The 72,089-nt window shown below is 45.4% G+C and overlaps 2 protein-coding genes and 2 pseudogenes across 3 annotated transcripts; 2 read left to right on the plus strand and 2 right to left on the minus strand.

Moving 5' to 3' along the window:
- Nucleotides 1-30,831: 30,831 nt before the first annotated feature.
- On the minus strand, nucleotides 30,832-31,575 carry LOC145968975 (uncharacterized). The gene has a single exon (XM_083094858.1). The coding sequence runs from the start codon at nucleotides 31,573-31,575 to the stop codon at nucleotides 30,832-30,834; it is 744 nt and encodes a 247-aa protein (XP_082950984.1).
- A 23,068-nt stretch (nucleotides 31,576-54,643) lies between these two features.
- On the plus strand, nucleotides 54,644-55,281 carry LOC145968976 (uncharacterized; annotated as a pseudogene).
- Nucleotides 55,282-65,234: 9,953 nt separating this feature from the next.
- LOC145968884 (SNAPIN protein homolog) lies at nucleotides 65,235-66,656 on the minus strand. 2 transcript variants are annotated; one of them, XM_083094749.1, is made up of 3 exons: nucleotides 66,247-66,656; nucleotides 65,932-66,118; nucleotides 65,235-65,559 (listed from the first exon to the last, which is right to left on the minus strand). In XM_083094749.1, exons 2-3 carry the CDS (start codon nucleotides 66,081-66,083, stop codon nucleotides 65,250-65,252), a joined length of 462 nt encoding a protein of 153 aa, XP_082950875.1. In that variant the 5' UTR covers nucleotides 66,084-66,118; nucleotides 66,247-66,656; the 3' UTR covers nucleotides 65,235-65,249. The 2 variants fall into 2 exon arrangements, with proteins under 2 accessions (XP_082950875.1, XP_082950874.1); XM_083094748.1 differs by having other exon boundaries at nucleotides 65,932-66,171.
- A 1,089-nt stretch (nucleotides 66,657-67,745) lies between these two features.
- LOC145968978 (uncharacterized) lies at nucleotides 67,746-68,428 on the plus strand (annotated as a pseudogene).
- The last annotated feature ends 3,661 nt before the right edge of the window (nucleotides 68,429-72,089 follow it).

Genomic DNA, 72,089 nt, shown 5'->3' on the forward strand with positions numbered 1-72,089 from the left:
TCCCTCTATCCCTCTATCTATCTCTTTATCCCTTTTATTTCTCTTTCTCTCTGTCATCTCTGTATTATCGCAAGTATACAATATTAGTCATAAAGTTATATTTTGAGATATTTCGGGGTCCGACGTTTTCGAGCAATCTGTGAATCATAGCAAGATAACAACACATTTTTGAGATATTTCGGGGTCCGACGTTTTCGAGCAATCTGTGAATCATAGCGAGATAACAACACATTTTCAACCTTAGGTTCAGTTACAAAAAAATTTTTTCTTTTGTGCTCCCAACAATCTCTGAATATCCCTCTCTCTTTCTCTCTTTATCCCTTTTATCTCTCTCTCTCTCTGTCATCTCTGTATTATCGCAAGTATACAATATTACCAGTTAATAAACAATATAAATAGAAGTATTCTTTGAAGGATTGGGTGGATGGAAATGCGTGCGAAGAAATTACGTCATGATTTAGACTTAAAACTCTTTATTTATGTTTTATATATATTTTTCTTACGTACTATGGACTAAAAACTAAAGCTGCCAGTTCGCAATCGACGAGTTGATGCTTGTTGAAAGCATCACTCGCGCGTATTACATTTGATATTTCTTTCGGATTTATTACAGTGGACGCGATATTGGAGAATTGCGTAAATTTGACATCAACTGTTTGGATAATTTTATCCAATCGATCAAAAGTTACATCTATGCATTGATCGAGATCGAACATATGACGTAACGTCGATTCGACCATCATCAAGCATACGTTTGAAGATTCGAGACTTATGAGTTTGACGTCGTTAATCGTACGAACTCTCACTGTTAGCGGTCCAACGCTTATGAAATTGTAGTCATCTTTAGAGTCGTTCCGAAGTAAATTTTGAATATTGCGACGTTGCTCGTAGAGTCCCTTCCACGTTTCGAGAGATAATATCAGTTCCTTTCCTCGATGATCTCCTATGGCAATCTCCACGTAACTCGGTGGACCCACGTTGATACCAATTTCGAGGAATTTGAATTCCGTAGCTGTCAATGCGTATCGTCTACCTAGTATACGAACCGCACGACGCTCTAACGAAATGCTACAGAAAAATTAAAATTAAGTAATAGTAATAATACAATTTGTAAAAATCGAAAAATAGAAAAAAGTTAAACGAAACTTACTCGTCACATTTGTTCTCAAACGATGAAATTTTATTACGACTCGGCACGTAATTATTCACGCGTCTTCCGATGCCGCTGCTGCTGTTTCTTTCGACGTAGTACATTTCTCTGGGAGTTATGAAAAGTGAACCACGAGAGCGGTGTTAACGCGACACTGATCGTATAAGAAATAACCGAATATACATAACGCTCATCTTCCAAAAGTATAATGTGGTGGGGGGATCAATGCTTCTAACGCTCTGAAATTTAGGAGAAGGGGAGACGGCGCTCAGATAAAAATTCTTAGAAACGCAAGGAAAGAATTAGGGAAGGGAAATAAGAGATAAAACATATTAATGTTTACATTTTTTTTATTTTTCTTGCAATTCTTTCTGGCGTTGCGACCACCAGTTAAATATTTTGAATACATTTTGTAATGCACAATTCTTAACATGTTTTCCACATTGCATACTATTGGTAATATCTAATTTATTTAGAGAATCAATATCTTTATAGTCTGCATCCAAGGTTTCAATAATATAGCCATTTCCCACATCGCCTAGTATATCGGTCAGCCATTTTCGCTTTTCAAGTCCTTTAACGTACACGACAGATGATTCTTTTTCGTGTATCGTACCAATGACTGCTGTTGTAATTACACGCTGAGCCAAGTCATATGGAACGTTTCCGTCTTCCCATTGTAATCCGTGATTATTTCTAATCACCCATAAAATTTGACGTTGCTCAGATTTTGTTAGCACGCTCCACGGTACAGGACTTGCGAAAAAATAATGCGAGAGAACATATCCCTTCCTCAGGACTGCCGCTTCTTTCACAAAGAATAATTTGTCGATGATAAATCCTTGCAGATCCACAAACGTTGGTATAGACATGACGAGATCTCTCTCTCTCTCTCTCTCTCTCTCTCTCTCTCTCTCTCTCTCCCCGATGCATCAGTCGAGAGGAATGACAAACTCTAAAATCATCTCGCAGCACTTTGATTTATATCCTCCTCCCCTCTCTCTTGTGTCGATGTTATCGCTTAGGTGATTTTGCGTACAACGTTGGTCAACGGATTGTACTGGATCACACGATCGTGTATGATGAGACAGTACGCAGTGGTATTCGCCGGCACGTTCTCCTTACATTCGAATTCCAATCTCACATCCACGGTTGCGCTCTTAACCGATTCGTTTTGTCGAGAATAATCGATAATCACGAACGGACCCTGACGTTGAAACATATAGACGGAGAGACTCGGCTCGAGATACTCGTATCCGTAATAGTTCTTGCAGAAGCGCGCGTACATGTCGTACAGAATGGCATATCTGCCTTTAACGAAATCCAGATTCATATCATCGTACGGATAACATTCCGAATTCAGATAGAGTTTCACGTTGATTAATTGGCAGTTGTCGAATTGAGTCGCATTCTTAGACAAGGCATGTTTCAAAATGAATGCGACGCAATTATTTGCCAGTACCACATCACTTTCTCCTTCAGCTGTTGCTCTGTTTTTCGTTAGTTGTCCCTCGATGTATAGGAAACTCTCGTACGGCAGGGTATACAGATCCTGTTGTTGTATGGATATTCTTATCTCGTCACTGTGTCCGAACGTTGTATTGGCGAATGGGTTGTACGTGTGAGTCTCGATCTTGACGATACGATTGTCAACGATCGGTTCATCACCGATGTTGAGAATGTCGGTCATCGTTCAGCTGTTTCGCACCGCAAATCCCAAAGATTGTAAAAACGCAACGTTCGATGCGCTGAGTTTCTTTTTCTTGGATGATTTGATATTAGCGAACGTCGACATTGTTGTTGTTGGTGGTGTTACTGGTCTCGTAAAGATTGCGTTATCTCTCACGTCTTTCGATCCGTTCAATACGAGCATCTCATACGTCGCATACGTACGTGCAATCTTACGGTGATCTCTTCTCCTCGAAAATCGAGCAATCGTCCGTTCTGGTCGACAACGCGTAACGTTAAATCCGTAATGCTCCGCGCGATGATCGGCAGGTAAATGATCTGGGCAGGCGTTTCCGATATCTTATATCCCGGTGGTACCTTCGGTGAAAATTCATGTATCGTATGAACGAGTATGCCGTTGTTGTACGCACCCGCGGTCACGTTACACTCTATACGGATAATATTCATTTGAGAATGTTAATCGGCATGTTTGATTCGTACCATTTTCGCGGCTCGAGAATATGATTCGAGAATCCTAGCAGCGATCCAATGTTATCGGGTTTGGTAAAGTTTATTCTGTAGGCACATTTGATCTCGCTCCTCATTGTATTGTAATTAGCGTGGAGCACTATCGGATATTCACCATCTTCATAGTCACCGCCGTCAATGTGTTTCTTATCGCGATGTTTCCGTGAAATTGCATGTTTCAAAAATTCATGTATATTTTGCAACTCATACGATCCCTCGGGAATCGTAATTTCCTCGTCGTCTTTGTCAAAGTAAAATTTATTATTCGAGGAATTCACATTCGGTATCGTGTGATAAGTCTCAAAATCCGTTAGACCGAGCTCGTATTTGCCGTCGCTCAAATCTACGGTGGGAAAGAAGTTTGCCGTGAGAACGCTACTCTTCCCAGTCAATATGAACGTCATAGACATATCGACGAAACTGTTTAACGAATACTGAGTTAAATAGCGCAATATCTGTCTTTAAATTCACATGCATCGACCGTTCGAAGAAACTGCAAGCACAATTGTTCGCAGATACTCTGATCGTAAGTTTGAACAGGTGTGTAATTGTACTGTATCTTCATTACGTTTCGTCCGAGATATCGCACCAATTCATTCGGTGGTCGAAGATTGCCGAAACTGTCGAAATATATAGCGCGATTCCCCCTCTTTGCATACGCTACCCAATGAGTACCTGGTCCTTCGACGCTATCCAAATTTACGATGCCGCTCTCGTTTTGATATATATCACCGATCGGTAATGAGTTGCGCATGAAAACACCTCTAAAATATGGAATGTGCATACGTTTTGCCAGTTGTAGCAATTGTATGTTGGTAGTTGCGCCCTGCGGCATTTCTAGCGTCTCTTTGACGTTTTTTTTTTCTCGTTGAGGCTCTCGTTGAGATATAATCCGTGACCTTCCATGGCGCGATTGTGACGTAGCATCTCTTGCAACTGACGTTGCGCGGCTTTTCCGTCGTTCACCACTTTCACTACACCAGCCGCTCCACCGATCAGGGATCCGAGCGCACCCAACATTGATAGAATCGGCAATACACCGCCGCATTTCGCTACCGGAAGTATCCGTTTCTTCATCGTTTTTTTCTTCGTCTTCGTCTTCAGACCCATACCAAGCTTCGTCTTGGCTTTCATCGTTGCCCAGACAGTTGTGGCGGCGGCTCTCTCACCGAGGGTCGAATCTTTCGCAACGATGCGATTCCGCGCTTTCTCAGCGAGTATCCTATCCGCCGCGTGTCTCGCGGTGAGATCGTTGCTCCGAGAGTATGCTATATCGTGTTCGCGACACGCCGCGTCCAACGGATTTATACCTCGATCGCCTCTGACTAATCGCTTTTGCAACCGCGTGCCTGGTCCGCAAAACTGATAGCCGGGAATATGGAATTCGATCGGAAGTGCGTTTATCGCGTGATTTAATAGGCCTCTACCTATTTTCGTTGACATTCGCCGCAATTCTTTATCAACGGCGCCGGACCGTCGATGTGCGTTTCCTGCCACGGCTGATTGTAATGTTCGTAACAGCGACGATACGTCTGAACCTCCGGATCCGCTTTTATGTGTTCCGGAAGTTTGTCCCACACGTAGTGGACGTAATCACCGCACGTTCTCAATAGAACTGCTTTCGGCGTAAATTGTAGCTGTTCGACGCTCAAATTGCGAATATCGGAAGGATTTGTTAGCAGGGTGAACATTTTTTCTCTACTGAGCGACTCGTGATTTCGCGCACCTATAAATAGGCAGGCATTCGATCCAATCAGCAGTGTTGAAAAAATGAGATTCGTACGACAACCTTTGACGATATGCGTGACAAATTGCGACGACAGATTACGATCAATGGAGGACAACGCGGAGATGCGCAGGCACGGTACGATGCTACCGACTACTATACGCGCGATCGTTTGCGGCCCCTCGAATTGTAAAACCAACGTTCTGATAAGTCTACTGGAAAGCCCGCACGGTGTACGTTTCGAGAACGTGTACGTGTACTCGAAGTCGCTGCAACAGCCGAAATATCGATATCTGGAGAATTTGTTGACGCCGATCGACGAAATCGGCTATTTTACGTTCTCCAATAACAGTGACGTCATTCCACCGAGCGAGGCACGTCCAAACTCGATTTTCGTCTTCGATGACGTGACGTGCGACAAGCAAAATACGATAAGAGAGTACTTCTCAATGGGTCGTCACTCGAACGTCGACTGCTTCTATCTCTGTCAGACGTACGCGAGAATACCAAAACATCTTATACGCGACAACGCGAACCTGCTGATCTTGTTTAAACAGGACGGTACCAATTTGAAACACGTGTACAACGATCACGTGAATACCGACATGTCGTACGGGGATTTCAGTGAATTATGTCGTACTTGTTGGCAACAAAAGTATGGATTCCTAGTGATAGATAAGGACAGCTCATTTACGAACGGGCGATACAGAAAAGGATTTAACGTGTTCGCGATACCGCAAAACGATTAGTCGCTGCCGACACACTCTGTCGACATGGCTGAAAGCGATAATATTCGCGAGCGTGAAAAGATTGCGAGGGAGATTGAGAAAACGAGCGAATCGATCCGCAAGAAACATCGCGCTTTGAAGACCGGTAAGATCGACGACGATATCGCGGTCAAGACCCATTTTAGGCCTATTATCGAGCCACTACAAAAAATCGTCGACAACTCTAGCTTAATCGCGGTGAAAAACGAGCCGGAGAGTAACGCTGACGCTATAATTAAAACGTTACCCATCAAGCAGTACAAGGAGGAAGAGGAAGAGGAGGAGGAGGATACGACACCGAAAAAGAGACAACGATTGAAGGCGAATCGTTTATCGACATCGCATACATCGGATGAACCGCTGATAACCTCCACACCGTCCGCGACAACGAGAATCGTACAACCCACGATACCCGAATCACTCGCAATCGAAAATGTTTTCGAAACCACGGGCAACCCGCTCGAATTACCATCTGTTCGAAACATGTTACAAACGTTGGAAGGTCAAAAAATGTTACGAGAGCACTTCGGGCCACTGGCACAAAAGTACATGGGCGCTCACCTTAGTGGTGACAAAAAAAACCAGATCGATTACGTGTACGGTGTCTATTTCGACAAGAATTAAATGTGGCTCGGTAACAAACGATTCGACATCGGCGCAGATGACTCTATAATCATAGACAAAGTACATTGGTACACCTGGATTATACGAGTTGATCTTCAAGAGAATTCCCGATGATGACATATACACTGAGGACGATATGCAAAAATATAAGAGCATATTAATGGCGACGAGTGCGCATAAACGTCAATATGATGCGCAAGGTCAATTAAAGAGCAACAGGGGATTCAAGTATAAACACATAATTGCATCGTTGATGTCGATCGAATCGAAAAAGAAAAAATGCGATACGGGAGTATTCATGCCTCGCGCGATGATGCTAACCGACAATAAGATCGATTACGTGCACTGGGACAATTCCAACGAGCTAGTGGATCGTCTACGATTGCTCGACGCTTCGCGCCGAGCTGGCCACAACGCTCACGACAACGAGATCCTGTCGATCATCGATGAACTTCGCGAAGTTGGTCTCATTATAAATTAAACGGTGTCTCGACAAAACTGATCAGTCGATCGACGTCACTCGCATCGAGAAAAAAATGCCCATCAACAAATTTGGATTATTCGAACGGAGAAATGAAGCAATTAGAACAAGCGATCATTGGGGTAAATCGGTGACAAGTTACTTGCGTCAAAACACTCTGTGTCGCGTCGCTACGTACTATGACGCGAGGTCGCGCAAGATTCGCCGTGTAGCGCAACCTGAGGCTGATACCGATGCAGTCAACAAACTGTACGTGGAACAATGCGTTAAAACGTTGAAAAATCAGCAGAAAGAATCAGACGAGAAGCTGACTGCGTTCGAGAGGGACGTGCGAGCTTTGCAGACTGCGATAAACGAGCTTCGGCGTGCGATTAACACTAATTCAGAAACGGTTATCAACCTGTAATGAGCGGCTGTAGTGAACGGTTTAGGAGCGGCTATTGTACAATTATTAAACATCTGCAAAGGTTTATCGAACGGGTTGGGAATGGCTATCGAACGGCTATCGAACGGCTATCGAACGGCTATCGAACGGCTATCGAACGGCTATCGAACAGCTATGAACAGCTACGAACGGCTATCGAACGGCTATCGAACAGCTATGAACGGCTATCGAACGGGCCAGGAACGTCTAGCAACGAATGATAAAACGCACGGTGATACTCGAGGCACACATCGTTTGATCGACGAATCGAAACAACGATGGATCGGCGATCGGGAATAACCGAGGAAGCGAAGAAACAACATAGTTTAAAGAAACGGTAGTTGGTGAACGAATTGCACGCGCCGGCGAGAAAAAATTTTCCCCGAAGACACGTCATAGTGCGGGGATACGATGACCTGTGGCAAGCTGACATTGTCGAGATGCGTCCGTACTCTCGTTTCAACAGAGGTTACCACTACATACTCACAGTCATCGATGCGTTGAGCAAGCACGCGTGGGCCATACCACTCAAGAGTAAAGGCGGAAGCGAGACAGCTGACGCTATCGCCGAGATAATTCGAGATAGCAAAAGATGTCCGAAAAACTTACAGACTGATATGGGGAAGGAATTTTATAACGCTGACGTGCAACGACTCATGCGGAAACATGACATCAATCACTATTCTACATATTCGGTATTGAAGGCATCGATCGTTGAGCGATTCAATCGCACGCTGAAAAACGACATGTGGAAGATGTTTACGCTGAACAGATCTTACAAGTGGATCAGCGCGTTGCCGCGACTCGTATCGGATTACAACGCGCGCAAGCATCGAACGATCGGTACGCGACGTTACTCCCGCGATCGCTGAAAGACTCTTGGCTACTGTGTACAACCATGTAAATATCGCGGGTCCGGCGAAATTCAAAGTAGGTGACTCGGTACGCGTTAGCAAGTACAAGACAGTTTTCGAGAAAGGTTACACGCCAAATTGGACAACCGAAGTGTTTAAAATTGTAAAAGTACAACATACTAATCCCGTAAGCTATCTACTGGAGGATTATCGCAAAAAATCTATCGCTGGAGCGTTCTACGAGTACGAGTTGCATCGCGCGAATTATCCGGACGTGTATCTCGTGGAGAAAGTACTGCGTAGGAGGGGTGACGAGGTTTACGTGAAATGGTTGGGATTTGACAATTCGCACAATTCTTGGATACATAAAGACAATGTGATTTAATTCATACAGTGTTTATTTTTAATTTTCTGAAAAAATATATGTGTATAACATATATATAATATTTGAAAAATGAAAATATACATAAAAATCCTTATCAATATTCCTTGCGATAGTACATGTATTTTTAATATAAGATTATGAGATATGCATTACATAAAAATATATGAAATATAAAAAATACCAAAAAATCTTTATTAATATTTCCTTTAGTAGTATATTGTATCACACACACACACACACACACACACACACACACACACACACACACACACACTCACATTTTACATTTTACATTTTACATTTAATATTTGAAAAATGAAAATATACATAAAAAACATGAAATATAAATGTGTAAGATATGTATTACATAAAACTATATGAAATATAAAAATACAAAAATATATACATGGTTATGTACAAAATATATACAATTAATAATAAAATACTATATAATTAATAACAAAATATACATTTATTTACAAAGGTATCCTATAATGTCCCCATGGTAACGTGTCAGTCGAATCAGGTACGATATACCGCTTGTCATCGTACGGATTCAGAGCAATTTTCGTCTCGCGGACGGTATACACTTTGTGCAATTTCGATCTTAAACATGATTGCTGTCGCGTCATTTCGATCTCATCGTGCAAACACCGCGTGTAATCGTCGAAGGTTATATTACGCGCTACGACATTACTTTTGACGCCTTTAACCTTCTTCGTATCCTTTTTCCCGTCCACTCTCACTGCGTACATCTTTGCTCTAAGCCCGACGAATTCGGTCATTATCGCACCGTTATTTTCATCCTTCATTAAACCCGGTACTTTTTTATTCACGAGCGGTATACCGTACGCGTTATCAATTGGATAATCGCTCGTATCAAATCGGTTGATATCGTGCTTCATGTTTCCATACACATCGACGCATTCGATGTTATATATTAGACTATCTGTGTCGGTGTACATTACCCGGCATTTGTCGCGATACAGAGGAAACATGTACTCGTGGTGAAATTCGTACAAGCACGTTTTAGAAATGTCTAGTATGCACATGCCGACATAGATTGGTTTATAAAATTTTACTTCTAGTTTGCGTAACTCTATGGCAACCAGATTCTCTGAAAAAATACTTCGACTATGGAAATTTGGTTTCGCTATCATTGCTTCTGCGCCGTATCGTCCGTCCCACTTTGTTAATAATTTTACGTCGACACGATTACGCACATTTTCCATCGTCTTGCCAAATACCGCGTTATTCATCAGTTTATATAAATTTTTTTCAAAATCATTCTTCGCGAGTGTTCTAAACTGTGTATTTAATTCGATATAACTGCGAAGCCACGGAGATTGTGTAAATTGTAATACGCGATGTATTTTTGTAACGCGAAGGCCGTGTTGCGTACATTGCTGTAGATTACGGTAGTGTATCACGTAACGCTTCTTATCGTATAATGTTGCGAGGAGTTTGTCTTGCCGCTTGCCGGGCGGCTTGTCGCGTGTCGGACAAAACGGAAGGTCAGTGTGCGTATCATGAAGATGTTGCGGGGACTCGAGATCGACTTCGAGGATATAACCCGTAGGCGAATTTAACGCGATCGATGCTATGTCAAAATTCGACATGTCGTCGACCCATCGAAAATTGGCATAGGGCAACGGTTGACACATTGCCCATCCGTACAAATTATTTACATCGAAATACATCAAGTACGACGATGGTTTCGATGGATCGTACGATTGTTGCATGTACTTGTTATTAGTGCGCGCGTATCTGTTGGAACACTGCGTTCGATAAACATGACCATGTCGATGTCGGTAAGCAATTCGAACGTAATCTTTGTATGCTTTAACATGGCATCCCACGTGTATCCGGGAAGAGTATAATAATACGCGGGGTCGAGTCCATAACTTTTGATGCAACTATCGCGAAAGTTTTCAAAAATATCGGTTAATAACAAGACGTCGATTTTCAGGTACAAATCGCTATACTCGCCTAGCGTTCGAATGGAGAATCGCGTCCAGATGTTCTCGGCGTGCGCGTAATCGCTCTCGGATATAGTTTCACCGGTCAAAGAACTGTAAAACGATTCGCGCGGTGGTAAACATGTATCTTGCAACCTGTCCACGGAGTCGACGTATTCGTACGGAAAGACGCCTTTCCGTGTTAATAAACTGAAATTTTCTGCAGATAAATTTTGAAATTCCGATTTTAAAATTTTGAGTTTGTCTTTGTCTAGATAAGATGCCAATTTGTCGAGACTTGTCGTAAGAAATTTGTACGAATCGATAAAACTTAATTTTATATAATTTTTCCAATTGTCTTGTGCAACTTTAACAGTTTTTGTAAACGATATATTTTTCCTTGGTTATCGGAAGTAATTCGATTTCCCCTTCGAACGCTGTGGCTATATCCTCGATAATGAAATGCGCGTCGTAACCTGATAAATTATGAAAGACTATCGGAATATATAATGATTCTTTGTAATTTAGATTGCAATTTGAGTGCGCGGGACCCCTATATCGCCCGGTCAAATGACAATGATCGCGTACGCGTGTATCGTCTTCTTGCGTAAACGGTTTTTTGCATATATGACAATGCGTTGCGCTGTGAAATTTTTCCCACTCGTCCGATGTTAAATTTACCATGGAGACATTTGTAGTCATTAAAATAGTCTTTACACGTAACGCTAAATTTTTGAGTTCTTCGGCGAACCACGCGATACAATCAATACTGCGGCGAGAATGGTACGCGGATAACGAGTCGTCGAACGAACAATGCATATAATACGCTATACTAAATACCTTATAATGCTGGTAATTTTTTTCTTCGTCAGTCTTTGTCAACGCACATTCCAAATCGGCATAGATCACAAATGGAAGCCGCTCTTTCCTCGTGTAGTTGTTGAACTCGAGCCACTTGTCCTTATCGCTCGGCAATCGGATAGCGCAGTCGTTTATTTTTCCGCAGTTTACCGTATGTGACTGCAACTTGTCCTCCGATCCGAAATAGTGCAAGTATTTGTAAAAGAATATTTAAATTAAAGATTTATGCAATGCATTATATTTTATAATTACATAAACTATTTAAATTATACGTACCGATCACAGATATATTTATGATTCTTGTGTTTGCTCAATTGTGTTTGCTCAATTGCGAGTTCACGAGCCGGGATAAGTTCTTGATCCATGCGAAATGTCCGACGCTGTTGCCGTCTTCCACATACAACAGGTTGACGTGTTTATCCCGTTTCTGCTCCGGAAGACGTATCGGGATAGTGCTGTTTTCTTTCTCGATGCTGTACACGTTGATGGAGATATTGTTTATATGTTCAAACTTTTTTAGTTGGTTCAACGTCATCGGAAACTCAATATTTTGTACATTTAACACCGTCGTATAGTGGGGATATGAAGATTCCCGATTCGTGTCTCTTTCAGCGGGGTATAGAGCGGCCACCACTGCCCACGCGAAACACGCATTGTCTCTGGATTGTACATTAATTACAGCTCTCTTCATCATAATTTCTCGCGGCAATTTAATAACATCCCGCGCGCATAGGATTATACTTATTTATATTTACAGTTAAATTCTGTATTCGCGACAATGCGCAGCCACTATCGCGTTCCTGAAATTCTTCTAGCAATGCTAGGGTGGGCTCAATAACGCGGCGCTCGTACCACTCGTGTAAATCAGACGTGCGAAAGAGTTCACAGTTTCTCGTATTGATACTTTTATTCGCACGCTTATCACCCGACACAAATTCACCGTTGAATATAGTGTTCACTTTTACACTGTTGTGTCTTCTTATAATGTCTTGCACTTGCTCGAGCACGATGTCTTTGGCATCCTCGAGAAATTGACGAGGTTCGATATGGTTTGCGTTAATCACAGCACCGGTCAGAATACGGTTATCGAACGCGGTATCAATCTCGCGCCACACAAGTTCATTTTGATGCGCGCTACATCCGGCACCCGCGTTATTGTCACCACTGTAATTACCACTACTGGGCATAAATTATCTCTGCAATCGAGTCTTTGTACCTTCGAGTCGCGCGATCCGAGCAATCAGCGATTGTCGATTCCCGATCGATAATCGTGGTCGTTTGATCCGACTTTGCTCTTCCAGCGACTCGATGTACTCGTTGCATCGTTGTAGCCATGCAAAATATTCGCCCAAGGTGGCAATTTGGTTGGATTGCTCCACCAGGTCGCGTTCAGTCTGTTCGATGTTTTCCATTTTATATATAATCACACACATATATATATATATATATATATATATATATATATATATATACAGGGTGAGCCATTTTAATTAACGCACGCAATTATTTCGGAAACAAAGCATTTTAGAGAAAAATGTTTCAGACAAAAGTTTTATGGTTTCGAGGGGGCCATAAGATGGTATCATTGGTTTGACCTTGAAGAGTTATTTGAAGGTCACATGAAGGTCACCTTCAATTTCTTAAATGGAACCTACTATTTGTCATTGCATATTTTTGTAGCTTATCTCGAGAGCTTTCCAAAACACTATAATTAAGTACCTCTTCGTTAAGTACTTTTTGAGTTAGGAGGCTTGAAATAATTTCTTAATTTTACATAAACCGTAAAATATCTTGTAAAATATTCATTTTTCGATTATCTTATCTTAATACTTTTATGTACAAAATAATGAGAGGAATCAATTGGTGTAAAGAAAACACATAGTTGTTTTTAAGAAAAAATATGGAATTGTTAATTGCAAATTATATATTTTTTCTTCAAAACAACTATGTGTTTTCTTTACACCAGTTGATTCCTCTCATTATTTTGTACGTAAAAGTATTAAGATAAGATAATCGAAAAATAAATATTTTACAAGATATTTTACGGTTTATGTAAAATTAAGAAATTATTTCAAGCCTCATAACTCAAAAAGTACTTAACGAAAAGGTACTTAATTATAGTGTTTTGGAAAGCTCTCGAGATAAGCTACAAGAATATGCAATGACAAATAGTAGATTCCATTTAAAAAATTGAAGGTGACCTTCATGTGACCTTCAAATAACTCTTCAAGGTCAAACCAATGATACCATCTTATGGCCCCCTCGAAACCATAAAACTTTTGTCTGAAACATTTTTCTCTAAAATGCTTTGTTTCCGAAATAATTGCGTGCGTTAATTAAAATGGCTCACCCTGTATATATATATAATCACACAATATATATATATATATATATATATATTATCACACTTTCTGACAGAACACTATACTTTTTGACTATACTTTTGCTATACCGACGTGTCGATGTGCTTTCAAATCACGTACTATGATCTGATGCGCTTCGATCCTTCTTATATTCAACCAACAAACTTTCAGAGATTGTTGGAGGCACAAAAGAAAAAATTTTTTGTAACTGAACCTAGGGTTGAAAATGTGTTGTTATCTCGCTATGATTCATAGATTGCTCGAAAACGTCGGACCCCGAAATATCTCAAAAATGTGTTGTTATCTCGCTATGATTCACAGATTGCTCGAAAACGTCGGACCCCGAAATATCTCAAAATATAAGTTTATGACATAAAGTTATAAAAAAATATATAAGGGTATAAAAAACCTTTTATAACCTTATATTATATTTTTATAACTTTATGTCATCCTTCTTATATTCAGCCAACAAACTTTCAGAGATTGTTGGGGGGCACAAAGAAAAAATTTTTGTAACTGAACCTAGGGTTGAAAATGTGTTGTTATCTCGCTATGATTCACAGATTGCTCGAAAAGGTCGGACCCCGAAATATCTCAAAAATGTGTTGTTATCTACGTATTTCCATCCGCCCAATCCTTCAAAGAATACTTCTATTTATATTGTTTATGTTAAAAAAATATAATGAAGAGGACTCTGCTGCACTAGAGTATCATTTCTTTCGTTGCTCTTCTGTGTTTCGGTGGTCTGCTGCAATAGAGTATCATTTCTTTCGTTGCTCTTCTGTGTTTCGGTAGTCTGCTGCACTAGAGTATCATTTCTTTCGTTGCTCTTCTGTGTTTTGGTGGTCTTGTGCAATGGCTGAAGAAAATGTAATTATCATCGACGATGATACGGATGATGATTACGATTATTGGATGGATCCAGTTGTGGCGGAAAGAATGGAGATAGAGAGAGAGGAGTGAGAGAGGAGAGAGATGGAAGATGATGGGTCTGATATAGAAATAGAACCCTTGGAGAAGGACAGTGATTACGATAGTGACAATAGTGACGATATTCTTGATGAACTGTTACAAAAGAAACAGCGAAATTTAAGCATATCTGAAATAATAACATTCAACGAAGCAACAAAGATATGTTGCATTTCCTATTACTATATGGAAAATGGATCAAAATATTGTATCGAATGCTTTCTAAGAGTACCGTATCAGTTTGAAGAAACTAGTTCTGTTCGAGAACATAGAACCATAGCTTATGTCCATGTGGAAAATATGTCATGCACAGGGTGCAGAAAATGTTTGAATCAAATATTGGCCTGCAACATGTGCCCTATTTGCACAAATTAAAATAGATGAGTCATGGATAGCATTGTAAGTATCTTTTAATTTATTATATATCAAAAGTATCTTAAAATAAATTATTAAATAATTTAAACTAATGAAATGCATGTTTTCTTCTGTTTTCAGAAACGGCTTCCCCAACATAGCCCGACGGCCTATTTTATATATTATTATTTTTCTTTTATATTGTATACTTTTTATTAAACTCACACATACACACATTTAAATAAATTATATATTTTTTTTAATTGTAACAAAATCGTCGATTGCGAACTGGCAGCTTTAGTTTTTAGTCCATAGTACGTAAGAAAAATATATAAAACATAAATAAAGAGTTTTAAGTCTAAATCATGACGTAATTTCTTCGCACGCATTCCCATCCACCCAATCCTTCAAAGAATACTTCTATTTATATTGTTCATTAACTGGTAATATTGTATACTTGAGATAATACAGAGATGACAGAGAGAGAGAGAGAGAGAGAGAGATAAAAGGGATAAAGAGAGAAAGAGAGAGGGATATTCAGAGATTGTTGGGAGCACAAAAGAAAAAATTTTTTTGTAACTGAACCTAAGGTTGAAAATGTGTTGTTATCTCGCTATGATTCACAGATTGCTCGAAAACGTCGGACCCCGAAATATCTCAAAAATGTGTTGTTATCTCGCTATGATTCACAGATTGCTCGAAAACGTCGGACCCCGAAATATCTCAAAATATAACTTTATGACTAATATTGTATACTTGCGATAATACAGAGATGACAGAGAGAAAGAGAAATAAAAGGGATAAAGAGATAGAGGGATAGAGGGATAGAGAGGGGGAGAGAGAGAGGGATAGAAAGATAAAGGGATAGAAAGAGAGAGAGAGAGAGAGAGAGAGAGAGAGAGAGAGAGAGAGAGAGAGAGAGAGAGAGAGAGAGAGAGAGAGAGAGAGAGAGAGCGAGAGAGAGGGAGGGATAGAGAGAGACCCAAAATCTTCTTCAAAGGAATACCGCCATTTTTGTTTATACGTGCGTCCCCCGCCCCGCAGCCCTCGCGCCACGGAAATCCCTTCCGTCCCACGTGACGTCATCCCTGATAGGACCTGAGTTAGAACCCGCGTGACGTCATCCCCCTCCATCCTACGTGACGTCATTCCCCCGCGCCGCTGAGATCCCCTCGCCACTCATCCCCCCTGAGATCCCTGCGTTAGAAACCGCCTAGTCCTAACTACTCGAATCTTCTCAATGATTTTAGCATTTATTAATATTCTATATTAATAATTTCTTTACATGAATTAGCTTCTAAAATAGTGTTAGTATTTTGTGGTAGGTTATACTTCTATAGGACCAAATATTATTTAATTATTATTGTTCAGCTTTCAAGATCCGAAATTACTGCAGCTATTCATGGCAAGCTGACCATATTGTTATGAAGAGAATATATGCAGGATCATAAGATTGTCTATTAACAAGATTCAGGTATGTATTACCTTTATGAATATTCTACCTTATAACATTTTCAATAATTTCCCTTTTACATTGCTATTATATTTTTCAGGTGTCGCTATATCAAGGTTTCGAGATGGCTGACGGACACGGACGATTCGATTTTTAACATTAAAGTGATAGTGAACATATACGTATGTACATCTCTCCTTATGGACTTATTTCAACTTCGAATTTTGAATAGGAGTTACGCGGATTAATTTAGAATAAAAATAATATCTGCACTTTCTGGGTGTAGAAGGTGCAAAAGGTGTAAAAGAACAAGGTGCACTTAAGATGCAGAAAGTACAAAAACTAATTATAGCGCCAGGAAGCATAATTAAAGGCAAAAAACAAAGTAACAACTATAAAAAGCTGATGCCAACAATATCAGGGAAAAAGTGCACAAAGTGCACAAAAGTGCAATTAAAAAGTGTAGTTCAGAAACATTGCTTTTTTAAGTGTAAAGTGCAAGGTGCAACACTTTGTATAGTATGAAACCGTTTTAAGACTGTTTTTCATATGAATGAGAAAAAAGGTGCACAAAAATGCAACAGGTGCACCACGAGCGAAGTACTGAATACTGAATATTAATATTAACGCTATTGGTTTGAAGTAATCTTATGTTTCAATTCTTTAATACTACGCTATAATTTCATTGATCATACAGAATATTAATTGTTCCATTATTATCGTTATTATTAATGTTCGAAATTATACATAGCAAGTATTATATATTTAAAATTCATAATGAAAAGATATAATGAAGTCTTTACTGCAATAGTTATAAAGCCTCAAATAATTAATTTGAAGAATATATTAATTTTACTTGATTAATATATAAGACCAGCTATTCGGTTAGCACTGGTGGCTTGCTAATATTTTGATAGTATAAAATAACTAAATATAATGAACAATCAAGTTAATGCGATTATATACAGGGTGACCCATTTTAACTTAGGCAGCCAAATAACTCGAAAAATAAGCAAGATAGAGAAAAATGTTTTAGACAAAAGTTGTATGGTTTCGAGGGGGCCATAAGATGGTATCATTGGTTTGATCTTGAAGAGTCATTTGAAGGTCACGTGAAGGTCACTTCAATTTTTTTAAATGGAACATCCTATATATTTTTGTACATTCTTGTAGCTCATCTCGAGAGCTTTCCAAAACACTATAATTAAGTACATTTTCGTTAAGTACTTTTTGAGTTATGAGGCTTGAAATAATTTCTTAATTTTACATAAACCGTAAAATATCTTGTAAAATATTCATTTTTCGATTACCTTACCTTAATAGTTTTATGTACAAAATAATGAGAGGAATCAATTGGTGTAAAGAAAACACATAGTTGTTTCGAAGAAAAAATATGTAATTTGCAATTAACAATTCCATATTTTTTCTTAAAAACAACTATGTGTTTTCTTTACACCAATTGATTCCTCTCATTATTTTGTACATAAAAGTATTAAGGTAAGATAATCGAAAAATGAATATTTTACAAGATATTTTATGGTTTATGTAAAATTAAGAAATTATTTCAAGCATCATAACTCAAAAAGTACTTAACGGAAAGGTACTTAATTATAGTGTTTTGGAAAGCTCTCGAAATAAGCTACAAGAATGTACAAAAATATATAGGGTATTCCATTTAAAAAAATTGAAGTGACCTTCACGTGACCTTCAAATGACTCTTCAAGGTCAAACCAATGATACCATCTTATGGCCCCCTCGAAACCATACAACTTTTGTCTAAAACATTTTTCTCTATCTTGCTTATTTTTCGAGTTATTTGGCTGCCTAAGTTAAAATGGGTCACCCTGTATAGGTCATCGGTATACCCACTAAAACCCCCGCGGTGGCCTTCCGCGCTATGGAGGGGCAGGCAGGGAGCCGGAACTAGCTGTTGCAATACATCGGCTGCCCTGGCTGTTGCTCCCCTCCGCGCTTAGGACCCGGAGGTTTTGTGCTTACCGCCGGGTCTCCTTCCCGGGAGAGGGCATTGAATTTATAATTTTCCCTCCCCCTTTCTCCTTCTTCTCTCTACGGGTGGGCGGGGCTACGCCGCCCAACCGTCTTCTTCGGGAATTTGTTTCTAGCCGCCGGGGGTCCCCACCCCGCGGTGACTGGGTCCCGAGGAATGCACACCGCCACCCCATCTCGGTGGGGGTGGCTTGTGCAATCCTGTAGGAAGGAGGGGGAGAGAGATACGTCGCTCCCCCTCCTCTCTATCTGCTAAAACCAGGAGCCTCCCTACAGTAGTAGGGGTACTCCCGGACCTCCTCTTCCACCCTCACGGTGGAATCGTCGGGATAGGGCCGGAGCCCACTCCTATAACTTATCCCGTTCGTTTCTCACGTGTGGGGGGGGCTAATTGTGACAGGGGTGGGAGCACAGGCGGGGTAATATCCCGCAGACTTGCATCTCACCCCTTAGCGTCACCTCCTCCTAACAGGAGGTGAAGCCCCCCCTTGTAGTCTTCTGACCAGGGGCCAGGAGTCTAGGGAGGAGGGTCTGTCTTCCTCCTCCCCGTCCGTCCCGATCACTCTCAGCGACCGCTTCCGCCTCATTGCGGCAGACCCTTTCCGCCTTTTCCTTCTGGAGCATTACTGCTTCGCAGAAGGAGGAGAAGGCGGACCACACCTCTTCACTGCCGACCAAGGCCGGCAGCGAAAGGTCCTCCTCCACTACGTTTTTGAGAGCACGGCGCAGCGTGTCCCACGCTGGACACTCCAGTGTGTGCGAGCGGGATCCGTTAGCGCACGGTGCGATAGCGCACCAACCCGATAGCACACGAAAAATTGAACACAATTCCCGATATCCCACGTCCCTTTAGCACACGTCCCGATAGCACACAAAGTAAATCGCGCACAATCCCGATAGCACACCAATGAAAAAGTACACGCACAGACTGCACCCCCGCTCCCCGTCCCCCCACCCCATTGCAAACCCATGTGGAACCTTGTGTGCTATCGGGACGTGTGCTAAAGGGATGTGGGCTATCGGAAATTGTGTTCAATTTTTCGTGTGCTATCGGGTTGGTGCGCTATCGCACCATGCGCTAACGGGACCCTCCCAGTGTGTGCTGTGCCGTGTCCCTCCCGTGTCCACAGTGGTGGCAACCTGTGGTGGGCTCCCTTCCAATGCAACACAGATACTGGCCAAAACACCAGTGGCCTGTGAGTATCTCCGTCGCACGGAAAGTGACCTTCTTTTTTTGTAACGATGAGGAAATCCTTTATGGATATCCGTGCTCCCCGGGGAGGGAGCGAGGGGTTATGTCGGACTCCCGGTCTGAAGGATCGGTTTACCGACTAAAACCTCACCTGCCTACTCGGGTGTCTGAGGGAGGACCGGGGATACAGAAGCATTCCTTCCGGACGTCCCACCCATCCGACCTAACTCTGTGGGCAAGCACCTCTCCGTCAATTAGATGCCGGGTTGAGGGGCCCGCCCACGCTGCTGCTGTTACGCGGTGGCTCCTTCTCCAGTTGTGGTGCGGAGGGGCATCACCCCCACGCCACGCCCCCACGGGGTTTCCGGGGGGCGGGGTCGGGGCTCGAGTCTCCCGCTCGAGTCCCGGCCCCCCGAGCCCGGAGTGGGTCTCCCTCCCTCCCCAATGGGGCGGAGAATCGGATTTACACTCCGGGCTCTTACTGTTGTCCCTCCTGGGGCGTGTTCCCTCCTCTCCCTTTAGGGAGTGGGATTCGGCAGTGCCCCTGGAGGGCTCCATCTCTCCTTTGGCTGCCGCTACGGGGAGCCCAATGACTCCCCGGAACGACACTCCTCTCTTTCCTCGGCCGGGGGCGGGAATGTCGCATTAGCGGCCCCCACCCCTGTCGAGGTCATCCTCCCCATCGATGTTCGGGGGAGGGCGGTGGGGGCTATGATGCCTCCGCCTTCGTGGAGCGGGCCTCCGTCCGGCAGAGGCATCCCCCCGTCTCTCGGCGGGTGGGAGAGGCACCCCGGCGTCTTCCTTCGCCTCGCCTCTTCGCATGACTTTGCTGCAGAAGAAGGACATTGCCGTGCACGCCTCTCCACTTCCAACCATTGCTCTTATTACGGTCGGAAGGGAGAGGTCCGCTCCCACTGCGGTCGTTAAATCCGCACGCTCGGCCGCCCATGTCGGACAAAACTCCAACGTGTGCTGCGCCGAGTCGTGCGGGTGACCGCAGTGGTGGCACTCCGCGGTGCGCTCCTTCCCAATCCTGCACAGGTACTCACCGAAACATCCGTGTCCGGTGAGCACTTGTGTCATTCGATAGATGATGCCTTCACGTTTGACCCTGTCTATCCAGTCGGTAAGACAGGGTCCTATGGCCTCGACGGTCCTTTTCCCGGCAATAAGGGGATCCTCGAGTGACCTCTGCCACTCGAGTATCGTGAACCGTCGAGCCTGGTCCTTAACCATTCGACGGACCCGACCGGTAATCTCCGCCCCGTTTTTACGAATCCCGCGAACCCACCTGTACATATTACTGTACATTCGGGCCGCGAGATTCAACGGGAGCATACCGGTCAGGACCATCGCCGCCGCATGGCTAACCGTACGGTAGCTCCTAGCCGCCCTTATAGCCACCCGCCGCTGGAGTATGCGCAACAGATCTCGCAGCCAGCGGGTGACCGCTACATCTTCGGCCCACACTGGATCCCTGTATAGTGCTACCGACGCCACTACGGCGGGATAGACCCGGCGAACACTTCCGCCCGGTCCCCCGAGGTTCGGGAGCAGCCGGCTCAAGGCCATTGCCACTCCCTCTACTCTCGGGGCCAGACGACGAAAGTGCTCGCCGAAGAACCAGGTCGCGTCCAGTTGGAATCCAAGATACTTGATCTTCTCCCCAACCTGGACGCGAGCCTCACCTACTCGGATGAGACTCTGATGAAGCGCACCACGCTCTCCAGGGCTATTAAGGCTCTGGTGGTTGCTTCCCCCCATTCTTGTCCCCCGGCAAGCACTAGAGTGTCGTCTGCTACGCAGACGACACTGCTGCCAGGGGGAGGGCTGACCGGAGGACATGGTTATAGGCGAGGTTCCACAATAATGGGCCCAAAACCGAGCCCTGTGGAACCCCGCACTCAATGTACCTCTCACGTACCGTCGCGTCTCGGTCTGTGTAGACCAGTATCTGGTCTCTGAAGTAGTCCCGGACCACTGCGGTGAGATATGGGGGCACACCGGCGTTCAAACGCCCTCATAATCCACTGCCACGGCAGGGTGTTGAAGGCGTTGGTGATGTCTAACGACACCGCCATCAACACCCCGCCATCCTCCACTTCGGCCTCCACAGCGGACCTGACGCGCAGGATCGCGTCCACAGTGGACCGTCCACTGCGGAAGCCGTACTGGTCCTGACTTAGGTCAGGACCGGTCCGGGACAAGTACCGGACGAGGCGGTTGGCGATGATCCTTTTCAGGATCTTGCCCGCCTCGTCCAGCAGACATATGGGACGATACGACGAGGGTAGGTCCCCCGGCATGCCTCCTTTGGGAATGAGGAAAAATGGCCAAATTGGCCCTCTTCCATTCCGGGGGGAAGCAACCTTCCTTAAGGCACCTACTAAAGAGGTGCCTCATATAGCCAACCAGCTCCTTAAAGGTCAAGGCCCATACTTTCCCGTGGACGCCGTCAGGTCTGGGTGCTTTCCCGGATTTAATTCTCCTGACGGCGTCCCTCACCTCCCCCTGGATTACTCCCAGCTCTTCCTCGTCCCACTCCCCCTCCGGGTTGTTTTCCGAAGCAGGGATGGACGCGACGCCTCCTCCAACTGGGAAGAGGGTCGTCACAATCTGCTGGACGAACTGGGGATCCAGGATCTCTGTAGTTGGGGGGCGCGCCCCCTTCAGCTTCTTCATGACGATGCTGTAGGAGCGACCTCACGGATCCTGGTCCAGGGTGAGGATCAACTTCTCCCAGGCCCTGGCCTTTGCGGCCTTTATGGCCGCTCTCAAGGCCTTTTTGGTGGCGTTGTATGCCTCCAAAGTCTCCTCAATCCTCGCGGCTCTCTAACGAGTGTTACGGATCCTTCTGGCCCTGTCATAACTTCTTCTTTGGCGGACGGAGGAGCGCCTGAGTTCGGCAATCTTCTCCGTCCACCAATATACCGCCTTCCTGGGAGAGGAGCGGATCCGGGGCATGGATGCGTCGCACGCATCCTGTATAATTCCCCGGATCCATTGCACCTCTTCTAACAGAGGTAGTTCCTCTTCCCCTCTCCCTTCTCTCTCCCACATTGCCGCGAGGATTGAGGAGAACAGGGCATCCTCCTCTATCTTCTTAAGGGCCCATCGCCGCATTCCACCCTTGGCCTCTCGGCGGCGGGTGAGCACCTCTCTGAAGGCGGGGGCGGATGCCATCTCTATGTATCTATGATCAGACAGAGATTCGGCATCCACCACTACTCTCCAGTCGCTGACTAAGCGCGCGGCCAGGGGGCTGAGCCAAGACAGGTCCACAATGAACTGCCCCTGTGGCCGCACGCAGGTGCTCCTCGTGCCTGAGTTGAGGATACTCAGGCCAAGTTCCGCCGCCCATTCCTTCAGGACGTTGCCCCTCCAGTTCGTTTGCGGGGAATCCCAAAGCCTGGATTTGGCATTGAAGTCCCCCGCAATCAGCACTGGACTCGGAGGGAGGAAGAGCCTATTGGCTCACTCCCCCATCCGGTCCAGCCTCCTCGTGTATTGGGCAACGTCTAAGGCCGGGCTCAGGTAAACGCTGAATACGGCGATGCGTCCCCATTGCGCTGCAACATACCCCTCTCTTGCTTCTATCAAGGTGCAGGGGGGAAGTCTGTTGCTGCCCTCCATGTTATTGCCGCCTTACCGCACGAGGACGCCATCCATAGTGGATGATGTGCGGGTACCTCGTACGGCTCGGCGACAATTCCTAATCCACAACCACGCTCCGCCAGGTTGTGCACAAAGAGATCTTGTGCCTGACGGGCGTGGTTGAGATTTGCTTGCAGGATTCTAGCCATCCCGCAAGCTTTAATGTTCCTCCTCTCCCGACCTCATCACCACTATGTCATCGGACTCAGCGGATTCAGAGCGTTTGGGTTTCCTTTTTCTTCGGCTCTCTTGGTTCGGGTTCTTTGTCCGAGCCTTCCAAACCTGTTTGATTCGCCAGTCTCTTTTTTGCATATGCAAAAATCCTTCCCTCAGTGATCCCACTCGACGTAGAGGGGATTGGAAAAGCTGGGGGAATTTGTTCCACCTCCATTGTAGTGGGGTTAGGGGGGTTTGGGGAGGGTTCAATCTCCTCGGCAAGAGACACGGCGCAGCACACGCTGGAAGTATGTCCAGCGTGGAATGTGCTGCGCCGTGATCTCTGTAACGAGGTTGGTAACGACCTCTCGCTGCCGGTTCTAATAGCAAAGATGCTGAGCAGCGAGAGGTCGTGGAAGGCGGTCGCCTCCTTTTGCGAGGCAACTATGCTTCAAAAGGAGGCGGCCGAAAGAATCCGCCGACAAGAGGCAGAAGCGGAGGAAGATGATGCGGCAGCGGAGGATGTTGCCGTTGTCGCCGCTGCTGACGATACGGACAGCAGCGAGGAGGAGGATCTGGAGGAGGTGGAATCGAAGGAAGGGGCTGGGAACCTTCCCCCTCTCCTCCTCTCCCTCCTCGAATACTGAAGCTTAGGCCTCGTGGTACATGTAGGGGATGGATACAGTCACAGTCACCCCCTCTTCGACGGAGGGGATGACAATATGGAGGGTGGACGGTCAGGAGACATTGTCTCACTGGCGACATGTCCGCCCTCCAGTCCCTCCCCAAACATAACAGAAGGCGAGGAGACGAGACTTAGTCTCTCTCCTCGAAGCCGCCCTAGCGCGGCTGCGACTGAGACATAGGCTACGGCCCCCCTAACAATGTGGGGGGAGCTACTTCCCCCCCGGGAAGCTGGTTGCCTTTTGGCGGCAGGGGAGGGCGAAGCCTCCCCGGCTTGAGGGTCGGGTGGCTTAGTCCTCCCCCCGAGTAGGGGGGTCATCGGGGGGTCCAACACCGCTACGGCGGTGGACTCCTCCGCCGGTAACTCCTCAGAGGGATAAGGGTGGATGGCCCGCAGCTCGCAGCGGGGCATCTGCCCGAACCTCGGAGAATGGCCCCTGGGCCGCCGCCGAATCCCAACTCCTACGGGAGCGGAGGGAGTGGCGGCTCTGGGGCACGCGGGGGGCCGGGCCTCGAGCGGGAGAACTCGAGACCCGGCCCCGCCGTGGAGGGCGTGAGATGGCGGTGTGGCCCCGCTCTCTCACGAGTTAGGAAACTTTTGGGAGGGGGACCTTCTGTTCCCTCCAGGGAAGGATGCCCGTGCGCGACCGACGATGTCTTCCGGTCGCGGCGGGCCGTGCGGGGGAGGCTTGATGGGGGCGGCGCCCTGAAGTATTGCAACTGCGAGTCCCGGGGCGCCGTCCCTCCCCCTCTCGCCTAGGATGGCCACCCCAGGGGTTTTAGTGGGTACCTCCGTTAAATAGGAGAAGTCCCACATAACCCTCGCTCTCTCCCCGGAGAGCGAGGGTATCCATAAAGGATTTCCCCTGGGTTACCAAAGAAAAAAAAAAAAGGTTTAATCTCCTCCCTTACTCTTCTTTGTGGCCGCTCGACAGGCCTTGCTTCCCACTTTATGTTTAGTGGGAAGCTTGTGTTCGGCGCACAGGGGGCAGTGTACTTCATTAGTACACCCCTGTGCGCGATGTCCTTCTTCGCCGCATCTGTAACATTTACTGCGGTCCACGTTATTTGGACAGCGCAATGCTACATGCCCCCCTCCAAGCATTTAAAGCATTGGAGGGGGCGGTCATCCAACATCTTCACCCCGACTACAGACCACCCTGTCTGTATCTTCTCGGCCTCTGCAATCTTATTGGCCAGGATAGCGGACACCTAGCCCAGATCGTGCTGAGTCCGTTGGGGGTCTTCTTCATCATCCTCACCTTAATTTCCTCGGGGGTGCACTGACCTTTTTGGACCAGTGACTCCCTCACCTCAGCAGGGGTGATGGAATCGTCCAAGCCCTTGAGTCTTATCTCCGCCATTTTGCAGGGTCGGGTGATTTTCACACCCTCGCCTCCAATTGCCTCGCGAAGTTTGGCTGCAAGCTGGTCTGCTTTGCTAGCCCTGTCCTCTTCGGCCACCTCAAACACATAACCTCCGGTTATGGCCCTTCTCGGCCGTACCCCGTTGATGCCAAGTTCAGCAAGTTTAATCTTGTTTCTGGCCTCACCTATCACCTTCTCATATACCCCGTCTTGGTACGTGATGATTACTATCGCAGTTTTTGGCGGCTTCCTCTTTTTTGCCTTTCCTTGTGGAGGGGTATTGGGTGATTTGTTTACCTCTTTACTTCCTCCACTTTGGAAGGCTACCTTGGCGTCCTTTTTCCTCCCTCTTCTTCCAACTACCTCCGCATAGTACTCTTCCTTTGGCATGGGTTTGTCCTCAGCGGTGGTTGCCTTCTTTTTCTCCTGAGTCTTTTCTTTGTTGGGGATCTCAGGTTGCACTTTGGTCCTCCACTCTTTGGATTGTTCCCCTTTCTTATCCTGTTGGGCACTCTTGCCCGCATTTCTAGATTGGGGGTTTGATCCTTTCTTGGAAGACTCAATCCTCATTTTCGCCATCTCTTCCTTTATATTCTCCAATTTCTTCTCAGCTTGGATCCTTTCATTTTCCAGTTTCTGGAACATGTCCTCCTGTTTTTTTGGACATGTTACGTGGGGTGTTGACTAGGTCGTTACTCTTAACCTTTATCTTGTCCCTACCCTTCCTCCTTTGTGTTTCTCTTTTCAATGGGGGAAATCATTCCTTTCGGAGAGTCTCTTCGTTTTGGGTTGGATTAATCTCCATTCCCATATCCTTTTTCTCTCTTTGGGAACTTAGGGTCGCCCCACCCTCGGGTGGTTGTGCGATTCTCTGTTCCCTATTCCTCTCGAGGTTCCCCCCATCTTTGGATAGATGTGGGCGGCTCGAGTTTCCCTTTCCTGGGTTACTTAAGATCACCCCACTTTCAAGTGGATGTGTGGTTTTCTGTGACCCTCTCTTTCCCTTTCCTTTTACCTTAATTTCTGTTTGGAGCGGTTTCCCGGTCTTTACACTGTCTCTGAACTCTTTATCTTCATAGTTTGTGCGAAGCTAATTATATTCCTTTTTCAGTCTTGCATTTTCTTCCCTGAGTTCTTTAGTCCCTCTTTCTTTATCTTCTTCGAGACTTCTGATCTTCTCTGCCATCTCCTCAAGTCTTTCACTTAGGTTCTCACCACTAGCTCTTTGCCCTAGCGTAACCAGTGCTCCTATTATTACTGCTGTGGCTTTCTTAATCTCCTTCGCAATGTTGCCTTTGATGTTTTTTGAGTAACAACGTACGCGTATATTCCTCGCGTTCTGCTAAGCAGTGTGGCATCTATTTCTCGCGTTGGTGCCATTCGGAAATATTCAGCGTACTTTTCTTTCTCTGCCTGCCACTTTATTGCCACCTTATGGCCTTGGTCTGTTGTGGGTTGTTTGGAGCAGATATGCCTCTTCTCAGGAACTTTATTCGCTCTCATCTTCAGTTTCGCTCCTTATCCGTTCCTCTTCCTCCCTTTCCCTTTTCTTTTCGTACTCCCCTGTTGTTACGGAGCGTCCCCGCAATCTCTTTCTTTTTTCCTTTGGGATCCTCTCCTGGGATCCTTCTTCATTGTCCACCTCTTCTGCAGACGTTGACTCAGGGTTTGTCCTTGCACTATGCGCAGATGTATCCCTGGATCCCCTTCCTTTCTCGCTTCCACTGTTACACCTTTCAAGAATTACACAGGGTACTTTGTTGAACTCGCGTATCTCCTCGTCAGGATTCCCTGGACCCTGTCCCCCTTCTCTAAGAGAGGGGGGGTGTAGTGGTGTCCTTCGTCCACTCTTACTTTTCTTTTTAATTTTTTATTTGAAGTTTGGGTTTTTTTCATTTTCTTGGGTACTCATTTTGGTTTGATCCCATTCCCCACTGCAGCTCCCTCGGCCGGATATACCCTCACCACCGCCGGGAGTGTCCCGAAACATGACCGGCAACACTCTCGACGGGGGGCCCCAAGTTCCTCCGGGGGGCCGAGATATACCACGGGCCGGTGGCCAACGGCAGCACCGGCACTGGGTTCCGTACTCACCCATGGGGGTTTTGACGCCCCCATGAGCTTTCAGGGATCCCATGAATCCGATTCCATGGGCACTGCAGTGGGTGGCGCCATCCAGGGGGCCCCATGGATGGGGCGAGGCAGCCGCTCCCCTACCTCGCCTTGCCCGCCGTGGCGACCAGCTGTTTTTCCTTCCCCAGTCTTCTAGACCGGGGGAAACGCGCTGTCCCGGTGGCTGCCGCTTCGGAAGGGGAAACGGTCACGGCAGCCACCGGGTACCCAAACTCTCGCCGCCAGACCCCGACCTCGGAATATGTCCGAGCGGCTCTGGCGGCTGGCAGCGGTTGGGGGACCAGTGGGGGAGAGATTCCCTTCCATAGACACCCAGCCGCTGCATCCTCCGTCGCACCGACCCGAGCTCGGAATACGTCCGAGTGGCCCGGTGCGACCCGGGCTGACAGTCCGGGCAAGCCCGGTTGTCCGGATATCTCTGGACGTAATCTGTCGGCCCGTCGCCTCTCCTACCTGGCGCGTATCCTGGAACCACGTTCCAGGCCGTTTGCCAGGCGGTGGAGGCCCTCTCCCTTGTGGGACGCCGCTTCCACTCCGCATAAGGGGGACGCCCAACTATGGACAACACCTCGACGCAGAGTGGACCGGCCACCACATCCCTCCAACTGGGGATCCGGGAGATCCCATGCCAGGCCGCACGCCCTGAAAAGGGCGTCGTCCTCAGACACAAGGTCCCCCTTCTCCCCATCTTCCCCCTCGAGGCCAGTGGCCGAAGCCACCGGTACCCCAAACAGGAGCATCAGTCCCCGTGCACGGAGGGGGAGTAGAAACCCTATCGGTTCCGTGCAGCCGGGTGCGTACAGTCAGGGCCGCCAGACCCCTATCCGTGATGGGCCGTACGCCCGAGGCCACGGAAAACCTCTTCCTATTCTCCATCCGCCGGGGTGCGAGGCAAGCCTCGTCCCCACCGGGAAGAGAATGAGGAAGTGCTATGGGATCGCTTAGTTCAGCGCCCCGCCTGCCCGAGCCGACAAGAGAGAGCTATGCTCTCCTAAGTCGCCCCAGGCGGCCGGGACGCCTTAAGCCCCTCCGCCGCGTCAAGGCGGATCCCATGGAAAGGACGGAAAGTGACCTCCCCCTGGGCCCTGCCCACCCATTCTGCGAGACAGGGTCGGATGGCACCGACAGTCCTCTGACCCGGTGTTCGTGGGTCGGAGAGGTGGGCATTCCACCTCTCCAGCATGGACTGTCGGGCTTGGAGCCGGATAGTCTTTTTGGCCCTTGGTGGTAAGGGCCGCTGTCTCCTCCTTCGGAGCTCCCTCTCTAGCTCATATATCTGTTGATACATAAGAGCGAGGAGCTCCAAAGGGGCCAGCCCGCCAACAAAGAGACCGCCGCATGAGACCGTCCGGTATGCCCTTGCTACCCTCGCGGCCATGCTTCTCTGTATGCGACGAAGCACATCTCATGCTCATCACATAGCCGCGAGTTCCCTTGCCCATACGGGCGCCCCGTATAGGGCTATTGAATTGACGGTGCTCACGTAGAGTCGGCGGACTCTGCCATCCGGGCCCCCCGGTTGGGGAGGATTCGGCCTAACGCCGCCGATATCCTCTCCACCCGGGGGGGCTAGGGCATCAAGGTGATGCCCAAATCTCCATTTACCATCCAGTAGAAGACCGAGGTACTTTAGCCGGTCTCCTACCAGGACGGAGGTCCCACCCACATGGAACTGGGTCTCGGGCGGCTTTCCGGAGGCTCGTCCGTGAAAGAAAAGCGCCTCCGTTTTGTGCGCTGCCACTCGGAGACCCATCTCCGTAATACCGCGCACCACGGTTGCCACAGTCATCTCGGCCTTGGCCACTGTGTCTTCCCAGCCATCCCCGGTGGCCACCACTAGCGTGTCGTCCGCATAGCATATCGCGTGGCACCCTCGGGATAAAGGAAGGCAAAGAATCCTGTTGTATGCGAGGTCCCAAAGTAAGGGGACCAACACGGACCCCTGCGGGACCCCGCAATGGATTCTCCTCTGGAGTCCTCTGGAGTCCGTCCTGGTCGATGAACTCCAGCTCCCTGTCTCGGAAGTAACTGTGGATAATCCCCACGAGGTATGGGGGGACCCCGTGTTTTCTTAGGGCCTCCCTCACGCCGTCCCACGGCAAGGTGTTGAATGCATTGGCGATGTCTAGCGACACCACGGCGTCTTCCGCGAGGAACTTGACGCGCAAGACAGCGTCGATAGTCGATCGCCCCTCACGGAAGCCATACTGTTCCTCGTGGAAATCCATCCCCTTCCGAGACAGGCACTGGACGAGGCGGCTGGCGATTATTCGCTCGAATAGCTTGCTCACCTCATCCAGCAGGCATATCGGCCTATATGCCGAAGAAGTTCCTGCCTTTTTGCCTTCCTTTAGGAGGAGGACCAGTTTGGCCCTCTTCCATGGCTGGGGGAATTCGGCTTGCCTGAGGCACTCGTTAAACAGAGTCCTCAGGCGTTCGCCGAGGAAGACCAGAGCCCGAACCCAGATCTTGCCAGGTACTCCATCCGGTCCGGAAGCCTTATTGGACCCGATTCGCCGGACAGCTCGGACAAGATCTTCCTCGGATATTTCCTCGTCCTCGGTAATGTCATGGGGCCCGTAAACGTCAGGACCCCATTCTAATGTGGACTCCTCCACCCCTACAGGGAAGAGGGTGTCCACCACTTCTTCGAGGACGTGGGGATCCAGGGATTCCGTCACGGGGGGCGCCCATGCTCGGTGTTTATTGAGTACTATTTTGTATGGGCGCCCCCACGAGTCCGTGTTGAGAGACTCGATGAGCTAATCCCAACACTGGGCTCTGGACTTTCAAATTGCCAAACTCAGGGCGCACTTAGCAACCCTGTAAGCAGCCAAAACCTCTTCGATGGCTTCTTCTTCGCCCGCGGGACGAAGACTCTTCCAGGTGCGCCGGGCCTGAACGGACGAACGCCTCAGTTGGGCTATTTCGTCCGTCCACCAATATGTGGCGCGGCGCGGGCGGGACGTGGCTCGGGGTATGGCAGCATCGCAGACGCGCTGCATGGTGCCCCGCAACCACTCCACTTCTTGCGGGATGTCTCGCCCAGTGTCTCCGTCTCCATGGGCCCATGTTACCGCCATAAGAGCGGTCTCAAGCTCCTCCTCCGAGAGCTTCTTATGGGCCCACCTTCTTGTGCTAACACTCTCTCCCCGCGAGGTTGGCGAAGCACCGGCTGACGCGCTGAGCCCAGGACCATCTCAATGTAGAGATGGTCCGATAGAGTCTCTGTATCCTCTAACACGCGCCAGCCTGACACCATTCGTCTCACCCCCGGGGAGCCAATCGTAATGTCGACAATCGACTCCCCTTGGGAGCGGACACAGGTGCTCGCTTGGCCTTCGTTGAGGATGTGTAGGCCAAGCGAATTCGCCCACCCCGCTAGGATGTCACCTCTGTGGTCGCTTGTTCGCGAGCCCCAAGCCAAGGACTTCGCATTAAAGTCCCCGGCTATTAGGCATGGGGAGTGGAGATGATCCCCAATGATTATCCCCATCCTCTCGCGGAGCTCCTCGAATTGGGCGACATCCCATCTGGGAGGGGTGTAGCACCCTATAAATATGGTGGGCTCCCACCTCGCCGCCGCATGTCCCACTCCCCTCTTCACAACACTTAAAGAAGGGGAGTTTTCAACGGCAGCCCTCACGATCGCCACCGAGCCGTTTTCGTCCCCGACCCAATTTGGATTTCTTTCTGGGACTGTATACGGCTCGGCTGCAATAGCCAACCCGACACCACGCTCTAGCAGGGTCTGAAAAAACAGATCCTGCGCTTGTCGAGCGTAGTTCAGGTTGGCCTGGAGTATCTTGGCAGCCATCTTATTACTGGCTGCCAAGCTCCTCCGGCTTCGTCACCATGAAGGCCTCCTACTCTTTTTCCGCAACAGGGGGGGACTCTTCCGGCCTCTTCTTGGCCTCCTCTCTCGGCTCCCTCTGTGGGAAAGGGGCTACCTCCGGCTCCACTCCCTCCATTGCGGAGGAGGGGCCGGCTCCTACCTCCTCTACAACCATCGGTTGAGAGGAGGTCTCGAGGATCGAACTGGGGGGCTTTGTGGCGCCCCCCTTCTCTTTCTCTTGGGCGCGATACACGCGCGGGAGATTGCCCTGTGGTTTACAGGGCGCCCGATACTGGTGCATTCCGGGCATTTCACCGGTGATGCACAGTCCCGGGCTAGATGACCAGGCTTCCCGCACTAGCCCTATTTATCTGGGCCGCTGCCACATTGCGCCTTCACGTGTCCTTTTTCTAGAAACTTGAAGCACTGGAGGGGTCTCTTCTCCAGTGCTTCAACACGGGCGTTCACCCATCCTACTCGTACCTTTTTGGCCGCGACCAACTTATTGGCCGCGACCAAGGGACAGCGCACCCATAGAGTGCCAAGGCCAGCGCCGAAGGATCTAATTTCCCCGGTCTTGACGGAGCCGGGGTCACATCCTGTGGCGTTCGCAATGGCGGCTGCGACGTCCTTCGCCTCGACCGATTCATCGAGGTCTCTGGCCCGCATCTCCGCCATTTGGGTGGACCTTGAGATCCTCACCCCTTCTCTCCCGGCAAGGACTTCGTCCAGCCTCTTGGCTAGAGCGTCGGCCTTGCTTACGTGGTCCGGGCCCCCTATCTCGAAGATATGGGCACCCGTGACCGCGCGTCGAGCTCCCATCCCCTCGAGCCCCAGGCTAGCCAGGTCGATTTCCTGAACTGCCAGCCTGAGATTCTCCTTGTACCCGCCGGGTGGGCACGTCACGACCACCGCGGCGGTACGAGGGGGCTTCCTCCTTCCCTTCTTCCCTTTCCCCTGAGCGAGGGGAGAGGCGTTGGGCTGCGTTGCAGTCTGGGGGGAGCATTCTTCCTCCCAGTCTCTTTAGGTTTAGCTGCCAGGGTAGGTGCACTCACAGTGCTCTCCCCGACAGTTTTGTCCTTATCGCGGGCCTTCCTGTCGACCACCTTCGACCATGTTTCATTGCCCCCCTTAGCAGGGGACGATGGAGCGGGTTTGGTGGTGGTCAGCTCTCACTTCTTTGGGGGAGCTTTCCCTGGCTCCTGGCTGGGCCCCGATTGATCCTATGAGGGTTGAGGGGGCTGCGGCTCCCTTTTCCCTTTTTGGGTCTTCTGCGGACCGATCTGGGAGGCAGGAGTCCTCTCCTCACCCCCTTTCCTCCCTTTCTTCGTTTTACTTCCCCCCCTTTTGTGCTCCTGCACTTGTGGCAAAGGGCACGGGAGGATGAGCTTCCCTCTAGAGCGGTACGCTCCCCTCTGAGAGTTGGAGGCTTTTGCCTCTTTCTCAATGATCGAGGGAGAGACGTAGGACTCCAGTGTAAATGGAGCGGGGTGGATGTCGAAGGTAGAGTGGGAGATACGTGTCTTCCCTCTTAAGGAACTCAGCTGACTCTTAATAGAGTTCAGCAGATCCCACGCTGATCCCCTGAACTCTGGCCCGCTCTCGTCCTTGTGGATTTTAATACCCTCTAGGACGGGAGTCAACGCCTCCATTAGGACGTCATGTTCCGCCCTATCCTCTTCTCTCAGGCCAGGCGGATACGCCTCGACCTGCCGTTCTACCCCTTTAAGGGTTAGCCCGAAGCGAAGGAGGCCTTTCCCTTTTGGAGTGTCCCTTTCTTCCTGCCGACCCCTTTCTTCCTCTTCCCCGAGGAGTGAGAGGGGGAGGAGGGGCAGCGATGCTCAGTTGAGGAGGGGGCATGCCCTTTCCCTCCTCCTCCGAGTCTGACGACTGCGCGACCCTTCGCCTCTTTGCGGAGGAGCGCCGCTCGCGGATTGAAAATGAGGGGCAGGGAGCGGTCGGAGGGGGGAGAGAAGGTTTTTCTATATCTCCACCTTCTTTTTGAGCACTCGGTTCTCTGCCCGGAGCTTCTCTAATTCGTTGCGGATCACCGCAAATTCCCTGCTTCCCTGATCCTCTCTGGCACGCGTGGCCATAATACTGGTAGCCGCCCTCATCAGTGCAACGGCCCCATGGAGCCGACCAGGCTCCCTTTCATATTGTGTGAGCAGTCCGCTATTTTGAAAATTTTAGCAGACTGCTCAATCATCCTGGCAACGATGTCCTCTGTCGGAGCGCTCATCTGTTCGTCCTCCAGATTCTTCTCGTCTTTTTGGACTTTGGTCCATTTCCTGCCTCTGAGGGCAGAGGGACGAGCTGAGGGCCACTGCTGCCCTCCTCTCTTTGTTCTCTTCCTTTTGTTGGCGACCCTCCTCTTCTCTCCCTCTTCTGGGCCCCTTCGCCAAGTATCTCGGCGATATCGCTCTCGTCCTCGCCCTCACTACCGTTCAAAGAGTTGGCATCCAACCTGCCGACCCTCTTCTGGGAGCTTGAGGGAGTCATCAGCAGTGTCCGGGCCGGGAACACGTCCCTGCTCGCACTGCCGACACCTTCTCCTTTTCCAGTGGGAGTAGAAGTGGAAGTGCAGGGGTTTCCAAGTCCATTCGGACCTGGTTGTGGTTCCTCCTCTTTCTCCTTCTGTATATAGCGGCGACCTCGCTCCAACCGTCCGTGGGGCCCCCCCGAGTGGTGCCGCCCGCAGCAGTACCCACGAGGTCAAAGGCGTGGGACCCCTGAATGCCCATGGGGGCGTAAAAAACCCCCATGGGTGAGTAAGGGGCTAGAGTCCAGTGCCAGTGCTGCATGGTCACCGGCCCGTGACATAGCTCGACCCCCCGGGGGAACTTGGGGCCCCCCGTCGTGAGTGTTCCCGGTCATGTTTCGGGACACTCGGCGGGGGTGAGGGTATACCCGGGCGACCAGCTGTTTTCCCTCCCCAGATTTTTAAGATCTGGGGAAATGCACCGTCCCGGTAGTTGCCGTTTCGGAAGGGGAAACGGTCACGGCAACGACCGGGTACCCAAACTCACGCCGCCAGACCCTTTTTTTTTTTTTTTTTTTTTGACGCAGGGGAAATCTCCAAGGAGATACCCAATTCCCGCGGGGACGAAACATTGGGTTATGTTGGTTTTAGGGGCGCTTAAGACACGCCCCCGACCCACTAAAACCCCTGCGGTGACCTGGCCCGGGCCTGTCTGGGACCCTCCGGGAACGAGCACCTGCAATACTTCCGGAGGGCCCCTGCCTAGCCTGGCCCGAGGGCCGTCTTTTTATTGGACGGCGGCCCTTGTCCCTCTCCCTTGTATATTTGGGAGAGGGGGCCTTCCCTTTGTTGCGGCACAGGAGGGTCACACTCCCATGCCGCTCCTCCGGGGGAGCAAATTTCTTCTCCCCGGGGACGGACGAGGGCTTGGGTCTCCCGCTCAAGCCCCCGTCCTGTTTCGCCTTCCCCCCCTCTTTGTTGTAGGAGGGGAGGCGAGAACTACCTATATGTATAGGTGGGGTGATCTGTTTCAGTGATCACCCCACCCCCGTACCGGTGGTGTTATTAGGGGGGGGAAAGACTGTAGTGTTTTCCCCCCAGGTTTATCATCCCCCGTCCTGTCGGACAGGGGAGAGATCACTGCCTCCAATGAGGCGGCGACGGGGGGGGGGTCTCTGGCGTGTTCGCCTTCTTCCTGTTCTTCTACCTCTTCCCCCGTCGCTTTCCGTATCCTCTTCTTCGCTGCTGATTGCGGCAGCAGCCCTTTCTCTCTCGCGCTCCGCGGCTTCCTTCTGTGTCATCGTTCTGACACAGAAGGTTGCCACAGCTCTCCATGCTTCTTCGCTCCCGACCATTTCTTTAACAACGGCCGGGAGCGATAAATCCTCCCCTATAATTTCGGAAAGGACACGGCGCTCCTCTACCCATGCTGGGCAAATCTCGAGTGTATGTTGCGCCGTGTCCCTTTCCGCCTCACAGTGGTGGCATTGTGTCGTGCCTTCCTTCCCAATCTTATGCAGGTACTCGCCGAGTACCTGCGTCAGGTGGTATGACATACTGCCGTGGGGCCTCTCTGTCCATTCGTCTAGGACAGGCCCCACGGCCCCGACGACTCTGCTCCCTGAATCTGTTGGGGGAATGGAGGTTAAGTACTCCCCCCACTCCTCCATCATCTGTTGTCGGGTTTGGAGTTTGACGACGTCCCGAATCCTAGCGGTGATCGGTACTTCCAACCCACGGAGCTCCTTCAACCTCTCGTAGGCGCGGGATTGTGCTCGCGCCACAAGCTCCATGGGCGGGAGACCCGCCAGGACCGAGGCCGCCGCGTGCGACACCGTCCGATATCCTCGAACGAGGCGGATGGCCACCCTGCGCTGTATCCTGCGCAGGGTGTCCCTTATATGTTTCCTGCCAACCGCCTCGTCCGCCCACGCTGGTGCCCATATAGGGCCACCGAATTGACGGTGTGCGCATAAATGCGGCGCACCCGATCGTCTGGCCCCCCAAGGTTTGGTAGCAGCCTACTGAGTGCTGCTACCACCTTATTTACCTTCCCAGCCAGACGATCGAAGTGGTCGTCAAAGCTCCATCTTCCGTCCAGCTGTAGGCCTAAATATTTTAAGTTTTTCCCCAGCTGGACAGGGGTGTCATCCACCTGGATATGGGCCCCGGGCGGCCTCCCACGGAGACCATTGTGAAAAAAGATGGCCTCTGTTTTCTGGGGGGCCACCCTCAGACCCATATCTTTAATTCCACGCACGACACATGCCACCGCGAGGTTCGCCGTCCTAATCGCCTCCCCCCAGTCTATACCCCCGGCCAGCAGCAGTGTGTCATCGGCATAACACACCACTCTGCAGCCGGGGGGGAGGGCAGTACGTAACACGCGGTCATATGCGATGTCCCAGAGTAGGGGTCCTAGAACTGACCCCTGTGGAACACCGCAATGCATCGCCCTTCGGCATTGAGTACCGCTTTTGTTGCGGTACTCCAGGCCCCTGCTCCTGAAGTACGACTTGGCCACCTCCACGAGATATTGAGGGATACCGTGATGCAACAAGGCATCCCTCACCTTGCCCCAGGGCTCACCTTGCCCCAGGGCTCACCTTGCCCCAGGGCTCACCTTGCCCCAGGGACGCCGCCAGACCCCGACCTCGGAATACGTCCGAGCGGCTCTGGCGGCTGGCAGCGGTGGGGGACCAGTGGGGGGAGATTCCCCCCCGTGGACACCCAACCGCTGTTTCCTCCGTCGCACCGACCTGGGCTCGGAAGATGTCCGAGTGGCTCGGTGCGACCCAGGTCGGCTAACCCGGTTGTCCGGATATTTCCGGACGTAAAAACTGCCGACCCGTCGCTTCCCCTACCTGACGCGTATCCTGGAGCCACGCTTCAGGCCGTTTGCTAGGCGGTGGAGGCCCTCCCTCATTGTGGGACGCCGCTTCCACCCCATGCCGGGGGACGTCCAGCTATGGACGCCACCCGAACACAGGGAAGACCGGCACCCACATCTTCCCAGACCACGGGCCCAGCCGACCAGGCTGCCACAGTCGGCCCCCCATGGTCCATTGCGGGACGCTGAGAGGGCACCCCATGCCAGGACGCACGCCCCGAAGGACGTCGCCCCCAGACACAAGGCACCCCCCCCAGCCAACCGCCTCCCCCCGACTGGGACTCCGGCAACCCCTCTGCCAGGACGCACGCCCCGAAAAGGGCGTCGTCCCCAGACACAGAGGCGCCTTCGTGCCCTCCCTCCACAGGCGTCTATACTCCAACCGGGAGCACCCGGCACACCCCAGCACGGAGGGAGGATAGAAATCCTCCCTTATCGGCTCCGTGCAGCCGGGGTTTGTAATCGGGATCTCCTTCCCCTATCGACATTGGGTCTCAGTGACCCTTCGGGGACAGACTGTCCCCTGGGCAAAGCCGGGTGCCCTGGTACGCTCTTAACGAGTGATCCTCCCCGCCGGCCCTCCCGAGGGTTGGACCCTCGGTACTACCACAGCGGATCGTTGGATCACCCGAGCCCTTCCACCACGACAAGGTGGCGTACCCGGAGAGGCTTACAGGGTTACCTTTTTTTTTTGATAACCCTGGAGAAATGCTTTATACATACCCTCGCTCTCAGGGGAGAGACGAGGGTTATGCGGGACTCCCGGACGCACCAAGTGTTGACCGTCCGGTTTACCCGCTAAAACTCCAGGAGTAGCCGCGCGTCTGGAGGGGCAGGCGGGGACCCGGAACTGGCAATTGCAATACTTCGGAATCCCCGGCTGGATTTCCCCTCCGCGCTTGGGACCCGGCAATCTTGAGTGTGTCGCCGGGTCGCCTTCGCGGGGAGGGCGTCGGAATGTTGCCCTCCCCTCCTTCCTAACTGTGTGGGCGGACGGGGTTACACCGTCCGCCCACCTTCCTCGTGGACCCGCTTGGTCGCTTTGGCCCCCCGCCCGCGGCGACCGGGTCCAGAGGGAATCGCGGGACCGCCTATCCAGCGGTGCCGCAGTTTCCGTAGGGGAGGGGTCTCGCGCACCCCCCCTAGCTCCTCTTCGGCTGTGTCAGCATGTGAGGGGGAGCCTATGCTCCCCCTCTGTTATCTCGCGACCGCGACTCTGCGGCCGTGAGGAGGGAGGGTTTAGGGTACCCTCGCCTCCTCGCCATCCCGTTCTTCCCCCATATAGGGGGGAGAGGGGGGGATATATAGCTGTGGGGAGGTTTGCAGCTGAGGGACTTGTCCCTTCATCGCTTACCTCCCCCCTATTGTCATCTCCCTCCTGCCTCCCCTTCTTCTTAATACTCTTCGCGGAGGGGGTGGCGGGGGTGCTCTCGCATCCCCGTCAAAACCCTCCTCCTCCTCCTCGCTTTCGCTGTCGCTCCCTACGGAAGTTGTCGGAGCCGCTGCTACCGCTGCCATTGCGGCCGCGGCCTCCTCCGCCGCCGCCTCTTAGCGGCGGATTCTCTCAGCCGTCTCCTTTGCGAGCATAACAGCCTCACAAAAGGAGACGGCTGCCTTCCAGGCCTCCTCGCTGCCGATCATCTTCGTCACAAGGACCGGCAGCGAGAGGTCGTGTCCAACGACTCTAACGAAACCACGGCGCAGCTCTTCCCATGCCGGGCACTCAGCGAGTGTATGCTGCGCCGTGTCTCTCCGTTCCTCGCAGTGGTGGCACCGTGTGGTTTCCTCCCGGCGTATCCGACACAGGTACTCATCGAAGCAACCATGCCCGGTGAACACCTGTGTCAGCCGGAAGGTGACCTTCCCCTGAGCCCTGTCCAGCCATTCGCCTAGACAGGGCCGGATGGCCTCGACGGTCCTTCGGCCCGCTGTCCGCGGGTCGGAGAGGTGGGCGTCCCACCTCTTCACCATCGACCGTCGAGCGTGGAGCCGGATGGCCTTCTTCATCTTCGGTGGCAGAGGCTGCCTTGCCTCGCCCCGAAGTTCTCGCTCTAGCTGATATCTCTCAGCGTACATCGTCGCGAGGAACTCCAGGGACGGCCACCCCGCAAGGGGTCCGCCGCGTGAGATACCGTGCGGTAGGCCCTTGTGACTCTCGCAGCCATGCCACGCTGCACCCGACGCATTGATGGTACTCACATATAAGCGGAGGACACGGCCATTCGGGCCCCCAAGGTTAGGCAAGAGCCGGCCCAGTGCGGTCGACATCATTTCCACCCTGGGGGCTAGGGCACCGAAATGGTGCCCAAATCTCCACCTGCCATCCAGTAGGAGACCTAGGTATTTCAGGCGGTCTCCCACCAGGATGGAGGTCCCTCCTATTCTTATATGGGCCTCTGGTGGTACCCCGGAGGCTCGGTTGAAAAAGAACATAGCCTCCGTTTTTTTGTACCGCCACTTTGAGGCCCATCTCCGTGATACCACGGACCACACGTGCCACCCCTGTTTCGGCCTTGGCCACTACGTCCCCTCAGCCCTCCCTGGTGGCCACCACGAGCGTGTCGTCTGCGTAGCAGATGGCGTGGCAGCCCCGGGAAAGAAGAAGGCAGAGAATACGGTCGTACGCGAGGTCCCATAGCAGCGGGCCTAAAACTGGCCCCTGCGGGACCCCGCACCGTATGCTCCGTCGGCTCTGGAGTCCACCCTGACTGGTGAGCTCCGGTTCCCTGTCCCGGAGTAATCTCGCAGTATCCCCACGAGGTAGCTGGGGACCTCCCTTTGTTGGAGAGCGTCCCCTATCCTATCCCAGGGGAGGTTGTTGAAGGCATTTGCTATATCGAGTGAAATGGCCATCGCCACCCTCCCCTCCTCCATTGCGGCCTCCGTGAGGGCCCTGACGCGTCCAACCGCATCCATGGTGGAGCGTCCCTCACGGAAGCCGTACTGCTCCTCGTGGAGACCGCGATCCTTTTGACACAGGTGCTGGACGAGTCGGCTCGCGAGAATCCTCTCGAAGATCTTGCCGACTTCGTCCAGCAGGCAAATTGGCCTATAAGCCGACGGAGTTTCTGGCTCTCTGCCCTCCTTTGGAAGCAGGACCAGCTTGGCCCTCTTCCAATGCTGGGGGAACTGCCCCTGCCTGAGGCACTCGTTAAACGTATGCCTCAGGCGCTCGCTCAAGTATTCCAGGGCCCGAACCAATATTTTTCCGGGGATTCCGTTCGGTCCGGGGGGCCTTCTTGGCCCCTATACGTCGGACGGCCCGTATTATTTCGCCTCCGGACACCTCCAGCTCCTCCGTGATTTTGTGGGGTCTATCGAGATTCGGACCCCACTCTGACGTGGACCCCTCCACCTCACACGGGAAAAGGGTGTCCACTACTTCACGGAGGATGTGAGGGTCCAGAGACTACGTCGCGGGGGGCGCCTATGTCCTATGCTTTTTAAGGACAATCTTATATGGGCGCCCCCATGGGTCCGTGTTGGGGATGTCAACATTTCATCCCAACAACTGGCCCTGGACTTGCGTATGGCGAGACTAAGGGCACACCTAGCGGCTCTATATGTGGCCAAGGCCTCTTCCTTCTTCTCCTGGTTCCCGTTCCTCGGGAATCTAGAGAGGATTCGCCGGGCCCGGACGGACGAGCGCCCCAATTCGGCTATCTCGTCCGTCCACCAATATGTGGCCCGGCGGGGGCGGGACGAGGTCCGGGGCATGGATTCGTCGCAAATCTTTTGCATCGTGCCCCGGAGCCACTCTACCTCGGTGACAATGTCCCGCCCCGTTTCTCCTTCCCCTAAGCCCCAAGTCACCGCTCTCAAGGCGGTCTCGAGCTTCTCCTCGTCCAATTTTGTGAGGACCCATTTCTTCTCACCCTCCCCCTGGGTGGGCGGAGCAACGCGATTCCTATAGTGATTACTATATATCGATGATCCGAGAGGGTTTCTCCTCTCGAATCATCAACTACGCGCCAGTAGGTGACTATATCCCCGACTCTCCGGGAGCCCATCGTGATATCCACGATGGACTCCCCCTGAGGCCGGACACAGGTGCTGACCCGGCCCCTGTTAAAAAAGCAGAGACCGAGGGATTCCGCCCACGCATACAGGGAACTTCCCCTGATGTCCCACCGAGTTCCGCCCCACGCCGGGGACTTTGCGTTAAAGTCCCCGGCTATTATTATTGGGTGGTCGGGAGGTGTGTCGCGCACGACCACCTCCACTTGGTACAATAGTGTGTCGAACTCGGTAAGACTCCATCTGGGGGGGGGCATAACATCCCACGATGTCGATGGGCCCCCACTTGGCTGCAACAAACCCCTCTCCTCTCCTGATCATTTTGAGAGGGGGGGATTCGCTTGCCGCCCTCACGATAGCCGCCGAGCCTTGGTTGTCCCCGATCCAGTTAGCGTTCGAGTCGGGGACTCTGTATGGCTCGGCGACTATAGCCAATCCTATATCACGCTCAATCAGGCTTTGCCAGAAGAGATCCTGCGCCTGCTTGGCGTGATTCAGATTGACCTGAAGGAGCCTGATTACCATACTTACTCATGGTTTTCAAGCTCCTCCGGCATAACCTCCATGGAAATGCCTTTCGTGAGGGGCTCTCCGCAGGCTTATCGTCTATTCTCTCCTTCCTTTCCCTCTGCGGGAGGGGCTCGCACTCCATATACCCCTCCCCGACAGAGGGGAGTCGGCCTTTTTCGCCTCCACTCTCTGCGAGGGGGCGGGGGTTGCTGCTCCTACAACAGCTCCCCTTGGGGCGTTCCTCGCCTCCGCGCCCTTGCCTTTTTTCTTCTTGGGCGCCTTACAGGCGCGGGAGCCAGCCCTATGATCGGCCGGGCGTCCGAGATCTGCACATACCGAACATTTTGTCGGCGCTGTGCAGTCCCTGGCTATGTGCCCTGGCGTCCCGCACCTGTAACACTGCGCCGTCCTATCCGGCGCATTTCCGCATTGGGCCCTTACGTGGCCCTTCTCCAGGCATCTGAAGCACTGGAGGGGCCTCTTCTCTAGTGCCTCTACCCGGACATTGGTCCAGCCAATCCTTAGCCGCTTTGCCGCGACTAACTTATTAGCCGCGGCTAGCGGGCAATGCACCCAGGCTGTACCAAGTCCCCTGCCAGTTGACCTGATTGGTCGCACCTTCACTTGGTTGGGATCGCAATCACCGGCAGAGGCCACAGCTCTGAGTACGTCCTCTTCCTCCACGGCGTTTTTTTTTTTGGTAACCCTGGGGAAATGCTTTATGCATACCCCCGCTCTCGGGGGAAGGACGGGGGTTATGCGGGACTCCCGGCCATGATCGCCAGTTTACCCGCTAAAACCCCAGGAGTGGCCTTCCGCGCGTCTGGAGGGGCAGGCGGGGACCCGGAACTAGCTGATGCAATTCATCGGCATCCCCGACTGGTCTCCCCTCCGCGCTTGGGACCCAGCGGTCTTTCAGTGTTGACTGCCGGGTCTCCATCCCGGGGGGAGGGCATTACCCCTTCCCCTCCTTCCTGACTGTGGGCGGGTGGGACCACGCCACCCGCTCACCTTCCTCGTGGACCCGCCTGGTCGCCTCGGGCCCCCGTCCTCGGCGACCGGGTCCAGAGGGAATCGCACGGAAGGGCGCTCACGCGCGCCCCTCCATGCATTCCGGAAGGGATTCTCGGTCCCCCCCATCAACTGCTAACTCCGCCCTTTGTTTTTGGGCTAGACGGAGCCGTAGCTCCCTCACATCTCCCAACGTCGCTCTTATGATGCTGTGAGGAGGGGGAAGGGACTAGTCCTCTTCCCGCCTCCTCGCCATCCCTCTTTCCTCCACGGCGTCGCACAAGTCGCGGACCCTCAATTCTGCCGTTGGGGAGGGACGGGACACCCTTATCTCCTCCTGTCGGCAAACACCTCCCTCATGCGCTCGGCGAGCACATCCGCTTTGCGTTTGTTATCGGGGCCCCCATTTCAAAAATTTGGGCCCCGGTAGCTGTACGCCTGATTGTTACCCCGTTTATATCAAGACTGGCCAGGTCAATCTTCTCCGTGGCCAGCCTGATTGCCTCTGTATTGGCCGGGTGGGCACGATATAACCACCGCGGCTTACGGGGTTACCTAACCTTGCAACCGGAAGGCTATACCAGCCTGACCAGACGCACGAGAGGAAGCACCGCCCGGACTATGCCATTGAAGGACAGGACGGACCCGATGATGCGACTGGAGGGCAGCCCAAGTCAACGATGATCCGAAAGAGTTATAGACAGGATTGTCGGAAAATAAAGAAAAAGACTTTTATCATATAAGTTTTATTGGAATGCACGTAAATCGATGTAAGACGTGTAAATATATGTTTTAGAATGTATGATATGCGTGCGAGTCATTAGTTAAGTACTTGCGGCAAAAATAACAATCTGCACTCAAATGTGCAAAAAGTGCACAAAAGTGCAAACGGCGAAAAATGCTGATTTTCAACTATTTTGCGATTAGAATGCATTATTATATGGTTTAGAGCAATTTAAGCGAATTTTAAGCATATCTTATTCACCGTCGATAACCAACGAAATTACCGACCAGGTACCCGATGGGATAGTGACCGACTAATGTCGGTAACCAACGAAATTACCGACCGGGTGTTCGGTGAGACAGTGACCAGTCAGCGTCGATAACCAAAACAATTTACCGACTAAGTACTCGATGGCGTTGCCATGCTACTGCGGTAGAGCCGTCGACACGCCCACTGAAGAGTGGGGATATTGCTATAAAAGCGAGCGCAGAGAGCGTTCCAGGCTTTTTCCCGGATGAACTACCAAGCAGAGTGGAACCGTGAGCTTAAGTCTGTCGCGCAATTAAAGTAATTAGTGCAAGTGCGTAATTCACTAGCGAGACGTTAAATAAAAACCAATGGGGCTTTTTCCCGGAGGAACTACCAAGCGTAGTAAATCGTGATATAAGACCGTCGAACAATAGAACGACGTAAAGAAAGTTTTCGCGACGTAAATGTAAAAGTGCGTGCGTTAACATCTCTGATAATAAAGAGAAATTTATATATTCGCTTTTTAATAAATATATTTTATTATACAGGGTGAGTCAAAAGTATGTTTTAAAAATTTGTGAACGTGTTCCTGGATAAAAAGGAAAAACAAATGTTCATATGAACATATGGTCGCAAATGCTTTGTTGTCGAGATAATGGACATAAATCAGCAGTATCAAATAATGCTTTATTTGAACGTTTACAATTTTGTTATTGTTGTTTATAAGAGATGTTCTACATGTCCTCCATCATTTTCAACACATGCTTGAGCACGACGTCCGCATGACTGGCGCAGTCGTTCGAAAACACCAGGATTTCTACGGACCATCCTGCAAGCATCCTGCACACGTGCCCATAGATCCTCTTCATTGTTAACTGGTGTTTGATAGACGACGTTCTTCAAATAACCCCACAGATAAAAGTCCAGTGGGGTCAGGTCCGGTGATCTCGATGGCCATGACACTGGACCACCACGTCCAATCCACCATGTCCATTATCTCGACAACAAAGCATTTGCGGCCATATGTTCATATGAACATTTGTTCTTCCTTTTTATCCAGGAACACGCTCACAAATTTTTAAAACATACTTTTGACTCACCCTGTATATTGAACTTGAAGTGAATTTTGACTTATTTTCCGCGAGTGTGTGGAATATTCCTCGTTTCCTGAGACTTCCTGTAAGGCTGCGGAAATCTTTCTCGATCATAATCTTGTCTTATCTCGTGGGCGTCGAGAGTACTGAAGTGTTCCAGCGGCGACCTGTGACAAAGATAAAAACGGTTTTGATATCCTTTATTCCCGGAGATTTCTTGGGCGTGGCGTAGGGTATCCAGTATCCGGAAGGATCCAGCATCCAGAGGGTGACGGAATTATCCAGCGGCGACCTGTAACAAAGAAACAAGGGATTAGAACAAAGAGAAACGACGAGGTAGGTGGTGCGTAGTTACGGACACGCATCGACAAGTCGAACAAAGGAACGGGCGGCCATCTTGGTCAGTGTGGTGATCACACTAGTGTAACGTGATACTCGTGCAGTTGCGTCATACGCGTTAGATCCCTGCGCAGTTTGGGACACGCGCGACGCAGAGTGGAAGATTACCCAGTGGCACTCAACCTGGGGATCCGATTGAAGGAACGACAACCCGAGGCCCATTTCCTTGCTTATTGGAGGGTCAAATAAGCTGGCGACCGTAAATTGTGATAAGGTAGGAACCTCATTTACTCAGAATATTAAAAATTCTCTCCATTGTCCGATCACAACCTAACCTTGCAACCGACGCTGCAGAGCGCCATGACTCCCCAGAGCCCGGAGAAACACGAAGAGCAGCCAGGGACGTCAGGAGTCAAACAGAAGGAAGTGCTAAGAGCGAAATCGGTAGAGAGGTACCGAACAACCGAAAAAGCGACGATAATGAGCCCGGAGGGAAAACTCATTCCATTCAGGACCTTGGATAAAGTAACCAAGGAGAATGAGGACAAAAAGGACGATAAAAATAACTCAGAATATGAAGTACAAATATATTTTGTAAAAATAAGAATAAATATATATATATTGTTATTATATTGTAAAACCTAATTATTATAACCTATAATATAAGGAAGTGTAAATTGGAACGCACTTAAAAGAGAATTACCCAAGAGATAGTAAAACAGAGAGCAAAAGTGTAGAAAAGTGCACTTAAAATAAGTTAAAATAAGTTAAACATATAAAATTAATCAAAAACAAGTAAATCTATATAAGATAAGTAAATTGTGTTAAATTAAGCATATTTTATGTAAAGATTCTTATTTTAAGGCTTAGAACAGTTAAACTTCTAATACATATGCGCAGAACCACGGTGCGTGTACTAGGGATGCGCAGGTACTACGCATGCGCAGAACCGATGCGCATGTACGAAAACCGATCGTACGGCGAGCGGCGGAAAATGGAACAGGCCGCGAAGCAGGATCGAAAGAGGGGATAGCCAAGAGTGGGGAGGCCTATATAACGGGCTGCAGAGCTCACTCGAGAGCTTTTTTCCGGATGCCTTCGTTGCGATTTTTCGGTAACACGCGCGTAGCAAGTTTATCGGAATTTTCCATAAAGAAAACGAAGTATAGAGAATATTGTTCCGCGTACACGGCGATATTGTGTATTATAGGACTTGCATGTCCAAATACGAAATAACTGTAATAATCCAAGTTCATTTATATTTTATTTTATTTAAATATATTAATATATATAATTTGAACGGTAGCAGTTATCATTTATCCAAGTGATAAATTCCAAGATCCATAAATCCGGTAGATATTAGTCCATCCGGGAGTGATCTGAAAAGAAATATTTGTGAAACAAATATTTCCAAAATAAAAGGTGACTTACCTGAGGAGGAATCCATAGCGGTGACGTCATCCTGTCAGCGTTGTTCAGTGGCGAAGTCCATCGTCCAGCGGCGACCTGAAACAGAAAAGAAATATTAGAACGAGTGGAGATACGACGGAAAGACGTCGGAAATTTCCATCGTTGAGACGCAGTCAGCGGCCATCTTGTAACCCGATACGGTGGCGTGACGCAGCTAGGCGAGGCCAGTGGAATATTCCAGGGATCTCGACTCTGGCGTTGGGCTTATACAAGCCCAAAATCCTTGCTTGTTGGTGGATAAATAAGCTGGCGACCGTAATTACTAAAGGTAAGAGAACTACATCCTCGGATATTTTTACCCAATAATAAGTCGTCCGATCACAACCTAACCCAACCCATGTCCGTGGTATGGGGTATACCTCGCTTTGCATAGAGCAGAGCTGTCCACGTTTTGCACATTTCGGCCGATTTCCGTGAGTCGACGTCTATCGCCGCCCCCCCTCTCCCCTTACGTCTCCAGATCTTAACAACGAGCCAGCTAATAACCGTAACTAAGACGCGCGACACTTTACTTCAGGTACGGCTTATCTATAACGCGATGTTGTTCCCTACGTATATCAAATGTTAATACGTTAAAAAAATAAGCGAGTTCTTTAAAGTCTTTTTAGATAATTAATTCAAAATGTATAACAGAAAGTTTCAATTCCCGATTATTATAATAATTACATTAATAATAAAATATTGACATTTAGCAGACGGGGTATAGGGAACGGTATCGCGTTATAAATGCGCCGTACCTGAAGTGTTTTGGTTACGGTTGTTAGCTGATTCGTTGTCAAGATCTCGAGACGTAAGTGGGGGGCGATAGGCGTTGACTCACGGAAATCGGTCGAAATGTGCAAAACGTGGACAGCTCTGGCATAGAGTTATAAATCCATAATATATGTACACGCACCGGCAGGAATGGTGTCCCGGTATGCTTGTGTTGACGCTCACTGTCGTCACACTCATACAAACGAAGCGCGCATGTACGCGGGCCGGGCAGCGAGAGAGAAAGTAGGGGTAGAGTAGTGGGGGCATTCCGATGTTGCGTCCTTCGCGCACGGCACAAGAGCGAGAGAGAAAGCACTATAAGACGTGATACCGAGTTAGAGGTGTTCGATAGCCGTTTCTCTCGCTCGACGCTCGGACGAGAGAGTGCGAGCGAGACAGCCATATACCGCGCGGGACACCGCGCTATTTCTATACGTGTCTCTTGCGCTCTACTATCGATATGTGTACTTTTCTTTTCTTTCTTTAAGAAATGCGTCTTAACCGCGTGCACTAAAACATTCATTCTATTAAATTATATAATAATTAAATTATATAAAAGATAAAATTTAATGAAATAATAAATTCTTGGCTACGTGCGCGCTTCGCGTGTGTGCGTATGACGTCGGCCGTCCACACATACATACCGGGATACCATTCCTGCCGATGCGTGTACATGGTATCCGAAAAATATGTTCTATTTATAAAACTTCTTTTGTTTATAACTTTTAAATAAACAATGAGCGCCGACTAAAACCTTTTGAATGTTACTCAGAGTCATCACCTTGACAATACATGTCAAAGTCAAGGTTATCCGAGATGGTTCCCCTAAGCTAAATAATTACCTTATAATGAAATATCTGTCCTGAGGAATGTCTAATTCATCCAATGTAAACCGATCGTATACCTTGCGAACTATAACTTTCCATTGACGTAAAAAATAAACGTCATTTGATTGACACAAGGCAGTAGTGCCTGGGGGTATTGTCGAAACGCTTACTGCATTTTCCTCACAATGGTTCTCGCTTCTTATATTTTTTTTAATAAGATCCGACACATAATCCTTTTCTTGGCAGATCAGCTATCGATCATGATTAATGTTTTCTTTTCATTTAAATGTGGCACAACGCAATTTTGTACCCATTTCTTTACATTCTTATGGACATTTTGCCCGATTTGCTACAAGTAACAAAAACATTTCGTGGAGTCTGTGCCCTTACTTGAAGTTCCACAATTGGGCCGAACTCATTCCCTGTTGTTTCCTGCAGGCAGAGAAACAGAGGGCTTAAAAGCCGACCTTCTATAGTAATGCTAGGCATTATTGTGTACGAGTGAGTTTACAGGAGTGGTTTTATTTAAACTTTCCACTCCTACAAATGTTTTTTTTCACCCACATGGGAAAGAGTTCGCGTAGAATAAAACTCCTGTACAAACGATGACTGATCAGCGTTTATTGCTACTTCAACAGTTGGCAACTGTTCATTTACTTTTGCACATGTGTGCAAGAGCCTATTGTTTTATTTCTTCTTCATTTCCTCGTCCTACCGTTATAGTTACATGCGTAACTTTCCTCGATCTTACACGCATTTGCGCCTTCAAATCATTCAAGAAATGATCACTTGCAGTAAAATTATCAAGTCCAACTGAACAAATTTTATTTCCTATCTGCGGAGATCATTATGTCTCATATCATGTACTGTCGAATGATTGTTTCTAACAAACTGAAAGCGCTCATAAATGTGCTCTTTTTTTTAAAATTTTCATCTTGTATGTCCCTCCCTTCTTTACATAGTCTAAAATTCTGCATAGTTGTTCATTGTGCCGTATTTTCGGGTATAATTTCATGATCGATTTGGGAGACCTTCTATTCTCATATAAGTTATGTATTTTTTTCATTGTCTCAAAACCAAAACTATGCACAGTTGCCGCCAATCCAGTATCAAGTTCGTAATCATAGATCGGATCATAGGTACACTCTTGCTCAAATTCAGGATCACTACTTGTCTTCAAAATTAAGTGTACGATAACACTCCATACTTGTCAATGAGCCGGTAACAATATCCTCCAGTAAAATGAAAAGTTGAGAGGCAATGTCTTCCTCATCAATAGCAGCTGATGAAGCGGCATTATTTGTTGAAATACTATTACTCCATTGAGTAATTACCTTCCGCTACAATAAATTGATGATACGAAATGGATTCATAATACTGACGAAAAAACAAATAACGGCGAAAACTGAACTAGCGATGAACGCACGATTTGTTGAGTCTCGCTACAACGAGACTAGAAAAATTCCTACGAATAGGAGGATAAAAGGATTAACAAGCACTATGTAGTATTTCAGTTTATTTATATAGATTGATAAATATCAATCAGATAAGTGCATAAAATTGTGTTCTATACCGGAGAATGCGGAGAACTAGGTAATATAAGCGAGTGACCAACTGCCTCGAAGTCTTTATCGTACGGTCCACCGCTAATTGTGACAATTATCTTTGCTCTGTAGAACAACATTTATACTTGCATGATAGCAAGGTTTTGTTGGCACTCCCCAATGATTCTTTCTTATTCTCTCCTATTTATTTTTTTAAATAACCTACACACACGTCCGCACGCGTATACACACACAAACAAATATACATAAAAAAGAGGTGTAAATCTGACCGTGTAACCTCCATGCGGTGCATCTTGGGTAATACTAATGTAGGCGGTATTGTAATTTTCAAACCTCATAACTTGAAAAGTACTTTACAGAAAAATACTTTATTATAGTGTTTTGAAATGTTCTCGAGCTACACTACAAGAATGTGCAATGAAAAATAGATTCGCACTTAAGAAATTGAATGTGATCTTCAGGTAACCTTGATAACGCTATTTACGGCCAAACTAGTATTACTATGTAATGCGTCACTTGAAACCCTATAACTTTTGTATAAAACATTTCTTACGAAAATGCGTATTTTTTAGAAATTTTACCGGTTTCAGACTTTCTCACTCTATATGTGCATAAGAAAATCTCCAGAACCCTTGTCAGTGTGTTAATAATTTTACATCAACGCGATTGCGCATTTTCCATCGTTTTGCCAAATACCGCATTGTTCATCAATCTGTATAATTTTTTTTCGAAATCGTTTTTAGCCAGTGTTCTAAAATGTATTTAGTTTTATGTAATTGCGAAGGCAGGGAGATTATGAAAATTGTAAAATTCGATGTATTTTTATTACACAGAAAGACCGTGACGCGTACACTGCTGCGGTACAAGTTGCGGTAGTGTATTACGTAACGCTTCTTATCGTATAGTGTTGCGAGCAGCTTGATCTCCCTCTTGTCAGGAGATTTGTCGCGTGTCGGATAAAACGGTAGGTCAGTGTGCGCGTCGTGGAGATGTTGCGGGTACTCGAGATCAACTTTAAGGATATAGCCTGTAGGCGTATCTAGCGCGATCGATGATACGTCAAAACTTAATGTCGTCAACCCATCGAAAATCGGCATAGGGCAATGGCTGACACATTGCCCATCCGTACAAGTTATTTATATCGAAATACATCAAGTATGATGATAGTTTCGACGGATCGTATGACTCCATGTACTTGTTATTAGCATGAACGTATCTATTTGAACATTAACTCATAAGGGGAAGGCACGAGGTGGGAAATTGAGTTGGGGATGAGGCTTCGCGTGGTTGTAGTAGTGCCTTAAGATATTATTATATTAAAATCTTAGAGCGCACTAGCCAGCCAGTTATGAGATAAAACGCCTTGAAAATTCCATAACAACTTATATACTTTAAAAGTATATCTCGAAATCGAGCGGTCGAGTGGCCGAGACGATAGCGTGTCGGTCTCGTATGCTCGAGGTTTTGGGTTCGATTCCTCGCTCGTGAATTTTTTTTAATTTTTTCTTTAGAATTTTATTTTCATTATTTATTATTCTTATTATTATTATTAATAATTACATTAATATTAGAATCATAATTGTTAAAAATAATTTACATTAATGTATCTATCGATGTTTAACGGGTTTTATGCACCAGGTGGAATAAGTTGAATGTTTCAAGAAATTAAATACTTATAGCGGGTTTTTGGGGTCGCTGAAACTGAATCTGATGTTAAAATTATGGAAATCAAAATGGCCGATCCAATATGGCCTCCAGGTACATAAAAAAAGTGTTCTGTTCGGCCCTGTAGGGTATGAAAATATTGTAAAAAAGTGTTAAATTTGAATTTTGGTGTTTCTCAAGGTTTTCGACATCGCTGATCACAATTCTGAGATCAGATTTTCGAAATTTTACGCAAAAACAATGTTGCCAACGTAAGCTGTCCTAAATGAATAACAGCAGTTACATTCATGCATAAAACTTTCCTTTGGCGTAACCCAGAGCTAACGACGTGGACGTAGAAAGTTATGTAGCTCCTCTTTTTTTTATTGTCTTTTTTTGTATAATACTTTGTATATTTTGTATTTTTTTTGTATTCTTGTATTTTGTTATTCCTTACAGTAGTTGAGGCCTGCTTTTTGTTATGTCTTTTGACAATCGGTTTTTTATGCATTTTGTCCTTACAAATGAAAAGAAGAATGAACAAAAAAAAATAAAAAAAAATTAAAGAAATTAAAAAACTATAAAATGAAACAGATTTTTTGTTGTATTCTTCAACTTTGTTATTAATTACATGAGCCGAGGCCGTGCTCTTTGTTATCTTACACAAATTAGAAAACAATTGCCGTAAGATGCGTCTCCCACACAATTGCCACGAGGGAAACAATTGCCGGGAGAGGCAAGGGGACTTGCTTTAACAAAGCACCCGAAAAGGTGAGAGGCAAGGAGATTTAACATTTGGCTGCTGACACTCGCAGCTGTTATTCATTTAGGACAACTTACGTTGGCAACATTGTTTTTGCGTAAAATTTCGAAAATCTGATCTCAGAATTGTGATCAGCGATGTCGAAAACCTTGAAAAACACCAAAATTCAAATTTAACATTCTTTACAATATTTCCATACCCTACAGGGCCGAACAGAACACTTTTTTTATGTACCTGGAGGCCATATTGGATCGGCCATTTTGATTTCCATAATTTTAACATTAGATTCAGTTTCAGCGACTTCTGAAACCTGCTATAAGTATTTAATTTCTTGAAACATTCAACTTATTCCACCTGGTGCATAAAATCCACCCTTTACATTTAAAGGGTAGTTTCAACCCTTCAGAGCGAACCTTGGCCGATAAAAAAAAATACGTATCAAATATTTTTCATAGTTCTACAAATGTGCAGTTTCATTCAAATTGGTGAGTGACACTTCCGTAGGTTTACTTGTAAGATAGCGGAGACCATGGAATTATTAATAAGATTGTTAATAAGACTGTTATTTATTATATAGTACAAAATTATATAAGTACAAAAGTTTTCAGTTATTATATAAATACAAGAGTTTATTTTATTTTATTTAGAAGTTTATTTTATTTTATATAGTATATAAAACAATATTGTGATTCTGTTGATGTAAGCTGTGATAACTCTTAATAAAGCTTACTAGAAATAAAAATAAAATTATATGTACGATTTATTGGAAGCGAATGTGTGAAAGTAGTGTGTAGTAATTTTATTTCATCATTTCTTATTTTTGTATTATAGTATTATATAAGCAATGCAAATAATAATTGTTGGAGCTGTAGAAATGAGAAGGGATAATATAAAAGGCAATAATATTCTATAATTTTATAAAACTTCTAACTTCTTCCGAATCAGATTCATTGCTTAATTCTTCATCAGATTCTTCGAGTATTAAATTTAAATATGTCAAAAATTTGTCACCTCTCCATATTTCTAGGTTAAATAGATTACTCAATTGCTAGTACATACTACCAGCACTGAAGTAGCGTTCCGTTTTGAACATCGTATTCATTCTTGCAGCACGCTCTCATAAAAATGGAACGCTGTTGATAGCATGCTTTATAACGTAACGATTACAGCGCGGGCAATTTTCAAAAAATTCCCCGGAATAGCGTGTGTTGCCCTTTGTGCAATTTAACCTTGATAATTTCGCGTTTTGTCACATACATTTGAAAAATCTAACGTCATTGCATCTGGAGCAGCCGTACATCGGCGCTTGATTTTAGTGCATTCAGCTAAATCTTTGTCTAGGGGTGATGCGCATTTTAACCTTGGCGGTTATTTTGTTCGCAATTTGTCACGTACATTTGAAAATTCTAACATGATTGCATCAGGAGCAGCCGTACATCGGCGCTTGGAAATTTAGTATATTCAGCTAAATTTTTGTTCAGATGCGTATTTTAACCTTGACAATTTCGCGATTTGTCACATACAACTGATTGCATCAGGAACAGCCGTACATCGACGCTTAAAAATCTTTGTTCTAGGGATGATGTCACTGCAGTCGTACATCGATGCGACAAAATTTTAGAGGAATTGAAAATGTATTAACCCCTCTACATCGCAATTTGCGGTACTATTTAAATTGATATTAATTCTAATACGATCAGTATTGCATCAATTGCGCCTGTGAAAGGTTTACTGTTGAAGAAATCAACACGAAGTTTTACGTTCCGTTTCGAAACGGCGAAATTTCACCGTGTAAGAAGCAAAAATGTGACACGTAAGTTTTGATTGTTTTAAAAATTTTGTTATTTATTAAAATTTTTTAAATATTGGTCTAATTATTTATATACTTATATAGCATTCAGCTTCGTCATGCAACTCGTATACTTGGAAGAAGATACGCTCTAATTCCAACGTCGTATAAGTATTTGGACATTGGAATAAGCGTTGGAGCTATATCGTACGTGGAGCTGATTCTCGACGATAATCAAATAGTATTACCTTTTTCAACGTGGAATTTGTTGATGCAGAAACGGGCAGACATTGACCGTTTTCTACAATCGACTGCTCCTCCATTATTGATCAGGGATCTAACGATCGAGGTGCATATTATGCATCAATCGAAAATTGTAAAAATCACATTATGTGACAATTCTTTGTACATGAAACCACCGACATTATTACATTTATTTAATTTTGAAAATTGTATCGATTATATGCACAATTGGTTATGCGAGAATACCTATCTCGTAAATGAAAAATTTAAACAATTTGAAACTATATTACAACGTAACAATATTGTACGCGATGCTGTAAAAACCATATGCGAGAGTGATGTCTTTAATATCGAATCATTAATTGATTGCGAATTATTAACATGCGCTGTAAATGATATTCTTTACGATGCGTGCAATAAATAAATTGTTCTTATTCCATCTGTGATTTTAATTCTTTCCTTCCATACGAATAAGAATATCACATAGTTGATAATTGTCTCAACATGCTCCGCCAAAGATGTAGAGAAATGCTGAGGTGGATGAGACGTGATGCTCTAGTTAGAAAGAGACAAGAAATATTAAAATATACATAATGAAGAGGAGTTTGTGGCATTAGAGTACCATTTTTTTCGTTGTTCTTCTGTATTTCATTGGTCTTCTGTTTCGTTGGTCTTGTATAATGGCCGAAGAAGACGTTGTTATCATCGACGATGATACGGATGATGATGATTATGATTATTGGATGGATCTAGTTGTGGCAGAAAAAATGGAGATGGAAAGAGAGAGGAGAGAGAAATGAAGGAAGTTGTATGTGAAGGAAGAATCATCTGATAAGGAACCTGATTTCCATTTTCGGACTGGTGAGGATGAAAAATTACTTCAATATGAGTGGGAACAACCTTCAAAGAAGAATCTTCAAACTTCAATTGTTCATAAGATATCAAGAGCTCGGCTTGAAAAAATCCCACACAAATTCGTTGAGGAGATTTCTCCAATCTCGAGAAATATGTGCGTAATCACTTAGAAAATGTGATGCAAGTTCGTGTATCTACGAGGAAGATCCTAATCACACTACATTACGATATTTTGGAAACAGACGGTGAAAATCTTGAATTAGTAAAAAAAAAATGGAGAAATTCAAAGAAGATGAGCACGAGAATATATTACGGCAGGACTTGAAAACGTTGAAGATAAAAATATTTTTGCCGATGTGTAATAAATCTAAAACACAATTATTATGTTTGATTTCAGAATTTACGAGAGTATATGAATGGTCGACGAGAGGATAAACAGATATGCGAATCCAAATCTGCGTAAAATTATAAATTATTAGCGTATTACTCAATGTAAAGATGAGCATGGATAACATTGTAAGTATCTTTCAATTTGTAATATATCAAAAGTATCTTAAAATAAATTATTAAATAATTTTAAAAACTAATGTGAAATGTATGTGTTTTTCTGTTTCAGGAACGGCCTTACAGCCCGGCGCATCGTCTGTATACATATATGTAATAAGATAGAGAAAAAACTATAAAGGAAAGAGTAAGTGAAAAACAAGATATTGCCGTGATTGATTACATACCTCGCACGCACATGCACAGCTTATTTTTATCAATCTTGTTAAATGGCGAGAGGGACGCGCAGTAATAGAGGACGAGAGAATCAGAGTTCTTGTCTATAAGAATACGTTACAGCGTGACTTTGGATAATAATTGTACTTGTTATATATAAAAAGGATATAGGTGGCGGTCGTAACCGACAAAAGAGACGCGTCGGTCGCGTAGCTCCGACCGACGGAAGAACTGTAGTGACAGCGCGATCATTTGAAATCCTCAACACTCCCCGTCAAATCGAGCGCTCCATCACTACGGAACAATTAGTCGAATTCCGAGGAATTCCATGCATCTGAAATGTTTCTACTTTGAAAGTCCCTTTATTAGGACATCCGCAGGCATGTCTTCCGTTGGCAAGTATTCCAGCTCGATGAGATCCTTTTCAAGGATGTCGCGAATAAAATGATGTCTCAGATGTGCTTGGACTTTGCGTGAAAGACAGGACTTTTGCCCAATAGCTGCGCCCCTTGATTGTCATTCGTAATTAATACTTTACGTCGAGAAGTCCAATTTCGTTCAAAAATTTGCGCAAGTACAGAGCTTCCTTCGTGGCTTCGGTTAGGGACATATACTCAGCTTCGATGGATGACAAGGCAACTGTGCGTTGTTTCCGAGATTCCCAACTAATGGCTGCATCGCTTATTGTGAATGCATAACCCGTGTAGGATTTTCAATCCAAAGGACGACCGGCCCAATCCGCATCCGCAAAGCCTTTTAATCCTTCTGCGTTCTTACGGTATACGATGCTGTAGGTGATGGTATGTTTCAAATATCTCAGTACCCGTTTTGCTGCCGTCTAATGTTGTTTTCCGTGACAGGAATTGAATTGACTGAGACAGCTAACAACATAGGCTATATCTGGTCTTGTGCCTACGGCTAAGTAGTTTAGGGCTCCAACGAGTTCACGGTAAGGCTCTTCTCTCGATTCCTTGTCTTCGTCCTCGTTGTTTTTTGTCAACTTGCTTCCCGGTTCCATTGGAGTGAGAACCGGCTTTGAGTTTTCCATTCCGAATCGTTTAATGATATCGTTAATGTATCCTGGCTGCGACATAGCAATATAATCTTTGCTTCTTTTAATTTCAATTCCTAGACAGAAATGTGCTTCACCGAGATCCTTAACCTCGAAATCCTTTGAGAGACCATTTTGCAGAAAATTCAGATCTGTCGCTTTTTGATAAGCAATTAGGATGTCATCTATGTAACAAGTAAACAAGTACCAATAATATTTCCTAGCCTCTTTTTGTGAAATAAACACAGGGATCGGCATTAGTAGGCTCTAATCCTAAGTTTCTGAGTTTTTCGTCGAGTTTTCTATGCCATTGTCGACCGGCTTGTCTTAGCCCGTATAATGCCTTATTCAAGCGACATACCTTGTCGTCGCCTTGCAGATCGCCAATCATTTTTATTGCTTTTGATCCAATGGGATCAAGTCGGTTCCTTCGATTAGCAATCTCCGTCCACGATTCTAGCAATAGCTTAGGTTTCTTCATGTAAAGCTTTTCTTCGATCTCTCCATTCAAATACGCCGTAAGTAATATCCAGCTGACGTATTTTGAAATCGAACTGAACTGCGAGTGCGATAATCAATCTAACGGAGATCAGACGGGCCACTGGAGCGAAGGTATCATGAAAATCGATTCCTGGACGTTGAGAGAATCCCTTAGCCCCAACGCGTGCCTTTCTTTTCTCGATGGTACCCTCAGCGTTGTACTTATTTCTCAGGACTACCCTGCAATCAATCACGTCGCGATCTACTGGCTTATTTACGACATTCCAAGTGTTCTTTACAAGACACTCGATTTCTGTCAGAATTGCTTCTTTCCAGTCGTCGGCGTTTGGTCCTTGCAGAGCCTGATTCCAAGAGACTTCTGCAATACTCGCGAATTCCGCCCCCGATGCTTTGTTCGTGTCGAATGTGCTTTCAGAGTCAGACTCTTGTTCTGAATTGTCTGGAACTTCTATCATGTTATATCTTCTTTTTGGTCGCCCTTTCTGACCGGTAAGGATTTTGGCGGGTCTCCCAGGTCCTCTCCTGATAGTTGTTTTAGCATTTCCTTCGGTTGATTCCAGTTCCTCGTGATTTTCGTCTATCGGTACGTCATCTTTCCTCGAAATGGGCGCAACTTCCTCTGCGGTAACTGGATCCAAATGGAATTCTGTAAACTCAATTAATTGGTTAATCTTCTGTTCATTGATTTGGCCGTTGTCCTTGTTGCATGTTTCTAGACGCTTTTCCTTGGATTCTAGGATACCGAGGAACTTTACATCTCAAGATACAATTATCTTCTGTTCACTAGGTACCCATACGCGATATCCTTTTACTGAACTGTCGTATCCAACGAAATTACATCTAATTCCTCGAGGGTCCAGTTTTCCTCTTCCAGGATTCTTATTCAGAACATACGCGATCTCTCCGAAGACTTTAAAATGCTTGACTCCGGTCGTTTTTTATGCCATACCTCGAAAGACGTTTTCACACCGAGTGCGGTGATTAAACACCGATTCCTCACATAGTTTGCTGTCGATATGGCTTCTGCTCAAAACGACGATGGTAGCCCGGATTGCGCAAGCATACAGCGGGCCATTTCGACTAGAGTCCGATTTTTTCTCGCAGCTATTCCGTTTTGTTGCGGAGTGTAGGGAGCCGTCAATCTTCTGTTGATCCCTTCGTCTTTCAAAAATTTGTCGAACTCCTTATTACAAAATTCCTTGCCGTTATCTGATTGGAAATTTTTAATTGTTTTCCCAGTTTGTTTCTCGGCATAGCTTTTAAAATCCTTAAAAGCCTGTAGAGCGTCGCTTTTATTTCGCAAAAAACGAACTTCACACCACCTAGAACAATCATCTGTGAATGTAATGAAATACCTGGCTTTTCCCCTTGATTCGGTTCTCATTGGTCCGCAGATGTCCGAATGCACGATGTCGAGAATTTCTGTGCATCTCTGCGATGATTTCGGAAAACTGGGCGCCGTGAGTTTTACCTTCGAACAGATTTCGTATGGGAACATTAACTTCTCGTTTCCTAAGTCCATTCCAAGAACCAATTCCTTCCGATTTAACTCCAGGAGGTCGTCTTTATTTAGATGTCCAAATCTTTCGTGTCAAATTTGCAGTTTCGATTTTTGGTCATTTGTCAACGTAACGTTGACCTGTTGCTCAGGGGTTCGGACATAGTATAGATCGCCGACTCGATCTGCAACTAAGAAGACTTTTCCTTTTTTATTTCTTACCTTGGCCTTTTTCTTTCTGAAGATTATTTCGTTGCCGGCGTCTATAATTTTTACTACCGACATCAAATTGCTCCGAAGATCAGAAACGTGTAGTGTGTTCTCCAGACATACGCCCCTACGTGGTATGTCCATTTGTTGCAGTAATTTTCACAGTTCCTTTGCCTTTTACATCTGCTGACGAATGACTGGCTAAATTCAATTTGGCGTCACTCAATTCGATAAGTTTTACGAAACTTCCCTCATCATTACATAGATGAGAAGTACAACCACTATCTAAGCACCATTCGTTTTCCCTTTTATCGAATTCGGCACGGCAAGAGGTGCATTCGGTCAATGACGTCAGAAAAAATACGTCTTCGGCGGTTCCGGCCTTTTCCTTTCTTTCAGGGCACTCGGCAGTTTATGTCCAGTTTTTCTGCACTTGTGACACTTAAATTTGAAGTTCCATCAGATTTTCCTTTCTCCGTATTCCCTTGATTTTCTATCTTGGGTTTTTGCCACGTTTTTCGTGCCAAAAGAGCGTCGTGGTCGTCATTCTGAATTCTCTGTTTCCTTGTAGTATTATCGTCCAAGATTTTAATTTTCAATGCTTCAGGATCAGGTAGATTATCTCTTGATTCGATCGCGCATCGAAAGTTGTCGAAGCTTTCCGGCAGGCTGTGCAATAGCATAATGGATTGCAATTCATTGCTTACCTCGATAGTTAATTCCGAGAGTTTATTGACAACGTCGAAGAATTCATCAATGTGTTGATGTACATCACCATCTTCTTTGAGCCGATGCATCATTAATCGCTTCCAGAGAGAGGCTTTCTTAGCTGGTCCCTTCGATTCAAGTATCGATTCCAGTTTCAGCCAGATCTCTCGCGACGTCTCACAATTCCTCACCTGTTTGAGTTCAGCATCGTTGACAGCAAGATACAAATCTGCTTTGGCTTTGTCGTCTTCTTCCTTCTAGGCCGCTATTTCAGCCGCGTTCTCGGGCTTCGGCTTTTGACCACTTGCGTATGACCATGTTTTATTTTTTGTCATAATCGCTTGAATTCTCAATTTCCAGGTATCGCAGTTGTCTTTCGACAGCAGGGGGATGCGTGATGTAGTTCCCGCGTTTTAATCCATAGTTTTTCTCAAGACGTTCGCTTTTCACTTAATCTGACAAATTCTTACGTATGAGTTCGTTCACTGTGAAGACTCACTTACTTGATTTCTGGGCTTATACTGGGCCCATAACCTGTTAAATGGCGAGAGGGACGCGCAGTAATAGAGGACGAGAGAATCAGAGTTCTTGTATTAGAACGTATATTCTATAAGAATACGTTGCAGCGTGACTTTGGATAATAATTGTACTTGCTATGTATAAAAAGGATATAGGTGGCGGCCGTAACCAACAAAGGAGGCGCGTCGGTTGCGTAGCTCCGACCGACGGAAGAACTGTAGTGACAGCGCGATCATTTGAAATCCTCAACAAATCTTAACATCAAAGATACTGACAGCGAGTTGTGCTACTCTATATACTGTGGTGAGAACATTGAACCAAAGCTGCCAGATCTCCGACGCAAGCAACATGCAACACGTCGTGAAGAGGGCGTAACGAGGATGTGAGCGTAAGCGTGTGAGCTCGGCGTTTCGGCCATCTTCGGATAGTAGAAGAGGACAGAATACTGTTTTTTGTCTTCTTCCTATCAACGAAAGCGACAGGCGACGCGTGACACTGCACGCCGCTCACTTCTCGATATCTCGATATATGCTCAATATGTTTCTCTCTTACAGCTTTTCTTTATATATTATAAATATACTATACGAATATACAAATATAAATACATACTAAATATATTATAAAACAATATTTAATATTTTCTGGAGGCTTGCCACGACCCTATTTAAGGTCCATCTGCCACTATTATTGGCACAGTGGGGATATTGTTATTTACTAGAGGAATCTTGGGGGATGTGGTCACTCTACCGTTGTGCTCGTCGGTGACGTTTCTTACGGAAGGCCAGTCGGAAGCATGCACGCGAATACCTCCACCGACATTTATTTAGTCAGCGAGCGATCTTTCAAGGATCCTCCTGGATCCTCCTGGATGGCAATCGGCATTGCATCCATCGAGCGAGATACCAACATCGCTCTGGAGTCGCATATCACTGTGTTAAAAAGCATTAAGTGTGAAGTCTGGATAGCTCAGTGATCTAAAACAGTTGCCCGGAAAGCGAAAGACTCAGGTTCGATTCCCAATCCAGCCACTTTCACCTCACATATTTTTCTAGTCCACGAATATTGTTTTCTAGCAATTATTCGTTGGGCTGAAAAATGTGTGAATGCTCTCTTCACAGGATATGCGTCCATGCTATTGCCACGGATGGATTCTGTCGGTCGTTGACCAAATGGACGTATAGACACGTTTGATATCCTCCCACATACATCCCTATCTTTTATCTAATAATTTAACTTCTTTTCTCCATACATTTACATTTAAAATAATAAAATAAAGAATGTAATGAGTGTGGCGATTTTCCCCACCACCCATGAGATATCATCAATGACGCATTAGGTTTTTTTATGTGGACCTTCGTCTGGAGCCCTATTAAACCACATTATATTCCCAGTAGGTAGCAAACACACGTCATTTTGAAGTTTCAAATTGGTCATTCACTGACTATTCTTGACGTCACGAGCTGACGTTTTTATGACGTAAAAGTAACGGTCTAATGTTACAGATTCTTGACGTCATGACATGCATTTTGACATCATAAAATGTACTATATTTTGACGTCTTTTTTTTAAACATAATAATATATTTATTAAGAGGATGTCGGACCGTCCGATTTTACCGACAAAACGATTATTTCTTTCTGCACCGAAATTTTTTTATAGATCGTACGGAATAATAAATCCTTTTCTATGATTAAAGTACACATAATAATATACACCGGAGCTATTGATTTTTTGTTAAAAACGAAAGAAAATTAGAAAATTATAGGTTTTTTTATCGACTTCTGACGTCAGATCGTAACAATACTTTTTTAATATAAAAGTTTTACAGTTTGTGCGTGCAAAATAGAATCAGTTCGGGCTCGTAATTATATGAAAGAATATAGATGAACTTCTAGAAATAAGTTCAATAGTCGAATAAGAGAAATTTCGGTGCAGAAAATTTTGTGCATATGTGTTTGTGTGAGATCGAGGCAAAAGAGTAAAACAGACCCGTATATTAGTTGCCCGATGTCGTGATAGGAGGCGCTACAATCTGTTTGTGTGACAAAGAAACATAATCTTATATCATCCTTGTCTCTTATCGCGTGTAGAGAGCAATACATGTTATTCTCTCTCTCTCTCTCTCTCTCTCTCTCTCTCTCTCTCTCAGTATACATGTATGTTCAAAATAATTGCACTTCCTCATATCTCTCATTCCGTTTTTTTCTAATCTCTTGCATACTATATATCGCTCTGTTGCGATTCTTACAAGCTTGTTTAAACATTTGTACTCTTGTTTGTACATCTATCTCTTACACTTCGTAATTATATAATTTTTTCGATCGCTTTTTCACAAAAAGAAATGAATGGAATATAAATTTTAGATGATCTTGTAAAAAAGCAATTGTGATATATAGTAAGTGTATAGTAAGTATATAGTAAGAACGATGAAAGACAGAATGAAGGACTTAGAGAAAGAAGATATAATTATATATAAATATATATATATATATATATATATACAGGGTGTTTCATTTTAATCCGACCAGTCGAATATCTCGAAAACCAAGCCCGGGAGAGAAAAATATTTCAGACAAAAGTTGTTTGGTTTCGAGGGGGCCATGAGATGGTGACAATGATTTGACCTTGAACAGTCATTTGAAGGTCACATAAAGGTCACCTTAAATTTCTTAAATGGAATACCCTATATATTTTTGCACATTCTTGTAGCTGACATCGAGAGATTTCCAAAACACTATAATTAAGTACCTTTTCGTTAAGTACTTTTTGAGTTATGAGGCTTGAAATAATTTCTTAATTCTACATAAACCGTGAAATATCTAGTAAAATATTCATTTTTCGATTATCTTACCTTAATACTTTTACGTACAAAATAATGAGAGGAATCAATTGGTGTAAAGAAAACACATAGTTGTTTTGAAGAAAAAATATGTAATTTGCAATTAACAATTCCATATTTTTTCTTAAAAACAACTATGTGTTTTTTTTACACCAATTGATTCCTCTCATTATTTTGTACATAAAAGTATTAAGGTAAGATAATCGAAAAGTGAATATTTTACAAGATATTTTACGGTTTATGTAAAATTAAGAAATTATTTCAACCCTCATAACTCAAAAAGTACTTAACGAAAAGGTACTTAATGATAGTGTTTTGGAAAGCTCTCGAGATAAGCTACAAGTGTGTGCAAAAATATATAGGGTGTTCCATTTAAAAAAATTGAAGTGACCTTCACGTGACCTTCAAATGACTCTTCAAGGTCAAACCAATGGTACCATCTTATGGCCCCCTCGAAACCAAACAACTTTTGTCTGAAATATTTTTCTCTCCCGGGCTTGGTTTTCGAGATATTCGACTGGTTGGATTAAAATGAAATACCCTGTATATATACAGGGTGAGCCATTTTAATTAACGCACGCAATTATTTCGGAAACAAAGCATTTTAGAGAAAAATGTTTCAGACAAAAGTTTTATGGTTTCGAGGGTGCCATAAGATGGTATCATTGGTTTGACACTGAAGAGTCATTTGAAGGTTACGTGAAGGTCACTTCAATTTTTTTAAATTGCAATCCCTATTTTTTATTGCATATTCTTGTAGCTTACCTCGAGAGCTTTTCGAAACACTATAGATAAATGTCTTTTCGTGAAGCACTTTTCGAGTTATAAAGCTCCAAAGTTGCAATATTTTGATAAAAATACAAAATACCTCGTAAAATATTAATCATATACATTGCAATAATCATATGCATATATCCTGAAAAGTTTAATTGAAAAAAAAAAAAGGAAATGATAATACAAAATACAAAATTAAAAATTATTAAAAAAATTAAAAATTAGAAATTAATAAAAAAAAAAATAAAAATTTATATAAAAATTAAAAATTAATACATATAAAAAAATTTTAGTTAAAAAACTTAGCGCTGCTAATTTCATTAGCACATTATTCAACGTAGCAGCGCTAAGTTTTTTAACTAAAATTTTTTTATATGTATTAATTTTTAATTTTTATATAAATTTTTATTTTTTTTTTTATTAATTTCTAATTTTTAATTTTTTTAATAATTTTTAATTTTGTATTTTGTATTATCATTTCCTTTTTTTTTTTTCAATTAAACTTTTCAGGATATATGCATATGATTATTGCAATGTATATGATTGTTCATATTTTCAACGATTTTTTATAATAGATATATTACAATTCATTTAATATCATTTTTCTTTTAATATTGGAAATAAAAAAGAAATGTATATTTTATAGTGAAAATTTTTATTCAGTTGGCGCAACTTTTTAATATTATTTGTAGGAAATTAAAACAATTATTTTGTACAATTTTTTTTAGTTAAAATATTTTAAGTTTTTATTTTCAATTAGCGTAATTTTTGGATATCATCATTTTTCTAGGATATAATGTAGAAAATTAAAACAACATTTTATATAACTTCTTTTGGTTAAAATATTTTTATAAGTTTTTATTTTCACTTAGCGCAATTTTTTTGATATCATTATTTTTGTAGGATATACAATTTTACACAAAATTAAAATAATTTGTAGAACAATTTTTTACGGTTTAAAATAACACTATTTTGTGCAGATTAAAATAACTATTTTGTAGATTAAAATAATCCTATTTTGAAGATAGGTTTTTTACAGTTTTAAAATAACACTATTTTGGAGACAGGTTTTTTACAATAGTTTTTTACAGTTAATAATACACTATTTTGCAAATACATATACTGTTTTTTACGCGGACTTAGCACCTTTTTTTACCTTTTTTTTAAAAGGGTAATTTTTTTAGGGATAAAATTTACGGTGAAAATTGTAAGAAATTTCTTTTATAAAACTTGCAAAGTAATCAATGTTAAGTAATAACAATCCGCTGCTTCAGCTCTATTTGACATATCCTATAACAAAGAGAATAGTTATGCATAAAAAATAATACTCTTCGCAACTTTTGTATGCAACTTGTAGTACATGATAGAAGCACAATTTTTTATAACATTCCAATAATTATATATGAAAATTGAAAATGATTTTCAAAATGTTCAAGAATTCTTGTAAAATAGGTAACAATAAGATATATATGTTGCTTGTGTAAGTAAATCGCAATTTTTTATCGTTACAATTCGATGAATAAACATATATTTTGCAATAAATAGTACATACTGTGAAAGAAATATAAGAATAATAAATATTCGTAAATTAATTAGTTACATTTAAAATTATTATTGTTTCTCAGCTTCCACTTTGGCTGGCTCTTCCTTATCTGACTCAACAGTAGTACTACTATACACAGAACTATTATCTAAGAGTGTTTTTCTCTTAGCAGTGCTCTTTTCGATAGCTTGATGAATTTTGTTTAATCGCTCTTGAGTGGTTTGTAAGATGTTGCTAACAATAGTAATTTTGTGCTTAACATTAATAAGTTTCTTTACATAAGAATCTGTCTCTAGCGGATATTGTAGTGCGTCGTTAATTCTCTGAAGTTCCTCTGTTAAGGATTCAATCCGCTGCTTCAGCTCTATTTGACATATCCTATAACAAAGAGAATAGTTATGCATAAAAAATAATACTCTTCGCAACTTTTGTACGCAACTTGTAGTACATGATAGAAGCACAATTTTTTATAACATTCCAATAATTATATATGAAAATTGAAAATGATTTTCAAAATGCTCAAGAATTCTTGTAAAATAGGTAACAATAAGATATATATGTCGCTTGTGTAAGTAAATCGCAATTTTTTATCGTTACAATTCGATGAATAAACATATATTTTGCAATAAATAGTACATACTGTGAAAGAAATATAAGAATAATAAATATACGTAAATTTGCAAGAAGAAACGCGAAAAATAAATGTTACTATTATTGCATGCGCGCTGAAAACAGAAAACTTGACGTCACCTTGTGGCGCGAATTCTCTCGTCCAGTTGATCCACCGTAGGTTTCAAGAGACTCATAAGACCTTCCGTTAATGCATCCCGCGTCGGATTTTCGCAAAAGTCATCTATCTTGTCGTCGATAGATGTATTGTCACTCGCTGTGTCCACGTCCATGTTATAGCTGTAGTGAAGTAGACACTACCGTGTCTCTTGATATATATATATATATATATATATATATATATATATATATATATATAATCTGAAATAATAATATAGATACAATCTAATCTAAATATATAAATGTTATATGTATATTATTATTTTATATAATTACCTGAAGTGACACACTTAACCTTTTACAACATATTTATAAGCACCGTTAACGCCACAGAGCGCTACTAATGCTGCGTCGCGTGAATCACTGCTAGCGCATTCTTGTGGCAGACGTTGGAAACGTATTTCTGTATTTTCTTTGTTACGTTAAGAGGAGTTGATGACGACCATGACGACGTTTCTTAATCGAAATTTTCACATTTCAGACTTTGCATCATGATATCTCCGTTTACAGAGCACGTAGCGCAAAAATAAAAACACTTTTATTATTTAATTTAAACCCAAGCTATCGATTAATTCTACTAAGAACTCGATCCGTTGAGCGGTTATATGAGAAATAAAAATATCGAGTTATACTCTCAATCCGACTCGCGTAATAATACACGGAGTGCATTTTTTGCTTACGCTGGGACTTAGCAAAGACACTACCGTGTCTCTTGATTTTTCGATTTTACTTACTATAATACTTTTTAGCACATAATAGTCATTAAAAAAGACAGTTTTTTTTTTTTAAATTTGCAATAAGCAATTACATAATTTTTAATAATTTTTTAATAAAGTTTATTTATTAAAAATTTTTAAGATAATTTAAAGTTTCTTATGATACCTTTTAAATAAATAAAATAACTATTTAAGGCAAGATAGAGGAAAGTTTTTCATGGCTACTCAAAACCAGTTGTTCTCACGGCTACTCAAAATCAGTTGTTTTCACGACTATTCAAAATCAGTTGTTTTCGCGACTATTCAAAATCAGTTGTTTTCACGGCCCCTTGAAATCAGTTGTTTTCACGACTATTCAAAATCAGTTGTTTTCGCGACTATTCAAAATCAGTTGTTTTCACGACTATTCAAAATCAGTTGTTTTCACGACTATTCAAAATCAGTTGTTTTCACGACTATTCAAAATCAGTTGTTTTCGCGACTATTCAAAATCAGTTGTTTTCACAGCTTCCCAAACCCAGTTGCTTATATCAATAACTACATTGACTTCTTTTTTAAAGAATGATATTGCACTGAATTACATATTGATATTCCTAACTAACTATTTAGTCAAAATCCGATACTACTGCTGATTATTATAAGCAACTTTAATTCAAACCATTAAGCTTATGAACTTTTACGATGGCTGATTATACTTCTTCAGAAATTGTCGATATTTTACTAGTTTTGGGAGAAGCTTTTGGCAATTATTGTCAAGCTGCGAGACTTTACCAAAATCGATACCCAAACAGACGACATCCAAATGATACTATCATACGGCGTCTTAAGATAAGAGCCCAACAAGGTAAGTTGACCCGTTGTCGCGTAAATCATGAATATGGTGATGACGATGTACGTATTTTCGCTATCTTAGCGGCTATTAACATTAACCCTCATATTAGCAGTCGTCAAATAGCTAGACAAACCGGTATACCTCAGAGAACAATCGTGAGAATTTTGAGAAAAAAAAAATATCATCCATACCATATTACACTAACGCAAGCTCTAACTCTAAATGACATGCAACAGCGTGTACTGTTTTGTCGATGGGCCATACGGATGATTGCGCATGACGCAGATTTTTTCAAATATGTTCTATTCTCTGATGAATCGACATTTAAAAATAACGGAGAATTGAACACACATAATTGTCATTACTGGACAGATGTCAATCCATATTGGCATAGACAAGTAGATAATCAACATCGTTGGAGCGTAATGGTTTGGTGTGGAATCGTCAACGGTTATCTCATTGGTCCATATTTTTTTGAAGAGAATATGAACAGACATGTCTTTTTGGAGTTACTAAGGGATCATTTACCTGTTTTACTCGAAGAAATCGATTTGGAGACGAGGCGAAGAATGTGGATTCAGCTGGATGGTGCGGCACCACATATTCACAAATCGTAAAGAATTTTCTGGATCAAAACTTCAATGGCAGGTGGATCGGACGAGGTGGTCCAGTTGCATGGCCCGCCCGGTCACCAGATTTGACTTCTCCTGATTTTTACTTGTGGGGATACTTAAAAAATGTCGTGTACGAACGAGAACCGACGACAAGAGAAGACATGATCGAACGGATTCGAATTGCTTGTAGAGCGATACCAAAAGCCATCTTACTTAAAACGGTCGACCATTTCGCAAAGAGAATTAGATTATGTGTTCAAGTCAACGGGGGCAACTTTGAACAGTTTCTGCGATAGATGCTAAAAGAATGCTCGGATCTTGCCTTGACTGGCTGGATCATGCTCGGGTCTTGCCTTGACTGGCTGGATCATGCTCGGGTCTTGCCTTGACTGGCTGGATCATGCTCGGGTCTTGCCTTGACTGGCTGGATCATGCTCGGATCTTGCCTTGACTGGCTGGATCATGCTCGGGTCTTGCCTTGACTGGCTGGATCATGCTCGGGTCTTGCCTTGACTGGCTGGATCATGCTCGGGTCTTGCCTTGATTGACTGGACCATGCTTGGGTCTTGCTTGATTGGTCGAATAATGTAAGATAAGGCTATCAGAAAGTGAATATTTTACGAGGTATTTTGTATTTTTATCAAAATATTGCAACTTTGGAGCTTTATAACTCGAAAAGTGCTTCACGAAAAGACATTTATCTATAGTGTTTCGGAAAGCTCTCGAGGTAAGCTACAAGAATATGCAATAAAAAGTAGGGATTGCAATTTAAAAAAATTGAAGTGACCTTCACGTAACCTTCAAATGACTCTTCAGTGTCAAACCAATGATACCATCTTATGGCCCCCTCGAAACCATAAAACTTTTGTCTGAAACATTTTTCTCTAAAATGCTTTGTTTCCGAAATAATTGCGTGCTTTAATTAAAATGGCTCACCCTGTATATATATATATATATATATATATATATATATATGTATATATATATAGATAGATAGATAGATATGTAGATAGATAATAATAATATTTTGTATAATGTTCTATTAAAACATTGATAATATATAGATAGCTGAGAAATAATAAAAATAATAAAAACACTTTGAAGATTCAAATAAATAATATAAATAATAAAAAAAATTTAAAGATAAGTGATTTTAAAAATGTATAAAATGTGTATACATAAAAAGATATGTATAAATGTGTATTACGAGCATTTATTGATTGTTTTAATTATTTTCATTATTTGTAATTATTATTGTTTTGCACATTATAATTACATTTTATTCAATTCAATATTAAAATATGTTGAAATATATTGCGACGTCTTTTTATTTTTAATTTTTCGAACCTCCTCGGGTGTTGGAGAGGAGGATGTTAATGGGGAGCGAAAACGCCGTCAAAAAAAAGACACAAGGTGGATAGAGATACTCGCGCTCGGAGGAACTCAGATGGAGGGTGTTCTCGCGCGAGCCGCGGCGAAGCGAAGGCCGTCTCGAGATCTCGAAGTTGGGCGCCAGATACGGTCTTCCACGTATCAATTCGCAAAATCGTCAGAATAACGCGAAGAACGTTAGCCTGTTTCGCCACGGGCCGACTAGCTCACCTAACGGTAGAGGGGCAGGGTCCGTTGAAAAGGATCTAGAATTATTTTATGCGAAGCTGTCGGTGATTACGAAAATTGACGAACACAACGGAATTTAACACACACGAGAAACGAACACTCAAATAAATTACGCGAATTTAATATAAAAGAGAATGTAACAAATTTATTTAAATAAAAGAAATATAATAGAAAAGAATATAAAGGGAAAGAAATAACAAGTTCTAGAAAGAAATAGTAATAATGACATAAATTAGCGAGACTGAATTAACGAAATATAACTGAGTTTAACATAAATGCGAAAATTTGAAATAACGTACAACAGATCGACAGCGGTGATAACAATAGCAATACGAAATCGAGATCATAAGACAGCGGAGATATTTATCGTCCTCCAGGCCCGTTTTTATGGCCGGACTTTGCGAAACCGAACGGCGTTTCGAGAGCGTAACGGAAATTTCGACAATCTCCTCGAGGACGCATTTAACAGATCTATTCCCTTTGTTACTCGCTCTTTTAATCGACAGCACTATGTTTGAAATGAGGCTTAATAATTGAGCGATAGTAATCAAGCGATTTGCGAAGACGAAAAATCTCGCTTGCTGCGAGCAAGATCGATTCGCTCGGAATTCGATAGCCGTCGGACGCCGCTTCGCCTCTTTTCGGCGTACCGCTTTCTATCTACGCGAAACCCTCGAATTTCGACACTTTCTTAATCTATTATGCACCGCGACACACTCCAACGTACGACAAATACCGCGCAATAAACGCAATTCGTACAAGTATCAAGAGCGACAAGGACAGCACGACATTTGCCACGTCGTCACACGCACACGGTCACACGCTCACATACACGCTAATTACAGACGAAAATTACCCGGAGATCGATTGCGGGGATGTCTTACGCGGTTTCGACAACTCTTTTCGACAGCACGGATAGCGGACGCATTCCCCGCGATTTACCGCGCACGTGGTCGATATACGAGAGCCGATCACTACGCGTTTTACGACACCCCGAATCCCGGAGAGAGACGAACGGTTCCTTATCAGCTACGGCCTACGTTACGATCGTCCTTGATGCCTCGGTCGCTTGTCTCCGGTCGCCCGAAATACACGAAAATCGCGAGCTCGGTACAAGGCCCGAGCGACAACGAGACACGAAAATGGCGACGGCGACAGAGCGGCCGGTCCGCGGACAGAATCGCGTACGTGGCTTACAATTAGCGATGGGCAACCTCACCGATACTTTCTCCCGTGGCCAGGGGATGATCCTCGGCTCGTCCTCTCGACTGGATCTCGACAACGAAGCACAAAATAACGACAATTTTTGGCGACTATCTGCTGAGAGCGCCCGCACCAGAATGATTCCCTGGATCTCGCGATCCAGGGTCGATAGCGGCGTCAATTCTGCGCGCAGGGGTGCGCGGGTTAGCGGCCAATAGCGCCGCGACACGCGAGGTATTACTGCGCCCCGCGACAACGCCGTATCGGGGGTCGTAACGGCCCCGATACTTTAAAAATGCTGACTTTCGGCGATCCTGTTATCCACGATCGTCCGGAGGTAGATTTTCCGTCCTCCCTCCTCTGAGGGTGGCGCCGATCCGGCCCGGTTATTTCGGCCCACAAGACAGATGATTTCCTTCCTTTATTTGAAGGGGGCGAAATCCACCCGCGACTCTATTCCTCCGGCGTTGTCGTATCGGCTGTCGTAATGATTCCTCTTGGGCCTCTTCTGGTTTCCCTCCGGCGGGTTGCCCGACGTACAAAAATGATACAAAAAAATAATTAATACTAGCGCGAAAAAGGATAATGGCTCGTCTCTCCGGAGATTTCGATACGGCTCTCGCAATCTTTTTCTGGCGCGGCCGCTCGGCTCGCGCCCCGTGAAGATTTCCGGGGCGGATGGACGCGCATCGGGACGGCAACGTCACAATATATATACATATAAATATATGTATATATACATATATATATATACAGGGTGACCCATTTTAACTTAGGCAGCCAAATAACTCGAAAAATAAGCAAGATAGAGAAAAATGTTTTAGACAAAAGTTGTATGGTTTCGAGGGGGCCATAAGAGGGTATCATTGGTTTGACCTTGAAGAGTCATTTGAAGGTCACGTGAAGGTCACTTCAATTTTTTTAAATGGAATACCCTATATATTTTTGTACATTCTTGTAGCTTATTTCGAGAGCTTTCCAAAACACTATAATTAAGTACCTTTCCGTTAAGTACTTTTTGAGTTATGATGCTTGAAATAATTTCTTAATTTTACATAAACCGTAAAATATCTTGTAAAATATTCATTTTTCGATTATCTTACCTTAATACTTTTATGTACAAAATAATGAGAG

Source organism: Camponotus vicinus, unplaced genomic scaffold (genome assembly GCF_025532165.1).
Source record: "Camponotus vicinus isolate PSW18456_S1 unplaced genomic scaffold, iyCamVici1.0 SCAF_3, whole genome shotgun sequence".
Classification (NCBI taxonomy): domain Eukaryota; kingdom Metazoa; phylum Arthropoda; class Insecta; order Hymenoptera; family Formicidae; genus Camponotus; species Camponotus vicinus.

Coding starts and splice junctions, on each gene's coding strand:
- LOC145968975 (XM_083094858.1), bottom strand. CDS start 31,575: ATGGCTGCCAAGATACTCCAGGCCAACCTGAACTACGCTCGACAAGCG.
- LOC145968884 (XM_083094749.1), bottom strand. CDS start 66,083: ATGGACGTGGACACAGCGAGTGACAATACATCTATCGACGACAAGATA. Junction 65,560..65,931: donor GAGAGAATTCGCGCCACAAG/GTGACGTCAAGT, acceptor TCTTTGTTATAG/GATATGTCAAATAGAGCTGA.